The sequence below is a fragment of the Perca flavescens genome, chromosome 6 (assembly GCF_004354835.1).
Source record: "Perca flavescens isolate YP-PL-M2 chromosome 6, PFLA_1.0, whole genome shotgun sequence".
Lineage (NCBI taxonomy): Eukaryota > Metazoa > Chordata > Actinopteri > Perciformes > Percidae > Perca > Perca flavescens.
In genome coordinates this window covers 6,931,353-7,003,441 of record NC_041336.1, presented here as the reverse complement: position 1 = coordinate 7,003,441, position 72,089 = coordinate 6,931,353, and the positions used below count along the sequence as shown (strand labels likewise).

The 72,089-nt window shown below is 39.6% G+C and overlaps 3 protein-coding genes across 3 annotated transcripts; 1 reads left to right on the top strand and 2 right to left on the bottom strand.

The window, feature by feature from the left end:
* Positions 1-18,228: 18,228 nt before the first annotated feature.
* LOC114557593 (C-type lectin domain family 17, member A-like) lies at positions 18,229-18,956 on the bottom strand. The gene is made up of 3 exons (XM_028581141.1): positions 18,827-18,956; positions 18,529-18,641; positions 18,229-18,452 (listed from the first exon to the last, which is right to left on the bottom strand). The coding sequence occupies exons 1-3, from the start codon at positions 18,866-18,868 to the stop codon at positions 18,317-18,319; spliced, it is 291 nt and encodes a 96-aa protein (XP_028436942.1). The 5' UTR covers positions 18,869-18,956; the 3' UTR covers positions 18,229-18,316.
* Positions 18,957-36,144: 17,188 nt separating this feature from the next.
* Positions 36,145-47,104, bottom strand: LOC114556800 (C-type lectin domain family 10 member A-like). Its single transcript, XM_028579844.1, has 11 exons — positions 46,940-47,104; positions 45,732-45,834; positions 45,604-45,624; positions 42,153-42,227; positions 41,858-41,947; positions 40,570-40,893; positions 40,308-40,468; positions 40,087-40,199; positions 39,974-40,008; positions 36,298-36,351; positions 36,145-36,155 (listed from the first exon to the last, which is right to left on the bottom strand). The coding sequence occupies exons 1-11, from the start codon at positions 47,102-47,104 to the stop codon at positions 36,145-36,147; spliced, it is 1,152 nt and encodes a 383-aa protein (XP_028435645.1).
* A 3,911-nt stretch (positions 47,105-51,015) lies between these two features.
* On the top strand, positions 51,016-51,762 carry LOC114556799 (heterogeneous nuclear ribonucleoprotein A0-like). The gene has a single exon (XM_028579843.1). The coding sequence runs from the start codon at positions 51,016-51,018 to the stop codon at positions 51,760-51,762; it is 747 nt and encodes a 248-aa protein (XP_028435644.1).
* The last annotated feature ends 20,327 nt before the right edge of the window (positions 51,763-72,089 follow it).

Below are 72,089 nucleotides of genomic sequence, written 5' to 3'. Positions count from 1 at the left end.
CTTGCTCTGTGTAAAGATTTATTCAAAGGTTTAGCAGAAGCTAACATGAGGCTTCAGCAATTAAGAAGCTAATTTTCATTTTGCAGTTGATACACTAAGTCATCAGAGTGATGAAAGTGAGCTGATGGCTGCCAATCGTAACCTGACAAACTTCAACAACAAACTCAGCTTAGATAATGAGAAGTTGAGGAGGGACAACAACAGTCTGATAGAACAAATACAAAACATGGAGACAAACTGGAATAAACTTGTTGTTGGTAGTCCTTATTTAAAGGACAGGTTCACATTTTTCAACACCATCCTCTGTCTGTCGCTGTAGTTACGTCTGTCATTTCTGAAAATGACGCCAAACTGACGGCAGAAAACCAGCAGCTGACTGCAGACGTCCAGAACCTGACAACAGTAAACCTGCATCTGGAGACACAGAGGAAGAACTTAACAGAACAAATACAAAACATGAAGACAAACTGGAATGAGCTCAACGTCAGTCGAGCTCAGTGGAGCATTGATGCCTACTGCCCCAAAACAACTTACGGTATGTTCAGATCCTATTATTTAGGTCCAATAATAAACAATAATACTAATATCACAGTGCAGTAATGTTGTTTATTGGTTGGTCTCTGTTGTTTCAGTGAGACAGTGTAAAGCTTGTCAGAATGGCTGGTTCCCCACCGGGTCTAACTGCTATGTGTATCATGACGCTGATCCTCCTAATCAGAAAACCTGGGAAGAAGCTCAAGAAGACTGCAGAGGAAAGGAGTCAGATCTGGTTGTTGTACATGATGAAGAGGAAAAGGTAATGAGAAAACGGATATTTTTATGAAACAATTATTACATTGAAATGTATTTTCTGTATCTGAACACACTGAGTCTGTACACTGTAAGAAAAAAAACAACCTGAAACTGAAAGAAAGGAAACACAAACATTAAAACATTACAAAAGTACAAGATGGTAAAATGACATTAAAAACCTGTAACTGTAAATATTGGCCATTTTGAAAAAAAAAAAATTAAATTGTATTCACAGAAGAAGACCATTTCATGTTTATTTTAAAGCTACATGGTGTAAGAATTTCTCCCATCGGTGAAATTGTATATGACAACCAACTGAATAGGCCCCCGCCATTCCGAGCGCGTTTAAACTACTACGGTGGCCAAACCCGAAATTAGCGTTCCTTCCAGTGTAATAATAGTTTTACGTTATTTTGGTACCATTTCATAGCTAACATCAGCCATCAGGTTCCCAAACATATGCAAGCTAATGTTAGTAAAGTATCAGTAAAGTATGTAAAACTTTGAATTTACACAAATAGGCAGAAATACTTTTTGAGAAGAAAGCAGGCAACTTCAGTGTCCCTTTTTAAAATCCTTGCTCCTTATGATCTCTTTCTATCTTGGAAAAGCCACTCTGATATTAACTTTGGTCTCGTTGCTTTGACTGTTGCGTTGTCGTTTTAATTCTCTTTGTAACTCTGTTGTTACATGTCCTAGAGAATAGGCATGATCCTCCATTTTTAACAGGCTTTCAAATCTGCCGGTAGTCACTGAGTAATCTTCTCCCCCTCCCTCCCTGGCATTTGTCACAGTCAGTGCCACTGAGTGAAAAGGGCAAAATGCAGAGGTTTGTCCCTCTTTGGCTGATGTATTTAAAAAATGGAGACACAATATGGTCGAATACATGCAAGCTCGCATGTATTCTAAATGGCAGATTCTACTATTTAGTTAATGGAAGTAATTACACATGAATGAGCACATATTTGTGAAAGAACGTTTTTTTTTTTTGCTAAGAATCAACTCAAAACATTACACAATAGAGCTTTAAGTTCCCAAATATTATTTTTTTACGTTCTATGGTAAACTTTTAAAGTCAAGTTGTACATTTCTTAGATTAGATCAAATTTGTTTTTACAGGTATAAATATATTTTATTAAACATGTATAAGCAAAAAAGACACAAGATTTTATGTCAAATTAAAGCTACAAACTATCTTTTCATATCGAAAATAACTTTTTTTACAAGAAAGTTATTTTACAGCATTTCCTTGGTGTTCCAACTTTCAGATTATTACCATTTTTCGAAGGACTTTTTTTTAACATTGTAGATAACAGTGTGATTATTTAGTTATAGTGTTTAAATATCTGATAACTGGTTCTCTCTTCTCAGATTGCACTGAATACATACAGCGTGGGTAGTTCAGGATACTGGTTTGGCCTGAGAGCTGAAGGTGGGAGATGGAAGTGGATTGATGGAAGTGATCTGACTGTAAGGTAAGAGACACATTCCTAAACACTTTGAATCATAAAATCTATCAGCCTTGATCTAAACATCATGTTCTTCCCTCAGCTACTGGACACCACAACCTCCTCCTCCTGCTACTGATGGTCAGTGTGTAATGTCTGTCCAGAACGTAGGATGGAGCACAGTGAACTGTAATGAGAAAAAACAATGGATCTGCGAAATGAAGGCTTTATCTGTTTAAACACTGCAGTCTGCATGATATTAACTGGCTTATAAATACCAAACTATGTTTTTTAGAGATGCAATGCTAGAAGCTAATTACTATTTTAGTCCATCACTTTGAATAAAGTTGTGTTTTTCTCTTTCTATTGTAAATGTCCATTTATGTAACATGTTCAATCAAAGATGAGACAGAAGCAGATCTGGCCTCAGTGTGTTTCTATGTGACACTTTATATTGATGCTCCTGATTGGCCAACAGAGAGCGCTGCATCACTTGTTCTCAACAGAATGTTCCAGAGAGGTTTCAATATTTACTTGTACAGCTGATGGTTGAATGCTATCTTTCTATCTAGAAGTAATTTCAGATTCTGCCACATATTGTTATTTTTCTCTTTCTATTGTAAATGTCAGCACGCTTTAATCACGTGAGGAGGAAAACAGAACTTGAGGAGGATCAGGGCTTGGCTTTGTGATTTCCTGATTAAAAGTATATATTATTTAAATAAACTGAGTGCAATGTAAAACAGTGATTGGCTTGTCCAGCTTGTTAATAGCCAGTGTTTGATGATTTTAGCTGCCCAGTCAACACAGTCTCACTCCCTACTCGTCAAATGTATGACGCATGGTCAAGGACCCTGGCGTCAAGTTTCAACGAAATAGGGGTACCCTTGACGTTATTTTTCGACGAGGGGGTCCGTCAGATAAACATTCATGTTATTCCCTCACCGTCGGATATCGACGAAAGAAAAAAACACGCCCCCGCCCCTTAACTCGAAATCTGTGACAGTTATTATTGGTATTTTTAGCCCAATAACCGCTGTTTTAATCAACATTATTCACGAGATAGTATCATGGTTTATATGTATTTCTTTTTATGTTATTATTTCGGTATATTTCGGCCAGGTAAGCTGGATTGCTTTTTTGTTGATTTATATTTTTTAAACTATAATGCTACATCTATCAACATTTATTTAGATGTTATCATGGTATTCATTTCTTTACTTTAATAATATTATTTCGGTCTTATTGCCGGTGAAATATTACAGTATATGCTAATACAGAACATTACGATATGATCCGAGCAGGAAGCATTCAAAGCCGATAGGCCTATCCCCCAATGCAATGTGGCCATTCATTTCAAAGAATCGGGCAGCGATCAGCAGGGGCTTGTTTCACAAAACCAAGATAAGGGATTAAGCCGGGATTTCCTGTTTATCCTGGATGAATTTAGTCTTGACTCGGTTTCACGAAAGCAGAGGCACATAAATCACCATGGAGATTTATTCTGTGCAGCTAGCCTGTTCCTGACCAGGCTAACAGCCAGGATTTATTTAATCCTGGAAACTTTTCTGTTCACTCAGCAGTGGTTTGACCCTTTTGTTATCAGCCTGGATTAAAATACAACAGGTGCATATTGCTGTTGATTGGAGTACTGTTATTATTTAAAGTTGTGACCATTATTTTTTTTATAATTATAAATTTGTCATTGTTACTGTTATATATTGTTGTAAGATTGATGAATATATTATGGCAGTTGTTGAGATAATTAGAAAAGGCTGATAAAATTTCAAATGAGTTTTAAATGAAGTCTGTTACTAAGTGCAATACATACAATGCTGCACATTTTTATAGTTCCCCAATGCACCTTCAATTATTTTAGTGTATCATTTCTTTTTTTTTTTTTTAACAATAAGGATCATGTTTGTTCTGCTTCTATGTGCATTGTATTTGGCATTCTTAGCACACAATTTGTGTTGTCCAATAAACTGGGACTATAATTTGGGAGGATTGTACAATTTTAAGAACATATCCTAACTGTACAATCCTCCCAAATTATAGACTTAGTTCACTGGACCAGTAACTATCTAGTGATGTAGGCTACTGTACATTCATGTAACAACAGGGAGAGGACACATTAATGGTTTTTGACCTTATATTTTGCCTGGGCGGAAATAACTGATGAATATACTCTGTTCCATTCATGTTTATAGTGTGCATGGAATTTATCACTTTATTATCTTTATAGTTTCTAGATTATACAGTGCAATTTCTTCAGTGTCTTTATTTTTTATGTCCATATATACCAGGGAGCAAAGCATATAATATGTAGAGAAGGAAACTCGTCCTCTATAAAAAATAAAAAAACGCGAGAAAAAGCGTGACAGATAATAGCGGACCGACTAAATGATAGTCTAAAAATTTACATTTATGAACTACTGCTCTTAAATGAAACCATTCAATGTGTCACTTGTCATTTGCAAAAACGAACACCTGTACACTTTGCATTAAAAACGAGTAGTGAAAGTTAATATGACTTTGGAAATTAATATTTTAGCCAATGAGAGAGAGGGAGGAACAGAGGGAAAGAGATATTTACGCTTCATATTCTAGCGTTATAGAAAATGGATCTTCATGGTAAATTTCCTGAGTTATCTTCTGCTTACTTTTAAGGCAAAGAGTACAATTGTTAATTTGTGCAAATGATTAGTAGCCTAATAATTGAATGGTAGGATTATGACGGTTTCCATTTAGAGCAGTGGTCAGTTAATGTAGATATTTAGGCTGCTTACGCATTCAGTCGGTCCGGGATCGTCTGCTGCTTTTGAGGAAAGCCGTGGACGCGCATCTATCTGAATTAGTTCAGCCTGGCTCGACCTAGTCGCTCCTCCTCAGCCTGGCTTGGCCTTTGTGAAACGCACCAAGCCAGGATGCACAGATTATAGGTCAAGCCTCGCTTTATCAGTTATCCTGGATTTATATATTCTGCTTTTGTGAAACAGGCCCCTGGTCTTTAGCATCGCTTCAATATACATATATACAGTCAGTGACTGTGTTACAGCAACAACACGTTGCTCAGTTTTGTTCCAGTAAGTTATGAACCATAATAACGTTTAAACGAATCCGCGGAAAACTCCGGAAGTGACGTAGTACGTCCCGCTCGGCGGATACGAAGATAAAAATATATAGGCCTAACATTCGTAATATTAATGTTTTTTTCTAATGTTGTATTTGAGGAGTTAAACAATAAAGATAGTTATAACATTGAAATACAGTTTCATGTATTTGTCTACGTTTAAACGAATCCGCGGAAATGACGTGGAAATTCCACATCTCGTCTGTGAAAGAATGTTCCACGTTGTACGCATAGACAGTATATAATGGACCAATAGACCCCGTTGCTCTGGACGGAGACCAGTGAAGGCTATTAGAAGCACTTTTCCGGTGATGGCCAGCTTTACTGCGCAGCCTCCAACTGAGAGAATGTGACGTGAGCAACGTGTCTGAAAGTTGTAAGTCTTCTGGTAGCTGTGCCAAGAGAAATCTCAATCATTCCCAATCCTACAGATACGGAGACTGTAGGTGTATGTAAGGAGATAACATGGGCACAGGTTAATTATTGATCACTAACATGCTAGTTAACATTAGTAATTAAACCTAAACATCTCATGTAAGTCGAAACTGCCTGCGAGCTTCTCCTGTACTATACGGTAATTCCTCTACTATGCGACAGTAAGTCACTTGGTTATGACACAATCGTTAGCCTATTTTTACAAAAACGTCTGCTACGGAGCCATAACGTGAGGTACAAGGTAATGGAGCCTTTTATACATTGTCGTGTTTCTTTGGAACTAAACAACGGACAAATAGAGTCTTTAAACGCTTCAGATGTAAAGTTATTCGCAGTCAAGTGACGTAAAAAAAAAATGGCGGTTAGCGGAATGCTAACAGGAGGTGATGGCCAGTTAGCAACAAAATGGCGCCATGATGGCTCGAGTTCTGAAGCGAAGCCTTGGTTGTACGTGAGAATTTACACAATAAAATACTAATAATGAAAAAATTGTGTTTTATATTTAGCACTTTGATTTGCCTTACATATACTATATAAAAAATCTACAGTTGAGTGTTTAGAAATACAGCCTAATGGCTTGTTTGACTAATTTGAATTTGTTTTGAATTGTACTGCTGTGAAAAACAATAAACTATATACAAAGAGAAGCATTTTTTATTTTATTTTCCATACATAGTTATTTAAAAACGCAATTTTCTAATTTTGAAGTTGATGAATATTAATAGCAAAGACTAAAGGGGAAAAACATGAGTATATTTATGTGTGGGACTTAGTTTGATTTAAAATCACACTGCATTATTAGTTGTTTTGAAATATCAATTTATGGTAGGCCTAACATATTCATTATTATATTCAGAAGATGATCCTCATATCAATCACCGTGGTTACAGCTTGTAGCCATCCTAACCTTTGTAGCCTTTACTGAGACTACCTTTTCAAAATTAAGAAGGGACTAGTTTTAAGAAGCATTTTCAGGAAATTAAAAGGATAAGCAGATTGTTTCACAGACGAGATGTGGAATTTCCACGTCATTTCCGCGGATTCGTTTAAACGTAGACAAATACATGAAACTGTATTTCAATATTATAACTATCTTTATTGTTTAACTCCTCAAATACAACATTAGAAAAAAACATTAATATTACGAATGTTAGGCCTATATATTTTTATCTTCGTATCCGCCGAGCGGGACGTACTACGTCACTTCCGGAGTTTTCCGCGGATTCGTTTAAACGTTATTATGGTTCATAACTTACTGGAACAAAGCTGAGCAACGTGTTGTTGCTGGTGACACAATCACTGACTGTATATATGTATATTGAAGCGATCCTGGCGTTAAAGACCTCGTGGTTTATATGTATTTCTTTTTATGTTATTATTTCGGTATATTTCGGCCAGGTAAGCTGGATTGCTTTTTTGTTGATTTATATTTTTTAAACTATAATGCTACATCTATCAACATTTATTTAGATGTTATCATGGTATTCATTTCTTTACTTTAATAATATTATTTCGGTCTTATTACCGGTGAAATATTACAGTATAGGCTAATACAGAACATTACGATATGATCCGAGCAGGAAGCATTCAAAGCCGATAGGCCTATCCCCCAATGCAATGCGGCCATTCATTTCAAAGAATCGGGCAGCGATCAGCTGGTCTTTAACGCCAGGATCGCTTCAATATACATATATACAGTCAGTGATTGTGTTACAGCAACAACACGTTGCTCAGTTTTATTCCAGTAAGTTATGAACCATAATAACGTTTAAACGAATCCGCGAAAAATTCCCGAAGTGACGTAGTACGTCCCACTCGGCGGATACGAAGATAAAAATATATAGGCCTAACATTCGTAATATTAATGTTTTTTTCTAATGTTGTATTTGAGGAGTCAAACAATAAAGATTGTTATAATATTAAAATACAGTTTCATGTATTTGTCTACGTTTAAACGAATCCGCGGAAGTGACGTGGAAATTCCACATCTCGTCTGTGAAAGAATGTTTCAAGTTGTACGTGAGAATTTACACAATAAAATACTAATAATGAAAAAATTGTGTTTTATATTTAGCACTTTTATTTGCCTTATATATACTATATAAAAAACCTACAGTTGAGTGTTTAGAAATACAGCCTAATGGCTTGTTTGACTAATTTGCATTTGTTTTGAATTGTACTGTTGTGAAAAACAATATACAAAGAGAAGCATTTTTTTATTTTATTTTCCATACATAGTTATTTAAAAACGCAATTTTCTAATTTTGCAGATGATGAATATTAATAGCAAAGACTAAAGGGGAAAACATAAGTATATTTATGTGTGGGACTTAGTTTGATTTAAAATCACACTGCATTATTAGTTGTTTTAAATAAATTACTTTTTTGAAATATCAATTTATGGTAGGCCTAACATATTCATTATTATATTCAGAACATGATCCTCATATCAATCACCGTGGTTACAGCTTGTAGCCATCCTAACCTTTGTAGCCTTTACTGGGACTACCTTTTCAAAATTAAGAAGGGACTAGTTTTAAGAAGCATTTTCAGGAAATTAAAAGGATAAACAGATTGTTACCGAGGTTTTTGTTCACTGAGTAAGATGTATATAGCTTTGTTTGGGTATGTCTACATATACAACATTTGTATATATATATATGGCATTTTTGGCACACTTCTACCTCAGCCCTACTGCACAAAGACAAAACTCACACATCTCATTCAACCATTTCACAAGCTGAGAAAAGGGTCATGACATGGGTCAGAGCAGTGGTTCCCAACCTTTTTCCTTGGTGCCCCCCCACTCATGTCTAAGAAAAGCTGACCCCCCCCACACACACACACACACACACACACCTTTGAAACTGAAGTTGAGGTAACTCTCCAGATGGGAGAGCTGGGTCAGAGGATATCAGAGGTCATAAATGATGAACCAATCATCGGCTCTGCTCCTATAAGCCCAATGGTGTTCATATGGACAACATGCACCTTTGGCTGGAAGGCCCGTGTTGAAAGTGTGTGTTATCATTTAGAGCAGACACCCACGGTGAATCAGATGGTTTATGTTATACAAGGCTGCATTACAGAGAATTTTATTATGACTCTCATGAAGGTTGTGTAAGGAATAGAAACCAGTCTCTCCAGGCAAGCACACAGAATATGGTCTGCTTTATCTTTACTCTCCATGCCAAGTATGAGCGCTTATCCTCTGGCAGAAGATATGGGTAAACTTAACATTTCTAAACTATAAAAACGTTGCTGATGATATAGGCCTAATTTGGACCTACCTCAATTAAAACTTTAATTGGTGTGATGTGCTTCAGTCTAGCCTATATCACTTTGTTCATGTTGTTTTTTATTTTAAGTATGTCAGCTGTATGATAAAACAATATGTCAAGTGTTATTTGTGAAGCATTTGAACTCAAGGCAAATATCCCTCTGGGGACAATAAAGTAGGCTATCTCCTGCTAAGTGGTCTCCATGATGTGTAAAAATTAAAACGTCGTAGGACTATAGCAAACACATCGTTGGAAAGGTCTCAACCTGGAGAGTAACATATGTCAGTCTATACAGTACTCCTGCTTTGAAATATTGACCTCTGAACCTTGAACCCAGTACATGTATGAAGGCCTGTCATTTAGCAACAGAAGGTTCTACACACATAAAACAGCTGTTATAGAAAGCTCTGGACCTCAGCTGTCATATAGATATGGTCACCAAAGTTTATCCACTGTAAGCACTGTCAAATATGGTAATAAGCTATATTCACCTATTTAACGATTTGATTTTTAAAATCTGATGACACCGGTGTGTTCTCCATCCCAAAAAACCCCAGGGTGTATCCAAAATTATACACTGCCAACTTCTACTTATGAGCAATATACCAATATACTTCAAAACTACAACTCCCATAAGAAACGCCACAGAAGCTGTTACAAAGCTTGAGCACTTGTAGTTTTTCCGGGGTGGGTGGGGGGACTCGTTCGGCTCCTCTTTCTGCTGTCTGCCGTGAAATGGCTTGATTCCACTTCAGATTGAGGCCGCCCGCCGGCCGGCCGAGCAATACAATATATGAGACAAATACATGAAACTGTATTTTATTATTATAACTATCTTTATTGTTTAACTCCTCAAATACAACGTTAGAAAAAAACATCAATATTACGAATATTATATATTTTTATCTTCGTATCCGCTGAGCGGGACGTACTACGTCACTTCCGGAGTTTTCCGCGGATTCGTTTAAACGTTATTATGGTTCATAACTTACTGGAACAAAACTGAGCAACGTGTTGTTGCTGGTGACACAATAACTGACTGTATATATGTATATTGAAGCGATCCTGGCGTTAAAGACCAGCTGATCGCTGCCCGATTCTTTGAAATGAATGGCCGCATTGCATTGGGGGATAGGCCTATCGGCTTTGAATGCTTCCTGCTCGGATCATATCGTAATATTCTATATTACAGCATATACTGTAATATTTCACCGGTAATAAGACCGAAATAATATTATTAAAGTAAAGAAATGAATACAATGATAAAATCTAAATAAATGTTGATAGATGTAGCATTATAGTTTAAAAAATATAAATCAACAAAAAAGCAATCCAGCTTCCCTGGCCGAAATATACCGAAATAATAACATAAAAAGAAATACATATAAACCATGATACTATCTCGTGAATATTGTTGATTAAAACAGCGGTTATTGGGCTAAAAATACCAATAACTGTCACAGATTTCGAGTTAAGGGGCGGGGGGCGTGTTTTTTTCTTTCGTCGATATCCGACGGTGAAGGAATAACATGAATGTCTATCTGACGGACCCCCCTCGTCGAAAAATAACGTCAAGGGTACCCCTATTTCGTTGAAACTTGACCCCAGGGTCCTTGACCATGCGTCATACATTTGACGAGTAGGGAGTGAGACTGTGTTGCTTATACATTTAATCCATGTGTCTGTTTTCCAGACACACACCAACAGCTTTGAAAGTCTTCATAGTTTGATAGCCACGTGATATTATCATACAGAGTCTGACTGCAGTGTTTAAACTAGGGATGCACCAACCCAGAGTTCGGTTCGAATTCGCCGTACTGCCGAACGCGTTTTTTTTTTGCCTTAACCAAACGGTACCAAAGAGAAATAACAAGAGGCTAAACTCGAGAAAAGAGGCGAACGTTGTGTTGAGTTTCTGCTCTTGCCAAAGAGTATAGAAGTAACAAGAGGCGAAACTCAATAGAACGTTCCATTGCAAACAAAACTGACACGCACCCATGACAGAGCTGCAGCTCCGCCATCTTGGACTGAACTATCTTGTTACTTCACTACTCTTTGTAGAGTTACTTGGTCGACATAATGACGAGTTGGAGCTTGACGGAATACAGTAGCAACCTAGCAACGGCAGTAAGCTGTGAGAAAGTGAAAATGGAACTTGTGAGCAGAAAAAGTTGTTGTTTGGCAGTACTTTCAGTCAAAAGAAGGCGATTCGAAACCTGGTAGGGACGGATTTAAATGTGGTTCATACCGACCTGTATCACTGTTAAATTCTGGTGTTAAAATACTTTCAAAACTGTTAGCGATGCGATTGGAGGCACCCTTGTCATGCCTGATTTCAACCGACCAGACAGGTTTCATTAGAGGGCGTTACTTATTTTCTAATGTGTGACGTCTTTTAAATGTACTTTACAGTCCTTCACCTAATGTCGCACCAGAAGTTGTGGTGTCGTTAGACGCGGAAAAAGCTTTTGACCGTGTAGAATGGGATTACCTTTTCTTTGCATTGAAACAATTTGGTTTTGGTAAAACATTTAGCCAGTGGATCCAACTCCTTTACTCCTTCCCACAAGCATCGGTGATCACGAACCAGCTCCGCCCACAAAATGTTCCCTTATCTAGAGGCACCAGACAAGGTTGCCCACTTAGTCCACTTTTATTTACATTAGCAATAGAACCATTGTCCCTCGCCCTGAAATCTACACCCTCCATACAGGGTATTCCTAGATGGGGAGTGGAAAATAAACTATCCCTTTATGCGGATGATATGTTGCTCTACATATCAGACCCACTGTTAGGTATCAATAAAATACTTACACTGCTGCACACTTTTGGACAGATCTCTGGCTACAAACTTAATTTATAAAAAAAGCGAATGTTTGCCTGTAAATGAATCAGCGAGGAAGATCCCAGATCATGCTCTACCATTTCATATATCAAGGTCAGGTTTCAAATATTTGGGCACTAATATAACTCCTGTCTTCGAAGATCTTTTCGATGGGAACTTTGCCCCACTCATTGCCAAACTTAAATCAGATCTACAAAGGTGGGATATCTTACATTTGACCTTAGCTGGCAGAGTGAACTGTGTCAAAATGAATATATTACCAAGGTTTCTATTTTTGTTTCAATGTCTCCCTATTTTCTTATCAAAATCCTTTTTCCATCAGATAGACACGTTAATTCCAAGATTCATATGGAACGGTCATATTCCTAGGATAGGTAAAGACCTACTCCAGCGACCAAGAGCAGTAGGTGGGTTGGCCCTCCCTAATTTTCGGAGCTATTACTGGGCAGCAAACATCCACAAAATAACACATTGGGTGCAATCTCCAGATACAGATCGGTGCGAGAGCAGGTCATGTGTGTCAACCTCTCTACATGCTCTGGTCACATCTAGCCTCCCTGTCAAGATTTTTCAGTTTACATCTAACCCAGTGGTCATCTCAACTCTCAGAATATGGACTCAGTTTAGAGGGCATGCTAACACGAAGAGAACACTTTTGATTCAGAGCCCGCTGTGTAACAATCACACGTTTTTACTAGCCAAATTAGACCAGACCTTTGCAGGATGGCATAGGAAAGGGATCCACAGATTTGGGGATCTTTACAGGAATGGCCTATTTTCTAGTTTCGATGACTTGAGTTCTAAATATGACCTTCAAAAAACTGACTTATTCCGTTACTTTCAAGCCCGCCAATTTGCTAAGAGCCATAGCTCACAATTTCCTGCTCTCCCGGAGAAATCCCTAGTGGACTCACTTTTAGAAGTTCCTTCTGGGTTGAAAGGTTTCACAGCCAATGATTATGTTACTTGATGATGTCAAGATAGACAAGATCAGAACTGCGTGGGAAGAGGAACTTGGAACTGGAATCTCAGAAGACGTTTGGACTAAAGCTCTAACAAGAGTGAACAGTAGCACTTCCTGTGCAAGACTGGGTCTAATTCAATTCAAAGTTCTTCACCGCCTACACTGGTGTAGAGCTAAGATATCTTCATTCTATCCTAATGTTGATAGCAAATGTGTAAGATGTCAATTTAATGTAGCAGACTTGACACACATGTTTTGGTCATGCCATAAACTAGCACGGTACTGGTAAACTATATTTGATGTACTGCCTGAAGTGCTTGGGACAGCTTTAGAACCATGCGCTACAATTGCCATATTTGGTGTAGCAGATGAAGGCACAAACTTGACACAAAATCCACTCAACATCATAGCATTTGTCTCTTTACTGGCACGTAGATGTATTTTGCTACTTTGGAAGTCAAGCTCCCGCCCCTGCAGCACAATGGCTTAAGGATGTAATGCTGTTTTTACATCTAGAGAAGATTACATTTACAATAAGAGGCTCTAACAAATTCCTCTCAGTGTGGGAATCTCTATTGTCATACTTTAGCAACCTCCAGGCCCTACCGGTGTAGTGAGTGACCATCCTGGCCGATTCTGAAGGATTGACTGCCCCCTCCATATTCAAGCTACAATAGACACCTGGCTATAGTATTCCCCTATGGTGTGTCGTCACAGAGTTTTGAAGGCGTGCCGTCCTTCACGGTAATCATATTTGTTTATGTTTCAATTCTAAGTATGTATTTTCTTTATAATTGTCTGCATTGTTAATCTTATTATTTCTTATTTGGTCCAGTCGGGGTGGGATGGCGTGGGTTGAGAGGGGATTGTCATGTGCAAGAAAAAGGAAAAACTCATATCTGTAACGATGTGTCTGTTCATAATCTATATTTCTCAATAAAAAGAGGTTTAAAAAAAAAACTGAATTGGACTGAACTATCTTGTTACTTCACTACTCTTTGTAGAGTTACGTGGTCGACGTAATGACGTAGTTGGAGCTTGACGGAATACAGTAGCAACCTAGCAACGGCAGTAAGCTGTGAGAAAGTGAAAATGGAACTTGTGAGCAGAAAAAGTGTTGTTTGGCAGTACTTTCAGTCAAAAGAAGGCAATTCAAGTCGAGCTACATGTTCAATTTGCAATGCCGATTTGTCTCGTGGTGACGAGGACCCTAAACAATACACAACATCGCCTCTGTTAAGGCATTTGCGTATGAAACATCCGAAAGAATACGAGTTGTGCACGAAGGAATCTCCAGACAGCAGCCAAAATGCAGCAACTTCAGGTATGGCAAAGGAAGGAGAGTCACAGCTAAAAACTTGTGTTAACCAGACCGAGCCTCTCCCGGGCTGTCAGCTGTTTTCTCTGTAAATGAGTCTTCCTACAGCGGGAGCGGAGCGACCCAACGGCCGGGTTGCTGCTCGTTAGCTATCGGTAGCTTTCTAATTCCACCCACCCAACATGTCTTCATCATACACTGGTTGGCGAAAGTTTGCAAAACAAAATTGTCACTCATCTGGCGATAGCGATGTACTTTCCTACTATGTGAATAGAGCGTGGTAGCCTACTTTATGGGATTATAAATCTAAAAGGCTAATATTTTGGATATTGGTTGGATCTTGAGATAGGGTAAACATAGGCCTTGTCAAAAATAGTTTTTCCCACTTGTGTGCCAGGCAAATCTGCCCCAAAAATCTGGGTTCGGTGCATCTCTAAGATAAATAGAAAACATTTTACACGTTAATATTTTTAACATGCTGAAACAAAAAGTTCTGAGGACATTCTGTTGCCTATTCTTTTTTTTTTTTAGACTTAAAATACAATGAAAAATGCACTGCTGTGGACGTTGTTTACTTCATTAATGTGTTTACTGTGTTAAGAATGGGAGTAGGGTTCGGTTCGGTTTGGGGTTCGCAGAATCTTAACCAGTAGGTTTGGTATTCGCAGAAGCCCAAAAATCTGGGTTCGGTGCATCTCTAAGATAAATAGAAAACATTTTACACGTTAATATTTTTAACATGCTGAAACAAAAAGCTCTGAGGACAGTCTGTTGAGAACAAGTGATGCAGTGTCCCCATTTTGGCCAATGAGTAGCAACAATATATGTTCCATGATACATAGGAGACAGGAAACTGAGCAGTCTGTCTGTCCCTGTCATCAATCTGCTGATATACTAATTATAAGCATCACATCTCTAACAAAGCAGAACAAAAGCCCATTCAACAGGTATCAATGATAACAGTGTCCCTTCAGTCTAGTCACTGTATGTTTCACAGACTTACATTAGCATACCTATATAATCAAATATCTAAATGTATTCAAATCTAAGTGTCTGTTTTTCAAGCTTTACAAAATAATTCACTTTAAATATTATCTTATTTTTCTATAAAAGTAAATCCCCTGAACATTTTTAGTTCTGAAAACAAAACATTTAAATTATGAAGTAGAAGTCTTAATAGTTTGATATTTATAAGCCAGTTGATATTATCATGCAGAGTCTGACTGCAGTGTTTAAACAGATAAAGCCTTCATTTTGCAGATCCTTCTTTGTTTCTCAGTACAGTTCACTGATCTCCATTTATTGGTCTGGACAGACATTACACACTGACCATCAGTAGGAGGAGGAGGAGGTTGTGGTGTCCAGTAGCTGAGGGAAGAACATGATGTTTAGATCAAGGCTGATAGATTTTATGATTCAAAGTGTTTAGGAATGTGTCTCTTACCTTACAGTCAGATTACTTCCATCAATCCACTTCCATCTCCCACCTTCAGCTCTCAGGCCAAACCAGTATCCAACAGTTACTGAACTACCCCAGCTGAATTTATTGAGTGTAGTCTGACAACAGAGAAACAGTTATCAGATATTTAAACACTATAACTAAATAATCACACTGAGACAGGGACGGACTGACAATCTGTGCGTTCTGGAAAAGTCCAGGTCGGCTGTCTCACACACACACACACACACACACACACACACACACACACACACACACACACACACACACACACACACACACACACACACACACACACACACACACACGCACACACACACACACACACACACACAAAACACACACACACACACACACACACACACACACACACACACACAAACACACACACACAGGCCACAGAGAAACATATGACATTAATTATTATTTACAAGCATGTTAAAGAGAGACGTATCTCTCCTTTCAGAAGCTGCTCTCACACACATCTGTCTGCTATCTAGAGTTGATTGCTTTTCCTTGGGTTCCCGGATGTTAACACCGAATTTTAAACATCACATTTTGCAGCTGAATTTGGCCTATTGAGTTTGAGCAAGTTGAAAATATATTAGTTGAAATGTATACATTGTAATTAGCATCTGAATTTTGAGAAAAGAATCCCACGAGTCCCTGGGACTTCTTTCTAGCATTAACGTAAAGGCAGAAAACCAAGCAGTGGACCAAACCATTGTGAGGCAAGGGAGGGGGGACTCAACATGTTTCTAAACTTAAAACCCATTTGATGCCCTGTTTGTATTTGTATTATTTTACTACTTACGCTATTAATTTAAGTATTTAATTATGTACCATACACAGCGTGGTTTTAATGAAATTGTTGGGGGGGGGTAACCCTCAGATGGGGTGGGTCCTGACCCCCTCAATTCCTCCCCAATTTCTACCTCTATATGTGTCATAAAAATGTCCACAGTTTTCTCATTACCTGTTCCTCTTGACTATGTACAACAACCAAATCTGAACTCTTTCCTCTGCAGTCTTGTCGAGCTTCTTCCCAGGTTTTCTGATCAGCAGAATCAGCATCGTCATGAATCACATAGCAGTTAGACCCGGTGAGTTCCCAGCCATTCTGACAAGCTTTACACTGTCTCACTGAAACAACAGAGACCAACCAATATACAACATTACTGCATTGTGATATTAATATTATTATTCAATCTAATTAATAGGATCTGAACATACCGCTAGTTGTTTTTGGGCAGTAGGCATCAATGCTCCACTGAGCTCGGCTGACGTTGAGCTCATTCCAGTTTGTCTTCATGTTTTGTATTTGTTCTGTTAAGTTCTTCTTCTGTGTCTCCAGCTGCAGGTTTTGTGTTGTCAGGTTCTGGACCTCTGCAGTCAGGTTCTGGACATCTGTAGTCAGGTTAGTGATCTTGCTTTCTAAGACAGTATAGTTTTGTGTCAGGTTGCCCAACTGGACTGTCAGATTGTTGTTGTCCCTCCTGAAGTTTTCATTGTCTAAGCTGAGATTGTTGTTCAGGTTTGTCAGGTTGCCCAACTGGACTGTCAGATTGTTGCTGTCCGTCCTCAACTTTACATTGTCTAAGCTGAGATTGTTGTTCAGGTTTGTCAGGTTACGATTGGCAGCCATCAGCTCACTTTCATGACTCTGATGACTTAATGTAGCAACTGCAAAATGAAAATAATGTGATTCAAAGTGTTTAGGAATGTGTCTCAGTACCAATTTCCTCCTGTGGTCTTCTGTTGATCCTGAACAAATGTTTAAAGTCCTGCTGCAGTCCTGTATGAGAGCTGTTAGGAGGCCGTCTGCTCCACTGTGATGGTCTGATTTGAGGTTGTGCCCTATTTTATTCAGGTTATGGTTATGATTGTCATGTTTTCTTTCAATCTGCTTGTCTCACACATCCTGTTCTATAGGCTGCAACTTCCTGAATTATGTTGTTCATTTTACATTGGTGAAAATATTTTCAATCAGCTTTATGTAAGAAAAAGACAATAACAACAACGTGTCGTAGCGTTTTTATTTAATGTAATAAAACATGAATTTGCTTCTAGATAAATTAATACAAAACATTTTGCACGTTAATATTCCTAACATGCTGAAGCAAAAAGCTCTGAGGACATTCTGTTGAGAACAAGTGATGCAGTGCCCCCGTTTTGGCCAATGAGTGGCAACAATATATGTTCCATGATACATAGGAGACAGGAAACTGAGCAGTCTGTCTGTCCCTGTCATCAATCTGCTGATATACTAATTATAAGCATCACATCTCTAACAAAGCAGAACAAAAGCCCATTCAACAAGTATCAATGATAACAGTGTCCCTTCAGTCTAGTCACTGTATGTTTCACAGACTTACATTAGCATACCTATATAATCAAATATCTAATGCATTCAAATCTAAGTGTCTGTTTTTATTCTGAGACACACAAACAGCTTTACAAAATAATTCTCTGTAAATATTTCTTCTTTCTCTATAAAAAAATAAAACCCCCTCTTCCTTTTAAAAAAAAAAAATAAAAAATAAAAAAAAGACCCAAAACATTTAAATTGTGTAGTAGATGTGTTTATAGTTTGATATGTATAAGCCAGTTGATATTATCATGCAGAGTCTGACTGCAGTGTTTAGACAGATAAAGCCTTCATTTTGCAGATCCATCTTTGTTTCGCAGTACACTTCACTGATATCCATTTATTGTTCTGGACAGACATTACACACTGACCATCAGTAGCAGTAGGAAGAGGTTGTGGTGTCCAGTATCTGAGGGAAGAATATAAGTTTTAGATCAAGGCTGATAGATTTTATGATTCAAAGTGTTTAGGAATGTGTCTCTTACCTTACAGTCAGATTACTTCCATCAATCCACTTCCATCTCCCACCTTCAGCTCTCAGGCCAAACCAGTATCCATTAGTTCCTGAACTACCCTCGCTGTATTCATTGAGTGTTTTCTGAAAAGAGAGAAACAGTTACCAGATACTGTACTTAAATAACCACGCTGTGATTGTTACGTGGCAGGGAATAATAGGACCCAAACGCAGAGAGAGACAGGCAGGCAGGAGAAAGTTGGCGTTAAGGATTTATTGAGAACCAAAACAGCATCACAGAGACATGAAAAACACAAGGAAAAACTCACAGGACCGAGAGAACGCAGGGAAGATTCCAAACAAAGGCACATGGCTGAGACACACTGACAGGGCACAGACAGGGCAAAACACAAAACAATCTGACAGGAGACAAAGGGAACACAGAGGCTAAACACAAGAGGTGATGATCAAACAAGGAACAGGTGAGACAGCAGGTGAAACACATCAGGGCGGGGCAGGACAATCAGACAGGCGGGAAAACACAGGAAGTAAAACTAGACGAGACAAGACAGAAAACCAGGCTGTCAAAATAAAACAGGAAACAGAAATAATCATCAAAGAACAGGAATACACAATACAAACAGAAAAACTAAATATAAACCATCCATGGAAAATACAGGAAACAGAAATATAAACAACCATAATAATCGTTAAAAACAGGGAAACAAAACCACAACAGTGATTCAATTTAGAGACTCAGTGTGTTCAGACAAACAAAAATACATTTCAATGTAATAATTGTCTGATAAAAATGTCCACAGTGTTCTCATTACCTTTTCCTCTTCATTATGTACAACAACCAGATCTGAACCCTTTCCTCTGCAGTCTTCTAGAGCTTCTTCCCAGGTTTTCTGATCAGGAGGTTTAGCGTCATGAAACACATAACAGTTGGTTGCCTTGGACTCTTTGGGTAACCAGCCCTTCTGACAAGCTTTACACACTCTCTGAAAACAACAGAGATCAACCAATAAACAACATTACTGCAATATGATATTAATATTATTATTGATTATTTTTCAAACTAATTAATGGGCTCTGAACATACCGTCATTTATTTTGGGGCAGTAGGCATCAATGCTCCACTGAGCTCGACTGACGTTGAGTTTATTCCAGTTTGTCTCCATGTTTTGTATTTCTTCTGTTAAGTTCTTCCTCTGTGTCTCCAGCTGCTGGTTTACTGCTCTCAGGTTCTGGACCTCTGCAGTCAGGTTTGTGATCTTGCTTTCTAAGACAGTATAGTTTTGTGTCAGGTTGCCCAACTGGACTGTCAGATTGTTGTTGTCCCTCCTCAAGTTTTCATTGGCTAAGATGAGATTGTTGTTGAGGTTTGTCAGGTTGTGATTGGCCGCCATCAGCTCACTTTCATCACTTAACCCTTAAAGTGGTAAGCATAAATAAATTTGATGGAAAAATTATTCATTGCTATTTTTTTTATGTATCTAGACTTTAAATGACACAAGTTCATGTTTTTTTTTCAAAAATATTATCTTTATTTTCTAAAGTATGTTCCAAGATACATCGCCCATTTAGGGTAACATTTTGGATTGTATTCTTTTTATTATAGTTCATATGCCAACTTTTAAAATATTTTATAAACAATTAATTAGCTACATTATTTAATGTTATCTAGACATTATAAGATAAATTTGGAAAAAAACAGAACTTATCCCCAAGATGCATTGCCCATGTAGGATATACATTTAAAATTTCATAACTTTTTAAACAGTTCATGTGCTGATTTTTATAACACCTTTTTCCTGTTTTGTTTTTTTGATTCTACCATATTCCTTGTGTTGCCCCACACCAGATACATTATATGGACAATGGAAGCTGTTTCTTGCACTGTAGAAACGTCTGACAGAAATTCCCTGAGAACGTGTGTATACTGGTGAATTCATCAATAATACGAGAGTAAAATATAAAGTATCAATGTTGCACACCTTTATCCTATTCAATATCTGTAGAAAACAGGCCTCAAAACATAAGTATATCTGTGAGTGATGAGCCCTGTTAAATACTCTTATATGGGCAATGTATCCCCCAGGATACAGGCATTCAATGCCTGATTATCAAAGTTGTGAGAAGATCATTTTAAAAATATCCACAAGAACAAGAAGAAGAAAAACTATCCTTATAAAACTATTTTCTAAAACAAAATCACTGTAAAATATCATAAACGTGAAAAATATAACACTTACCTCATGGCCAGTGTCTTTGTCCAAATATGCTGCCATTTTGGATTTTGATACAAATGTTTGGAATGTTGGCCTAAAGTCACATGACCTGATTACATGACCCATCACCCCATCAGTGTTTCTCATCAACTGCAACCACATAATGCCCCTCCCCCCATAGCTCCTCCCCCCTACAGCCTGTTAAGTGACTGTATCCCCCAAGACACAGAAACTCTTTAAGCAACTGCAAATTGCAAATTAGCTTCTTAATCATATTCATAATGCAATTTTGAATTTGTAATTTTGCCACTTTTGGAAGCTATTTTCTGCCTGTCTCACTTTTAAGAATATTTCAACAAATCTCTTGAAAAGGCTCAAACCAACCGCTGTATGTGGTGTGGACGGTGATGTGGGATTGACTCCAAAGCTACAGTGGCCATCTTTATTGTTATGAAGGAACCAGTCACCCAGTGCTACAGTGTGGCTCACTGTGTCACAGAGCTCCATTAGAAAAGATAGATGTGACTTTGATACACACACTGTATACTTGTTTGTGCACACATCCATTGTTGGTTTGGGTCTGATCATGGGATTTGTTGAAGAACAAACATAGATCATCACTTGACTTAGGGCGCTATCACACCTATAGTTCGGTGGACTCGTGTGATTCATGGCTGAAGTTGCAACATTGTTGCATTTTTCATTTGGTTCGATTTGCTTTCACACTGCACTTTGTCAAACACACTGTACCACACTTTACCACTGTAAAACACACGTCACACAATTGAGACGGTTGCTCGCATATTGGACAGAATATCCAAAGCTCTTCTGGTCTCAGAAATAATGGAGCAACACCACATTTATAACGACTCAGGTTTTCTGGTTCTGCTTTAGAGTTTGTAATATTTCAGAAGAAGGTGAACAATGAGCAGCTGACAGACAGCGAGTGAAGTAGAGCGATGATGATGATGTCACCCAGACAACCAGCCATGTGTGCTCAGAACAGCTTATGGACCTGAAAGTTATCGTCCCTTAAGTCATATATAAGTCTGTACATTGTGTGCAAGGTTAAATTGCAGGCTAGTAAATGCTGTTTTGGTTCACTTCCTGTATTTGGGTCGGGTCGCGTTCTCACCTGAAGTGAACTGAACTCTAGTTCACTTGGAAGTGAACTGAGACCCTCTTTTTTAAGTGGACCAGAGTTTGGTTGTTTGATCATCACCAGAGTCCAGATGAGCTTTAACACCGCCCCAAACAAACCGGACTATCGGACCAAACGCTCCAGGGTTTGTTTTAAACGGACCAAACAAGGGAGGTGTGAACGCAACCTTAACCTTTAATTTCTTTTTCATGTACAGTGCATGTGTGTATTTTCTCATTGGGGCTCTGTCTCATTCTGAATGTGGCAAATACATGACTGATATCAAATATTGGTTACAGATGATAACTAATACTGTTATTCTTTAAGGTGTGTCTCATGTCTAAGTGTGAGTTCATGCATGGACTGCCTGTTCAGTATACTTACGGTAGTAGAGGACGATGACTGCTATGATGCCCAACAGCAGAATGACACAAAAAATCCCCAAACAACAGGCCAGCCGCTGATACTGGAGACGCGTGTTGTTTGCTTTCTTGTCGAGCAAAACTCCTGCTGTGAATCAGGAAATGATTTATTGCCAAGTAAGTAATAGTAGTAAAATTATTATAAAATTATTTTACATTAACAACTTACCGTTTGTGTCAGCGGTTGGTTCGTTTGTTTCGCTTTGTACCTTCATTTCATCATACACAGTTTCCTCCTCCTTTCTAGCTGAAAGGTTGAAGGACACAATATCGTAGTTAATTACTGCGTAGTGGTGAAATTAAGACTTTAAAAGCTTATTTGTTCATGTCAAAGTAACAAAAAATCCCTCCTGATGAGGATCGCTTCATATGGAGGCCCTAATGCGCCGTAAGTAATATTTTTTTTAATTTTGTAAACACAAGATAATAACTTATAGGAACAAGTTAGTTATCTTAGAAATATTGCATACTGTTGAGTGTAATGGTTGATATTGTTATGTATATTTGTATCTATGGATTGGACTTTAGTATTTATTGTAATTCAAACTTGTATTATTAATTGTATTAGCTGTATTAGTGTTTGTGTTGACCTGCCAAGGGACTACAGATTAAAATTATCGAGTTCCTAAATCGGGTACAATGCATCTCTTCTTCTTATGTGATAATAATGTTGTATATGGTCACTAGGAAATATGTTGTAAACTAAACTCATATGTCTCTCACGACTTCAGATACACACAGTCACCATATCATTTTCAGAACTCAGCTGATCAAGATTATTTTAGACTTCAGGGGCTCCATGCTTTTGTCCTATAATGTAGTATGTTTCATAAATCATAAAAAAAATGTCAAACAGGGAACTGTCAGCTAAAACCACAGATGTTGAAATTGTCTCGCACTTAGTGGATCCTAGACAAAAAGGGGAAACTGCCTTTTAAGGGGAAATACTTAAAACACTTTAAAACCCTCTCAGTCTCAGCCATTTTTTCTTTAGTTCGCTTGCTCTCCTTGTGTAATAATGCTTGTATAACCTAGGGTGACCAGACGTCCCGAAAAATTTGGGACAGTCCCGAAATCCAAGCAGTTGTCCCGAATCCCAAATCCTGCCCCAATTGTCCCGAAAATTAGAGCAAAGACTCAAAAGCAGACTCTCGAGTATTTCTCTCGGGAGGTGGGGGGGGAGTCAGGCGTCAGGCTGCATGCTAGCAGCAAACTACACATAGCCACGTATAGCCACGCTTTCCAAAACACAAATCTTCATCTTGTTTAACACACAACTTTAATCAAACCTAGATTTTTTTTTAATGGTATATGTTGTTTTTTTTTACTCTCGAGTAGTTATAGTCTGATAGAACATTAAAAACACCAATTCAAAAAAAAAACACGAATGCGAACAATAACGACTAAACCTTTTGGCTTCTGAAAATTGTTTTTCCAAGTGTTGGCAATCAGGGGAAACAAAAATAAACACTGTATCCTCCAGGCTTCATTCTACCGTCTCTTTATCTATCTGCCTCTGCTGATCCTCTGCCTTCCAACACACACACACACACACACACACACACACACACACACACACACACACACACACACACACAATTCCATATCAGATCCTAAATATTTAGACTCTTTTCTACCCGTACCACCAAAATTATGGAGGTATTTGGATTTTCTATTCTGATCAGAACTGTATTTTCTATCCAGTATTAGTGAAGAAAATCCCAGTACAAAAAATCAATATTGCTTATGATCACATGAACACAGAAACAGTATCTGATCCATAGCAACAGCATAAGTTCCAAGATATTTATCATTGATATACTGTATTTAAAAAAAAAATACTAAACTTACCTTGGGTTGGAGGATGATTTTTACTTTTGAATACAACCGAAGCGTAGTTAACTTCCTCCTCCGCCATGGTTACAGTCGCTCTGTTGGGTTCTGTCTGACTTACCGACAGAGAAGTACTGCTGAAATTAATACACAAGGCATCTGTACATCTGATAAGAACAACTTCTGTTTTTGGTTGAGAAAGGTATTTGCAATCATGACTGGCTGAATATGATCTTCCAAACCATATACAGTGTTTTCTTTAGTACTTAACATGCTCTGTTAACAAAATAAGCCTTCTATCTGTTATTTATATCTTATATCTGTACTGTAACTAAAACCATAAAAGCAACACTGCTCAATGTAAGATCACTATCTAAGTATTTTCTAATCAATGATCTGATTACTAGTTATGAATTACACATATTACATATTTACAAGAAATAATAAGTTCATCATACTGAGAATAAACATCCATCACTCAACACCTATTACTCATGTCAGTTTACAGGAGCGTATCCCAGAATGCAAAGCGTGAAAGGCAGAGGGAACATGTAAACTCTAAAAGCAGCAAACACACTGAGGCCAGATCTGCTTCTGTCTCTTCTTTGATAAACATGTTACATAAACTGACATTTACAATAGAAAGAGAAAAATCAATCCAATATCTAATTGCACTGATACTTTTAATCCAAGTGTCAATTTTTCCAACACACACCAACAGCTTTGAAAGTCTTCATAGTTTTATAGCCACTTGATATCATCATGACTGACTGGAGTGTTTAAACAGATAAAGCCTTCTTTTTGCAGATCCATTGTTTTTTTTCTCATCACAGCTCACTGATCTCCATCCTAGAGACGTAAAGAGTGGCCTAAAATTTTAGTGGCCTAAAATAAGTGTTGATACACAAATGTTTGTTTAAATCATGGCTGTGAATTTTGCCATTTAAAAAGCATTTCCTGTCAATGTGTTGTCATGCTTTAAAAGCATCATGCATTATGAAAAATAATATTAAAACTACACAAAAGATGAGATGCTTACAGTAACATTTATGTTTTTAAAACAACAGAGCCTGTGTGAAGGCTGATAAGGAAATGATAAATTTGTACTAATTTCCATTTCTCAGAAAAGTGTGTGGTTTCTAGTTCTGCTTTGAAGCTATGAAATAGTTGTTGTTTGGTTAGCAGCGAATGTCTCAAGTCTTCTCCTTTAATGGTGGTAACCCACACTGTGTGTCTGCAGCATCTTCCCACGCTGCTGCTGCCAACCTTTCATCAACAGACAGTAACTTTTATCATAATCAAATAGATTCAATACATTATATCTGCTGAGATTGAAGACCCATTTCACAAACTTAAAAATCTACTTTTCAAGTTCATTGTTCATCACACTGAGAACAAACATCCATCACTCCTCCCTGTACCTGCCTATGTCTGTTTACAGGAGCATATCCCAGCATGCAATGCGTGAAAGGCAGAAAGAAACAGATTCAACACACAAACACATTAACCTGACCTGCCCGTGTTTGGACTGTGGGAGAAACCCATGTGAACATGAGGGAACATGTAAACTCTAAAAACAGCGAACCCACTGAATATATCAGCCTGTTTTGGGTCACTATCAAACATCCATTGTAACCCACTAAACAAAATCATATCAATGAGCAGTATAAAAAATAAAATAACTCACCCCCCCCCCCACACACTGCACAATTAACAATTAAGTTTTAATCTGTGAGTCTGGCAGCAAGACGCTCCTCTTCTGAGAAACTCCCCGTGAGGTATGACACGTTGCGGAGGACGGAACAAAACTACAGCGTAGCCGGAACACAGCAAAGACAAGCCGAGTGGATCATTGGGGTAAGAGAGCCATGTTGAGTTTTGTGCCTACATCCATCAGTTATAAACTCATATCTATTAAATAATTTATATAGCCTATACATATCTACTTATTTTTATTTTACATTCCTTTAATGTTTTTATTGTCTATTCTTCATTCTTTGTGTGTTGAGCTTTGCAAGTTTTTTACCTTCTGACTGCTGGACTGCAGGTACGTGATATGTGTGGTATATTGTGCTGTGTTACTGAGTATGTGAACTGTACATGGGAACTGTGAACAGTGTGACTGTGCATAGGCATAATTTACAGACTGGCCAGTGTAACCAAAAACTCCAAAACCTATTATAATTTCCATTCCATAGAGACATTTGCACCATAAGGTGATGCAGAAAAATTCACCAGAATGCAGAAAATGAAGTGTTTGTTGTGCTCAAAATTTCAATTTTGCTCGAAAATGGAGATCTCAACCTTAAACATGTTACAACATCCTGAATAAGGTTGTTCCTTCTCTTAGTTGATTAACATGTGCTGACATTTTTGAAAAAAAAGGAGAAAAGCAACAATATCTGGCATACACTTTATTCAATGCAATGGACTAAATTATGAAACTGCTTCTAGATAGAAAGATAACACTTAACCATCAGCTGTACAAGGAAATATTGAAACAGACTCTGGAACATTCTGTTGAGAACAAGTGATGCATCGCCCTCTGTTGGCCAATCAGGAGCAACAAAATAAAATGTCATAGAAACAGGTAATATAATAAGCAATGCCAAAAATCCTCTACTAACCGGTCTCTGGCATTGCATCTTTGACAAAGAAGAAGAAAATCATATTTAAAGTTATTGATAATTAACTAATTAATTAGTTTAGTGCCCCTTCAGGCCAATCACTGTATTTTCTTAAATGTTGGTGTCAGTAGTCAGACACACCATACCTCTATAATCCAATATCTAACTCAGTTACATTTAATCTAAGTGTCGGTTTTTTCAGACACACAAACAGCTTTGAAAGTGTTCATAGTTTCATATTTATAAGCCAGTTGATATTAGCATGCTGAATATGACTGCAGTGTTTAAACACATAAAGCCTTCTTTTGCAGATCCATCGTTTTCTGTCAGCACAGCTCACTGATCTCCATCCTCGCCCTGGACAGAAACTGCACACTGACCGACAAAGGGAGGTCCTATCCAGAAGCTGAGGGAAGAACAAGACGTTTAGATCAAGGCTGATAAAAGTTTATGATTCAAAGTGTTAGGAATGTGTCTCTTACTCTACAGCCAGATCACTTCCATCAATCCACTTCCATCTCCCATTTTCAACTCTCAGGCCAATCCAGTATCCACTCTCATCTTGCTTACCCCAGCTGTAACCATTGATCATATCCGCTGCAGTTTGCTCGAGTTTCTTCCCAGGTTTTCTGATTAGAAGGATCGGCGTCATGAATCTCATAGCAGTTAGACTCGTTGAGTAACCAGTCCTCCTGACAAGCTTTACACTGTCTCTCTGAAACGACAGACACCAACCATAAACAACTGCATTGTGATATTATTTCTATTGCATATTGTTTGACTTCATTAATTGGATCCTAACAAACCGTTATTTTCTTTGGGGCAGTAATCATCAACTGTCGTCATGTTTCGTATCTGTGTCTCCAGCTCCTGGTTTCGTGCCTTAAGCTGCTGGTTTTGGGATGTCAGCTGCTGGTTTTCTGCCCTCAGCTTGGTGCCATTTTCAGAAATGACAGAGGTAACTATAGTGACAGAGTGTTGTTATATTATAGAAATACACAACGAAAGAAGCAATTTACATGATCATATTAGATATTAAAAGATAGACTGACATATATCTTTAAACAATAGTCAGGTGTCCATATGAACATTGATATTTTTGCTCTGATCATTCCTCCAGTTCATACTGGAGAATAAGAGATCCCTTTCTAATGTTCTTCCAATATAGGAGATAGGGGACAATGTCCACAGTCCTACTTCTGTGAAAAATACATTCATAATTTTACCTTATCAAGTAGTCTAAATATTTTCCAAAGTCACGTCTTCATCGCTGTACAGGACCAGTATGAAGAGGAGGAAGGATAACACCAAGCAAGAACTGTTTCTATGTACATATGGGCATCTGACAAACTTGACAAATGTGAACCTGTCCTTTAAATAAGGACTACCAACAACAAGTTTAGACAGTGGTACTCACAGTAGATACGAAGGCCCATGATGACTAACAGTATCAGCCAACACACTGCTATCGGTGGAAAAGACTGAGAGAAGAAGAGAGACCTCTGGTCTGAGAGAAAAATAAGGATTCAGTCAAATTTATGTTGATTTAAAGGTACATTGTGAAGAAATGTAATTATTGCGTTGCATTGCCAGTGTGTGAACGGATTGTAACTTAACTTAAAAACTGAGACATTCCCCGAAATAGCAAACAGCTAACAGCTAACAGCTAATCAGCTAATTCATCCATTTAAAAATCCAAAGGATGTGACATTTACGCACACTTTAGAATGACTTGGCTCTCGTCAGCTTTTCCTACAGGGCCAACAGTTACCAACAAAGTTAGCTTGTTTGCTAATGCAGACAAATTACCAAATTATCAACTTTAGTTTTGAGTGGACAACGTCAGCTAATTCATCCAGGCTTCTGGGACTGAACTGGCTGGTAAATTGGCTACAGGGACGTCGTTAGGCCTGTTTTAGGGGGGCTGAAGCTACCCCAAAATGTTCCTAAGCCCCCCTAAATAATTATAAGAACAACAATAACAATTTGATTTATCCTCATTCATATTTAGACGCAACAAATTATAGAATATACAGAAGTTAGACAGAAGTACAAAGAGTCGTTGTGCTATCAAGATGATGCACCGCACCGTCTCGTTGCATTGGTGTGAACTGGCAGCTTTCAGAGCGTTGTGAGTAACTGGAAGATTCATCTCGTCTCGTCGCTACTCTTTGGTCTAAACTCGCTATGCACCCTCCGCCCCCACACACACACAAACACACATACACACACACCGATACACACGTTAATGGTGAAAGGAAGATTGATTACACATAGTGATACAGAGTAAAATTGTAAGTTGTTTTTAATGACCTGCTTACCTTTAGCTACGTTTTCTTGAGGAAAGGAAAGGGGATATTTTGGTTTGCTATGGAAAACTAAAGTCTAGCTAGAGTGAACGAGCGAAATACAAGAAATGGTTAACTTAGCAAGCTAATCACAACTCTTTATTCATTGCCAATAATATAGCCTATCTCTATAGTAGGCCTATTCTAAAACAATATCAATCCCCATAGAATGTTGTTGTCACTGAAAACTAAATGCCATAGGGTCCCTGTTAATGCTGTTGTACCGTTGTATCCTTCAATTCATGGAGCAGATGAGATGGATATTGGAAGATATTTCAGCAGAGAGAAAGAGAAGCAGGAGATTGGTAGAGCAGTTGATTCTGAGGGAGCCGGTGTGATTGAGGTCAGTAGTGGTCTATAGGTCTAAGGATTGTTTGGTTTTCTTCTAACAATAAGAATTTGTTGGCAGGTCTAGGTACTATGCATAGCTAAATTATTTCATTATATTTATTATACATGCTAGCTATATTCTAAACAATTTAACGTTCTTCATTCATAGGCTGTGATAAATACATTTGTAGATGTTGCCTAAATGTAGGCTAGGCTAAAGATGAGCACATGCCCACAGATACACATGTAAAAATAAAATGAAAGCAATCCCACATAAGTACATACAGTATATACAGAAATCATTACTCCAAATCTTTTATTCCTTCCATCATCAGGTTCTTGTTTTTAGACAGTAGCCACTTTAAATAGGAGTCGTCTTAATATCTTACATGATAAAGTATGCAGTGATGCCTATTATTTTCTTTTTCTTGTACTGCTATTTGTCATATTAGTTTAACTTACCAACTTATTAGCTGTCTGGCCTCTGTTTCTCTGTTTTTGGACATTTTGTATGTTGTTTCATGTGACCAATTTGCATTTTTCGAAAGTCATTAAATTAGCATCAGGGTTTTGTTTTATCTTAAAGGATAAGACAGAAGGGACAGAGTAGAAATGGAAGAAGAGGATATGTCTGTTACTTTTTACTTGTTAACATATTGGTTTCTTGCCTGGTTGTTGACATAAGTGTAGCTCTAATACAGTAACGAAAGATGTGAGTGCAAACAAAGTTCAGTCTTGTGTACGTCACGTCACTGTTTTGGCAGATGATGCCCAGGATGTTGCTGACGTCGAGTGAGTGCGAGCAACAGGATGTTGACTGCAGTTTAATTAACAGCCAACAGTGACATTAGTACCAAGGACTTTCTGAAAATTCCACATATTTCCTTTAATACAGTCAAAAGTGCTTTGAAAACATTAAGCTTTTAAATATTCACATTTCGAAAATTCATCACAGACAAAATGTTAAGATAAATAAAGATCTGTAAATACATCTCACGCTTAATAATAATAAATGTGTGAAATGTACCTGGAGGGGCTGCCACTTTCTCCACAGTGCATACTGGTGCATTACCATAGCTAGCTTCGTCCTCGATTTCCTCTGAAAGATAAACATCAAACAAATGTTTATATGTTCATAATGCAGTTTTATGGCAAATATGTTGAGAAAAGATGGATTATATGATCAATGTTAATATTGTAAAATCACTTTCATTCAAAGAATCAAGATCAATAATCAACAATCCTAAAATCCTCCTTTTTAAAATACATTATTTGCTGTTTCCGTAAGTTGATAAATCGTCAGCTTTTTCCATGATTTACTCAACAAACAACAAAATACATGAAATCATTCCCAATGTGTTGAGCAGAGTGGTAAACACATAATGCAAAAGATGGAATCTGAGATGTATTTGGACATTTTAAACCCTGTTGGTGCTGTTGTAAAGCATTTAAACATCTCATATTTGAAAACACACAAAGAAAGTAGAGAACATCCTGGTACATATAAATATCTAGTAGATAAGATATAAAAATATAAAAATTAAAATATTTCAATGTACCAATTTCCTCCTGTGGTTTTCTGTTCATCCTGAACAAATGTTTAAAGTCCTGCTGCAGTCCTGTATGAGAGCTGTTAGGAGGCCGTCTGCTCCACTGTGATGGTCTGATTTGAGGCTGATTATGTTGTTCGTTCTACATTGGTGAAATTATTTTCAATCAGCATTATGTAAGAAAAAGACAATAACAACAACAATAACAACAACAACAACAACAACGTGTCACAGCGTTTTTATTTAATGTAATGAAACATGAATTTGCCTCTAGATAGATAAATAGAAAATATTTTACACATTAATATTCCTAACATTCTGAAGCAAAAAGCTCTGAGGACATTCTGTTGAGAACAAGTGAAGCAGTGTCCCCATTTTGGCCAATGAGTAGCAACAATATATGTTCCATGATACATAGGAGACAGGAAACTGAGCAGTCTGTCTGTCCCTGTCATCAATCTGCTGATATACTAATTATAAGCATCACATCTCTAACAAAGCAGAACAAAAGCCCATTCAACAGGTATAAATGATAACAGTGTCCCTTCAGTCTAGTCTCTGTATGTTTCACAGACTTACATTAGCATACCTACAGTCATGTGAAAAAATTAGGACACCCATGCTAAAGTTGACTAAAAATTTAAATTAAAATAGCCCCCCCACATCATCACATACCCTTCACACCTACAGATTGGCATGGGGTACTTTCCATAAAATCATCTCTCAATGCAAATCAAATCAGCTAATAGGAGCGGGAGTCAGTCCGACGATGCCCGTGATGAAACGATGAGACAGTAGGCCTACAACACGCCCCAAAGCATCCTCGTCCCCAGAATTCTGTGGTATCCGATCTAACAATGCTGCGATGTGTTGATAAGAAATCCGCTGATACTCTTCTTGATTATAAGAATTCAGCATCAATTTACAGACTCCATGGAAATCTGGAGAGCACATCAGTCAATCCCAAAAATGGCTACTCCAATATTCTGCTGTTGAAACATGGTATATATTCTGTGCATTGTGTAACATAAGACGTGGTGATGTAGGGGTAGGAGCAAGGAACTGACCAAAGGATACGATCCACATGGAACTGGTCCAACAAAGTTACCTCTGTTTTAGGGGGCCCCACTTTCCAGATGCAAAAGCAAGTGTCCAAAGGTCCATCTGAACCTCTTAAAGCTTAAAGTTATAAACACTCAGATACTACATGTCATTAGGCCTGGACATCCCTGGCTACAGCCCCGTATTTGTTGCTATCACCTAGCAACCGTCTCTAAGTGAGGAAAGCTGTGAAAGGTGTATTTTCGGAGGAATCCTAGCCAAATCAGTGGAATACATTGATGCCATCAGCACAAAGTTTAGGAGCGCTATACTAATGATGGTGTTTGACGTTTCTGTGACGTTTCCAGTCTCTGGTTCAGACTGTAACACACGGAGCTCTGAAGCAGACCTGTGTGTCTCTTAGTGTCCACTCTCTCTGTAAAAACAGAGATGGGCAGCACGCCCTCCGTGGTCTGTGCAGCTTCAAGTTGATAATGGACACACCCCGCTGTGGGCATGCTGCAGCAGTTGTGTCTCGCTTGTGCTCTGTGTATTTCTGTCTGTAGGCCTATTTACGGTTCTCCTCCTCCGATGTAGAGCAGCTTACAGCCACTTCCCTTAACTTTGTCTCATTCAGAGACCAGAGTCTCAAATGGGGCTCTGTGTCTGTCAGAAGGTCGGAGATCTACCGTATCAGCAAGGCAATCACGTAATGCACAGCAGACTATGGTGCAGGTAGATTATACTGTACATAGTGACTTTATTCTTGTAATAGTCTATCACTTTATTTTTCTCAAAATTTTACGACAGATGGGATTAGTTATACATTTTGAATGTGCACAAAGTTTTGAACATCAGCAGAAATCTTGCTCAAAACACATCAGAAATATTACAGTCCAGTGGTTTAATAATTTTTTTTAAATTAATTAAGTATCCCCAACAAAAGACACAAAAGAGGGAAGAGTAAATGATGTCTAGGTCTATGTGTGCTGACTCCGATATAATTAGAAAAGTTGATCTACAGGACAATAGTTGAAAGCGATACAATAATCAATATATTCCATTTATGTTTTAGTAGCTGTCTGGATTTACTCTGCAGAGATCTGAGGAAAAGGTTAACCATGTTGTGGGTCAGCTACCTTTTTTCCCCCCCTTCCTGTGTGTTTGTGTCTCCCTTTTCCCCTGCGGTCTGTCTGTGCTGTTTGTCTCCACCTGGAAGTGGCAGGGGGCATGTCAAGAGGAACTGGGTCAAGTGGCGTGGCCATTCATCCCTGCTCTGTTGCCGGCACGGCTGATGCTCATTACATGATTCACACTTTTTTTTTATACCCGGGCTGTTCACCTCTTCAGCGCCAGATTGTTACGTACTCCTACGTGGTAACTTGGCTCTGTATTCCTAGCAATTCTCGTGATTTAGTATTTACTTTGTCTAACTTCAGTTCTTCTGTGCAGATCCCACTGTTACCTGCTTCCTACCTGCTGTGCTGTCTGCCTCACTGACACAACCACCTGCTTCTCCTGTGGAACTCCTTCGGATCCGCCACTGCCTGATTCCCTCAAGCTTCAGTCCATTCCCAGAAAACTACAAGCTCAGCCTCGATCGTTCATCTCCTCTGAGTATTTACGCCTAATAAATACTTGAACTATTTATCTGTGTCCTGAGTGGTATCTCTGTGGGCTGGGTCGTATTTACAGCCTTAACAAGCCATAGTCCTCATAAATCCACCGGAGTTTAAAATGCCAACACAAAGGAAGCCAAAGGCAACAGCTATCTGGCCTAAATGAGTTAAATTTGGTGGATTTTCCGGCCGCAACAGAGCAATCCTGAAAATGCAATGTCAAGAATACAGACTACAGGTTAATAGCTATAAAATAACAAAAAGGTTAGTCACCCTGCTGACGTTTAGGTCACCTCAGTACTAGTCTATGTTGGCGGAGACCACGGGTCTGCGTTAAGCCGTCCTTGAACAGTCCGGTGGAAAAAAAAAAAAAAAAAAAGTCTCTCCTCTCACATCACCAGAGGTGCAGCTGGATGTTACCTGTTCACCCAGTGCGCTATCTGGTTCTCTGTCCTCTCCAAAGCTACGAAACTAGCCGCAAATTAGCATCTGAGCTAATGTTACTGAAGTCCATGCATGCTAGTGGCAGCGTGGCTTGTGGCTAAAGATGGTAGCTATTATACGCGCCTTCAAACACACTGCACTGTAACTTATAATTAACAGCGGCTGCAATTGTATCTCTCACTGCATTAGCAGGAGTATTACATGTAGTGCTGGAGCAACATAAAACCTTTCAGACCTGACAACACCACCTCCCTTACTATGTTAATTTCATACGATCAACCTTAAAAACCTGGAGGACATTATACAACATCTGAAAACCTCCTCCTGTTGCCTTGATATTCTACCAACGGATGTTTTCAAGAATGTTCTGAATTGTTTGGCTTCTGATCTTCTAAATATTGTAAATACATCTCTGCTCTCAGGTATCTTCCCACAGGCCCTGAAAACTGCAGTCATCAAGCCACTACTAAAAAAGAACAATCTAGACACGACACTAATGAGCAACTATAGGCCGATATCAAACCTCCCATTTTTAAGTAAAATCATAGAAAAAGCGGTTTTTCAACAACTCAACCTTTTCTTATCACTAAACAACAGCGTTGATGCCTTCCAGTCAGGTTTTCGACCACACCACAGCACCGAGACGGCTCTTGTTAAAGTGTTTAATGACATCCACTTAAACACAGATAGTGGCAAAATTTCAGTCTTAGTATTACTTGATCTCAGTGCTGCATTCGATACGGTAGACCATGACATATTGCTTGACCGATTGGAAAACTGGGTTGGTCTTTCAGGCTCAGTACTAAAGTGGTTTGAATCATATTTAAAGAATAGGGACTACTTTGTGTCTATAGGTAATTATACATCTGAGCATACAAATATGACGTGCGGAGTTCCCCAAGGCTCAGTTCTGGGGCCTCTTCTGTTCAACATCTACATGCTTCCACTGGTTCAGATTATGGAAAACAACAAAATAAGTTACCATAGTTATGCGGATGACACACAAATTTACATAACCTTATCGCCAGGGAACTATAGCCCAATACAACAATTAAATATGTGCATTGAACAGATTAATGATTGGATGTGCCAGAACTTTCTTAAATTAAATGAAGAAAAACGGAGGTGGTTGTTTTTGGAGCAAAAGAGGAACGATTGAAAGTCAGCGCTCAGCTTCAAACGACAATGTTAAAAACAACAGACAAAGCAAGAAATCTTGGTGTAGTCATGGACTCAGACCTAAATTTTAAAAGCCACATTAACATAATTAAAAAATCAGCCTATTATCACCTTAAAAATATATCAAGGGTTAAAGGCCTTATGTCTCAGCAGGATCTGGAAAAACTGGTCCATGCTTTTATCTTCAGTAGACTTGACTACTGTAACGGTGTCTTTACAGGTCTCCCTAAGAAATCTATCAGACAGCTGCAGCTGATTCAGAATGCTGCTGCTCGAGTCCTCACTAAAACCAAGAAAGTGGATCACATCACTCCAGTACTGAAGTCTCTACACTGGCTTCCAGTGCCTCAAAGAATTGATTTCAAAATACATTTACTGGTTTATAAATCACTAAACGGTTTAGGGCCAAAATACATTTCTGATCTGCTACTACACTATGACCCACCCAGACCTCTCAGGTGGTCTGGGACAGGTCTACTTGTTGTCCCCAGAGTCAGAACTAAACAGGGGGAAGCAGCGTTCAGTTTTTATGCTCCACATATCTGGAACAAACTCCCAGAAACCTGTAGGTCCGCTGCAACTCTCAGTTCTTTTAAATCTAAGCTAAAGACCTATCTTTTTGATGTTGCTTTTCTTTAAATAATCTATTTTATTAACTTTAATTTCTTATACTGCACTGTAACTTTTATTCTTATACTGCACTATCAATTTTATTCTTGTCTTTTAATGTTTTTAATTTGTTTATTATTGTTTTTTAATTGTTTTCTAACTGCTCTTTAATGTTTTATGTAAAGCACTTTGAATTGCCCTGTTGCTGAAATGTGCTATATAAATAAAGCTGCCTTGCCTTGCCTTAATTAGTAGGTTGTATGACCAACTCTAGTTCCCCCCTAACAGGAACAATTAACAGGAGGCAAATATTGTACAAAAATAAGTTTGGTTTTATTACAAAAGTTTAAAAGAATTCCAATTGAAATAGCAAGGGCAGATTAACAAAATAATAAATTAGATGGCAGATACATGTGGTCTTACTCTCCTCAAAGTAGGAAGGTCGGGTCAGCACGCGCACACCACTTCGGGAGACGACTGTGGGAGACAGAGGAGACAGATGGCCAAGCACCGACAAGGACATGCACTACACACTTATTTCTACACGATTCACTACAAATATGCAAGTCACTACAAAATCTACAGTGTCGAGGCTACAACAGAGTGTCACCCAGTGCAGTCTCACCACAAGGAGGCAGTGTGTCGACACGGACCCAGCCTTGTATAGGATCAAGCTGTGAATATACATGAATTGAGGAGAGAAACCTATGTCAAAACTCCCAGAAAAAATATATCTTAAGACCACTTGTAAATGAAATCACATGAAAATAATCAACCAAGGCAAATAACCAAAAGAGACAAAATGGTAAAATAACCGTAGAAAGCAGTGACTGGACTGGTCCCCCTTTGAGAAAACAACACATTAGTGGCCAGTCACAAAGTGTCTTGCAAATAATTTATTAGCACATTAATAAAAAGGAGTAAAATATAAGCCTACTTTGCAAGGACACAAACTCCTATAGCACAGTTAATGCGGGAGGAGGAGTATTTTCCGGAGCGCTACAGCCACAGCAGCTCATTTGTCACCTCAGTGGTAAACTGAAACATACAAAGAAACTTAACTTTAAAGAAACAAGATGAAAAACATTCTATAAAAGTAGTGCATGGCTTGCAGTGGCATAAGCAACACAAAAGGATAACAATTAGCCAAAAAATTAATTGCTACCACATATAGCTAAAACGGCGGATAGGCATTACCGTCAATTTGCCCTAGTTCACTCCGTGAAGGACTGGAACTTGCGCCCGGCTATCACCCTAGTGGAACCAAAATACTAAATCAAATTAAGCTGTACGTGATTGCTGCCCAAATTACCACAGCTTAACATTTTCATACCTGCAGAATCAGGAGAATCCACACAAATGCAGTGCACTCAGTGAGAGGTAAGGGACTAATGACTGAACCTGGTGAACTTTTTATCACTTCCTGATTGGCAACAGATCACATGACCACATGCACAAATCAGCTGGTTTCCCACATACACAAGTCTGTGAACAACATAACCGCTCCAGTATACGCTTACGTGTTGGTTTTCTCCATAGACAGTATATAATGGACCAATAGACTCCGTTGCTCTGGACGGAGACCAGTGAAGGCTATTAGAAGCACTTTTCCGGTGATGGCCAACTTTACTGCGCAGCCTCCAACTGAGAGAATGTGACGTGAGCAACGTGTCTGAAAGTTGTAAGTCTTCTGGTAGCTGTGCCAAGAGAAATCTCAATCATTCCCAATCTTACAGATACGGAGAGTGTAGGTGTATGTAAGGAGATAACATGGGCACAGGCTAATTATTGATCACTAACATGCTAGTTAACATTAGTAATTAAACCTAAACATCTCATGTAAGTCGAAACTGCCTGTGAGCTTCTCCTGTACTATACGGTAATTCCTCTACTATGCGACAATAAGTCACTTGGTTATGACACAATTGTTAGCTTATATTTACAAAAACATCTGCTACGGAGCCATAACGTGAGGTACAAGGTAATGGAGCCTTTTATACATTGTCGTGTTTCTTTGGAAATAAACAACGGACAAATAGAGTCTTTAAACCCTTCAGATGTAAAGTTATTCGCAGTCAAGTGACGTAAAAAAAAAATGGCGGTCAGCGGAATGTTAACAGGAGGTGATGGCTAGTTAGCAACAAAATGGCGCCATAATGGCTCGAGTTCTGAAGCGAAGCTTACCCCCTTGGTTTTCTCGCCGTCTTCTCTCCGGTCTCATCTCCGAGGTGGCTTGACACGAGAGAGTGACCAACTGCTCTCACACACTAATTAACCTTCTCTAAGTGTTCTCCCGCCTACCAACCAATCAGCAGCTAAGGAACATTACAATACCTAAAAGAAAATATTTCCTGGCAAACGATGGGAGCAGCAGGACGTAAAAAACGAAATGACTGTTGCTAGTCTGGACATCTTACCGTGCCAAGGTTGCAATACAGGTTTCCTAAATGCCACATTTGATGTCAGCTTGCTAATTGATTGCAGGTTATGTGTAGATTTGGACTTTTATATGTTTATTCCACTTGGTTTAAACGGCGAAGTGGAGGAAGCCTAGTGACGAGTCCATAGCAACCAGTTTGTGTGTTGAATGTTACCCAGATGGTCTCAATATTTTATTGTTATATTTCATGTGAATACTAGTTTACTAGAGGAGTAACTTAGTATTTGAAGTAATGCAGTAATGCAGAAAGTGTGCATTTAGTTTCCATGCTTATTGTGTTTCCACAACAATGTTAGTGAGTAAATCTACTGAAATGGCCACCACACCATAACAGAGGAGTGGGATGTGTCAGATTAGAATGCAGAGGTTTAATAATGTATGACATGGCTGTCAAAAAACAATGGGATTCTGTATAGCTTTGTCAACTGCAAACCAGTGCAGGAAGCAGGAGGTATTGATAATTTGTTGGGGTAGAGTCATGTTTTTTACCCAAATTGTTTAGGGGGGTCAGAGAAATTATTTTACTGGTGCGGAAAGGGTTATGTCTTTTTTGGCTAAAGGTCCCAAAATTCCTCCGGTGGTCCCTTAAATATATAATGAACAGTCCCTAATAAATTATTGATTTTCAAATTTTGCACCTGTCAACACAGAACAAAATATTCAGTAGCCTATTTTGCCGTCAATACTGCCGACGTTGTCTTTGCTGTAATCAAATCAGTATATATTTATGTTTAACATTATTATAGTGTTAGTATAATACTGCTTGAGTGCAGTAAATCAATGGGAAACATGAATGTGTACAGACAAGGCTAGAAGCAGCAGCGCTGCATCAGACACGTTTGGTGTGTAAAGACGCAACAGAAACACCACGCTCAAGCCACACAGCCAGTGTGTAGCCGGCCTAAGATGTCAGCAACAGGAGGATTCTTTTCCTTGGCAGCTATCATGATTTTCCTAAATAATGCACATATTTTTTTAAAGCATTTAATTATGAAATGGCTTGAAAAAATAGTGCATGTCTGCTGCCAAAACTGTCGAAAAAAATCTTCCTGGGGGAACATGCTCCCCCCCTAGCTTTGGTATCTGAGCTTAAATGTTAACAACTTCTGGCTCCACCCCTGGTGACAGAGACAACAATACTTTTACATTATGTTATGTCATGTTATATTAAAGAGTATGACTGTCTTTGGAACAAAGGATGACTTGATGACATTTTCGGATATATTCAATGAGCAATATGTAAGACAAAGACAATACAAAAAATGTGCATCACTATTTTGATTCAATGTGTTGGACTCAATCATGATTTTGCTTCCTGATAGATAACAGTATCTGTCATCTCTACACATTAATAATCTTTACATCAGGATAAAATGCTTAAGAAAACATCTCAAGAAGAAACAGGAAACTTTGAGGAGGTTGCTCCCTTTCATCACGCTAACATTTAATCACTGCAACTCTAGCAGGAATGCAGAGAGAAACGCACACACATTTTATATTTATAAGCCAGTTGACATTAACACGCACAGTATCCAGTAAGCGTCTAAAGTGACTGCAGTGTTTAAACAGATACAGCCTGCTTTTTGCAGAGCCAACGTTTTTTCTCAGCACAGCTCACTGATTTCCATGCTGCGCCCTGGACAGACATTACACACTGACCATCAGCAGGAGGAGGAGGTTGTGGTGTCCAGTCCCTAAAAGGGAAGAACATGATGTTTAGATCAAGTCTGATAGATTTTATGATTCAAAGTGTTTAAGAATGTGTCTCTTACCTTACAGTCAGATCACTTCCATCAACCCACTTCCATCTCCCACCTTCAGCTCTCAGGCCAATCCAGTATCCATCAGTTCCTGAACTATCCCAGCTGTATTTACTGATTATGCCCTGACAAAAAAGAAAAAGTTTGTCAGATATTAAAACATGATCTACAGACTCACATTGTTCAGAACTTTCACAATTGCGTCAAAAAAATTCTCAGAGATTTCTCATTACATGTTCCTCTTGAGTATAAACAGCCAAATGTGAATTCTTTCCTCTGCAGTCTTCTTCAGCTGCTTCCCAGGTTTTCCGATCAGGATACTTAACGTCATGAACCTCATAGCAGCTGGGCTCGGTGAGTTCCCAGCCCTCCTGACAAGCTTTACACTGTCTCCCTGAAACAAAAGAGACCAACTGATAAACAACATTACTACATTGTGATATTATTATTGTATGACGGTTATTATTGGACCTAATTAATGGAATCTGAACATACCGTTATTTGTTTTGGGGCAGTAGGCATCAATGCTCCACTGAGCTCGACTGACGTTGTGTTTATTCCAGTTTGTCTCCATGTTTTCTATTTGTTCTAAGTTGTTCCTCTGTGTCTCCAGCTGCTGGTTTACTGCTGTCAGATCGTCGTAGTCCCTCCTCAACTTCTCATTGTCTGAGCTCAGTTTGTCGTTGAGGTTTGTCAGGTGCTGAATGGCAGCCAGTAGAGTCTCGTTGTCTTTGGATAAATTCAGATGCTGCATCAGTGTCTCCAGCTGCTGGATTTCTGCCGTCAGCTTGGCATTGTTTACAGATATGAAAGAAGTAACTAAAGTGACAGAGAGAAGAGTTGGCCTTTGACACTTTGTTTCAGGGCAAGTTTATTTTCATAACACATTTTATACAAAAACCCAATTAAAGATTTGTTGTACATCAAAATAAAAGACATTACAGGATGGATTCACATTTCAAATCTATCTTAAAACATTAGTCCGGTGCACCAACACTTTCTTTTTCCTAAGTTTTCTTGTTATTCTGTTTGCATATTGAACTAACTTAAACATTGTGGTTACAACAAACAGTTTTTTGATTTTCTCCATGGGCAATTTAATTCATAAGAAAACCCAAAGTGGAATTTTTCAACTTTGAGACTGTGGGATTTTGGTTAATACGTTTTGTTTTACTTTTACTTTGATTATTTTTGTGTTAAATGTATGAACATCTGATTTGACCCTTGAATTGGGTGTTTGTGTTGATTTTTGCTGGGTTTAAACTTCAAGGTCATTCAATGTGTATAGGGTGTATATTTGAATATGTTCATGCTTGTGTGGTTTAATGTTATATCCTAATAAAATACAACTGATTTAAAACGTTACCTAACTAAGACTTATCTTAGATGTCAGGAGAGAGCCCTGGCTGGCACCCCTTGACTAAATGGGTAAAGTCAAACTGTCACAATATGAACACTGAAACTGGGATTTCTTTCTCTGATCTCTTCCTGGTCATACTGATGAATTAGAGATCTCTTTCTAAAGCACTTCCAAGTAAGATATATAGGGGGCAAAGTCTGCAGTCCTCGTTCTGTGCAAAAATAAATTCCAAACTTTACCTGAACCTAACATGAAGTTCAAGTAGTCCAAATATCTTCCAACGTCTTCAGATAAACTTTGGAATACATTTTTGCACAGGACCAGTATGAAAAGGAGGATGGATTAAACCAAGCAAGAACAGTTTCTATGTACATATGGGCATCTGACAGACTTGACAAAACAAGCTAAGCCAGTGGTACTCACAGTAGATAAGGAGGCCCATGATGACTAACAGTATCAGCCAACACACTGCCATCGGTAGAAAACACTGAGTATAGAAGCGAGACCTCTGGCCTGAGAGAAAAAGAAGAACTCGGTTGAGTTAATGATGTTGATTTAACAGTCAAAGGTGATCTGAATACACTTGAAGTCTTACAGGGACAAATGGAGCTGAACTTTTAAACACTCATGTTTTTAATCTTCATCATTATCAAATTTCTTTTAAACATTTTTGATGAATAAATCTCATGTTTAACAATATTAAATGTGTGAAATGTACCTGGAGGGGCTGCCACTTTATCCACAGTCCAGGCTGGTACATTAACATAGTTATCTTCTTCTTCTTTGATTTCCTCTGAAAAATAAACATCAAACACAAATGTAGACAACATTGTGGTACATAGATACATATATTAAATAATGTCTTAGATGCAGACACATAAACAGAATATGTTAAAGTACCAATGTCCTCCTGTGGTCTTCTCTTCATCCTGAACAAATGTTTAAAGTCCTGCTGCAGTCCTGTATGAGAGCTGTTAGGAGGCCGTCTGCTCTGCTGTGATGCTCTTTACTGGACTTCTGCTTCAAGGTTGTGAATTTTTTCGTCAATTCAATAGCCAATAAGAACGTGTTGTTGTGAACAGGAAATGTAGTGTTGGGCAATACTGTCTGCAGTGTCTTATGATAAAAACACAGGGGGGAAGTAAATCAAAAATGTACAGGCTCTAGTGGCTCTATAATTGTTTAATTATATCATGGCTGTGAATTTGGTCATTTTAAAAGCATTTGGTGGTGTCATTGTGTTGTCATGCTATAAAAGCATCATATTGAAAAATAATAATGCAACATACTGTTACTAATTTGTGGCCGCAAAATGCTAATTTGTGGCCACAAAATAGTATTTTGGAATTTAGTATTTCAACTCTGGAAACGAGACCTTGGCCTTTGGGTTGCCAGGCCGCATTTTTCTGTCCGAGCCCGGCCTGCATCCGACAGAGCAGTAACTGAACCCGACCCGAGCCTGACAGGCATTAAGATATTTATGTCCGAGCCCGGCCCGGTCCGAGCCCGACACAGTTTAAATCAATTTTTTTTCTCATATGACACATGTAGGCCTACGTTTGTTTGTGTGGAAAGCCCGCTTTTATTAAGCAACTGTAGGAACAACATCAGCGCACACGGGGCAAGAAGCGCACGTTAATAAGCTGTTAAAATTTTCAGTGTGTTAACCTCCTGCTTGCTTCGTTTCAGACCGTGGTCAGAAAATCAGGCGAGACTCGTTACCTCCAGGGCTGACGTTATAAAATGAATAACGTCGGGGTTAATATCCCGTTTCTGGTGAGCAAATGAATGAACTTGGCTTCCAGTCCGGGGTTTATTTCGGACACTGCACACACTATGTACAAAACTTAAACTTATTCCATCAACTCTGCTCCGGTCGCATCTACAACACGTTTGCTTCCTCTTTCTCTATCTCTCTTCTGCTCAGTTACCACACACACACACACACACACACACACACACACACACACACACACACACACACACACACACACACATATGCACTGAGCTCTCTTAATAGGTCATAGGTCTGTCACGGTGGTTGCAAACAGCCGTCGCTCGCTTGCCAGGTCTGCCAGTAACGTTAGCAGTTATCGGTGTTAGCAGTGTTATGGAAGTTTCCTTTGCAGCAGGGGGGGAAATTTCAGAGTTTAGTAAATTGAAACAAATAAGACAGACTGAGACTAAAACCAAGTTGGGTTTTTGTATTTTATAAAAAACATATATATTTGCAAATAGGATCAACAGGATTTCACAAAAGGCCGCAGCCCAGTGTGGAGTCAGTTTTTCAAATGAGTGAACAAGAACACCAGGCTTATATACATCTTCAGAGTGACAACACACACGCACTTGGCTTAGTATGACGCTACAATTTTGACAGGCAATCTGATACACGTGAAGACAATCAGATGAATACAAGAGACATCTCGGAGCCATCTCACCTCCTCCTCCCTGTACGACTTTCACCCCCCCGTTACATCTTAACTGGCATGGGAAAACTAGAGATAGTTTTAGGGTGACCTTGTACCTTTATCGGTTCAGGCTAACAGCTCACATAATGTTCCAGACTGGGTGTCTCACAAAGTTAGAATCAAAATCTACATGTGGAAAATGAGATAGACTCTTTCAGCATTTGTGAAAGCAGTAAAGTAGAAATAAACATACAAATATAAGGAATTGTGCTTAAATGTAATTTTGCCATTTCAGCAGTTATTGGTGTTAGCAGTTATTGGTGTTAGCAGTTATCGGTGTTAGCAGTTATCGGTGTTAGCAGTTATCGGTGTTAGCAGTTATCGGTGTTAGCATGGCGGCGTTAGCCAGGACTAGTCGGGATCACTGTCTGTCTCAATTTTTTGACAGGAAGATGATGAAGTCATCCTGTCAGCTGCTACAGTGGAAAATACAGATGCGTATTGAGGTTAACACCTTTAAAAATAACTTACTTACTGATGTCTTACTGATGGTGTACCATGATAGAACTGTATTTCTAACAGACCAATGCTGGGGATTACAAGTACGAAGAAGAGAGGCCATCCACTTCTACAGTCCAAGTTGGCTCTGTAAGATGTTCAGCATTAGCCCATGACTTACAATGAAATTAAGAAGGCCTGGCACTGTGAAAATGTTATGTAATTCTGTGTTCCTATAGCTCCCTGTGAAACAGCTGTACACGGTCTACTTAGAGAATAAGATCAGAAATCTATAAAGAAATCTGGAAATGGAATATATAAAGCTGCAGATAAAGAGACAGATTTCAAAATTCAACAGCTATAGAGGACATTCCTTCACTTATCTGAACACAAGCGTTGAATCCATCATTCAGGTTGCTGCGTCCCCCTGCGGCTTCATTCTCCATTGATGTTTTGTGCTCTGATTTGTTCTGTCAGACGGTTGTTGTCCCTCCTCAACTTCTCATTGTCTAAACTGAGTTTGTTGTTGAGGTTTGTCAGGTTACGGTTGGCAGCCATCAGCTCACTTTCATCACTCTGATGACTTAGTGTATCAACTGCAAAATGAATATTAGCTTCTTAATTATAGTGATAATGCAGTTTTCGTTGTATTAGTCATGCAACTTGTTTACATTATAATAATAGACATCCATCCATTACAGGATGGATTCACGTGTTTCAAATCTCTTATAAACAGTTAGGTGTTACATGAACACTGAAACTGGGTTTCCTTGCTTTGATCATTCCTCCTGTTCATTCTGGTGAATAAGAAATCCCTTTCTGATGCACTTCAAATGTAAGAGATAGAGGACAAAGTCCACAGTGCTACTTTAGTATAAGTCTGTCAAAATAAGTTATCATTAAATGTCCTCTTTGTGTTTCTATCACTCTGCTGCAGAAATATTGTCTGGGAAAACAGAGTGAACTTAAAATGTTACACCAGCAGTGAATAGCGGACCCAAATGCAGAGATGAGGCAGGAAGGCAGGAGAAGGTTCTAGCGTGGGGGTTTATTTCATCAAAAAATAAGGAAAATGCAAACAGAGAGAGTCCCCAAAAACCAAAATTCCATACTGTGTCAAAACAAATACAAAACACAAGAAAATGAAAACCAAAAAACCACAAGAGTCTCCAAAAAAAATCAGGAACAGATAAAAAAGGAAACCCAGGGAGAAACAATCTTGAATTGACTGAGAAAGGGAGATAAAACACACAAACTGACCAGACGAAGACACAAAACGATCTGACAAGAGACAAAGGAAACACAGGGGCTAAATAAACTAGGTAACAAGAAAACACAAGACAGGGGACACCAGGGTTGGGGAACAGGTGGAGCACATCACGTCTGACCGGCGACAGGACACGAGGGACAGGAGTGGGCCTGACCGCCGACAGGACACGAGGGACAGGAGTGGGCCTGACCGCCAACAGGACACGAGGGACAGGAGTGGGCCTGACAGCCGACAAGACACGAGGGACAGGCAAGGGTGGGGCTAGCACCCCCTATCGGTGAGTACCTGAATCACGTGTACACCTATAATAACGCTGCCTTCACACTGGCAGTTGAAATCAGCTCCGTAATACACAATCTTATATATATGTCAATGTACACAATACTCCCCCAGCGGACTTCGTACTACCTTGTATATATGTCAATGCGTACTACACCGTTGAAAACTTCGGAAGCTACTCAGAAAAATGGCAGAGAGACTAGAACGAGTGATAAGTGTCTGAATGTCCGATTCTCTCTGACCTCTCTTATACACATATAAATAGAAAGGCTGCTGGGTGGAGTAAAGTTGCCCAGGACGTTGACATGTCACGTCGGTTAAATGTGATATAGCGGTATAATGTCAATAGTTGTATGTTGCTAGCTAACCAATTAGCATTAGCAGGTTTGTTTATCAGTACCATAGCAACGCAAACTTCGGATAGGAACCGTCGCCTTATTTTTCAGTTGTGGCTGACTATCAAACTAGACAATAAAAGAAAGTTTAATGTTTTTCTTTTGCTGTATTTATTCATTCGTCACACAGAGAGGATTTAACCTGAACCAGGCTTAACTCCTGAACTCATAGCATTACTCTCTCTCTCTCTCTCTCTCTTTCTCTCTCTCTCTCTCTATGTGTGTGCGCGCGTGTGTGTGTGTGTGTGTGGCCTGCCAGTGAGCAATGGACATACGACAGTTCTTTAAAAAAAAAAGACAGATTCAGGTGAGAGACTAGGGACAGTCCATAATGACCTCTGTCTTTTTTTTTTTTTTTTTTCTTCTGAAAAGTGTTAAGCTAAAGTAACAGATAATGGAAACCAGCTATCTGTTGTATCAAATTACTTATCTAGGCAATGGTCCCCTGCTTTTATTTTTTTTATTTATTTCAAACCCACAATGGAGAATACAGCTTCTCTTGTGAAAGGAATTTGTGATTTAAAAAAGTTTCTAAGCCCAATAATAATAATAATAAAGACATTTAAAATGGCACTCCTCTGTGTGCCTTTTGATCATATCCTTAGAATCTGTAAATGGTCTCCATAACATTTTTGTGACATGACAAACTGACCAAACACAGTTTGACACTGTCGAAGCGCTTCTGCTGTTTGTGGATTTCCGTAGGGAGATCGGGGAAGAACATCACTTGCTGGTTCTTGTAGAGCACTTTCCCTTTCGCCCTGGCTGCTTTCACAACGCGGACCTTGTCCCGGTAGTCTAAAAACTTCATTATCATGGCCCTCGGGGCTGCATTTGGGTCGGATCTTGAGTCAGAAATTCGGTAAAAATGAAACGCCTGATCCTTTTTATTAAAAAAAAACCCAAAACATTTAAATTGTGAAGTATAAGACTTTACAGTTTGATATTTATAAGCCAGTTGATATTAACATGCAGAGTCTGACTGCAGTCTCTAAACAGATAAAGCCTTCATTTCGCAGATCCATTGTTTTTTCTCAGTACAGCTCACTGATCTCCATCCTACGTTCTTGACAGACATTACACACTGACCATCAGTAGCAGGAGGAGGAGGTTGTGGTGTCCAGACGCTGAGGGAAGAACATGATGTTTAGATCAAGGCTGATAGATTTTATGATTCAAAGTGTTTAGGAATGTGTCTCTTACCTTACAGTCAGATCACTTCCATCAATCCACTTCCATCTCCCACCTTCAGCTCTCAGGCCAAACCAGTATCCATCAGTTCCTGAACTATCCCGGCTAAATTTATTGAGTGCATTCTGAGAAGAGAGAAACAGTTATCAGATATTTAAACACTGTACATAAATAAAAACAATGTGAGTTCATTTAGACACTTACTGTGTGTTCAGGCCAACAGAAAATACATTTCAATGTAATAATTGTGTCATAAAAATGTCCACAGTTTTCTCATTACCTGTTGCACTTGACTATGTACAACAACCAGATCTGACTCCTTTCCTCTGCAGTCTTCTCGAGCTTCATCCCAGGTTTTTTGATAAGGAGGAGGCGCGTTATTATACGCATAGCAGTTAGACCCGGTGAGTCTCCAGCCATTCTGACAAGCTTTACACTGTCTCCCTGAAACAACAGAGACCAACCATTATACAACATTACTGCATTGTGATATTAATATTATTATTGATTATTTTTCAACCTAATTAATAGGATCTGAACATACTTTTTTTTGTTTGGGGGCAGTAGGCATCAATGCTCCACTCAGCTCGGCTAACGTTGAGTTTATTCAAGTTTGTCTCCATGTCTTGTATTTATTCTTTCAGATTGCCGTTGTTCCTCCTCAACTTTTCATTGTCTAAGCTGAGTTTGTTGTTGAGGTTTGTCAGGTTATGATTGTCAGCCATCAGCTCACTTTCATCACTCTGATGACTTAGTGTATCAACTGCAAAATGAAAATTAGCTTCTTAATTATAGTGATAATGAAATTTCTTTGTATTAGTCATGCACCTTGTTTACATTATAATAATAGACATCCATCCATTACAGGATGGATTCACGTGTTTCAAATCTATCTTATGAACAGTTCGGTGGTATATGAACACTGAAACTGGGTTATCTTGCTCTGATCATTCCTCCTGTTCATTCTGGTGAATAAGAAATCCCTTTCTGATGCACTTCCAATGTAAGAGATAGAGGACAAAGTCCACAGCGCTACTTTAGTATAAGTCTGTCAAAATAAGTTATTATCATTAAATGTCCTCTTTGCGTTTCTATCACTCTCCTGCAGAAATCGTGTCTGGGAAAACAGAATGAACTTTGTACTAAAACATTTGTAACATTAGATGAAACACTTGATTTCTCTAACTCAGACTGCTGAAGCCTCATGTTAGCTTCTGATAAACCTTTGAATACATCTTTAAACAGAGCATGAAGAGGAGAAGTATTACAGCAAGAAAACTGTTTCTATGTGCATATGTAAACCTGTCCTTTAAATAAGGACTACCAACAACAAGCTAAGACAGTGGTACTCACAGTAGATACGAAGGCCCATGATGACTAACAGTATCAGCCAACACACTGCTATCGGTGGAAAAGACTGAGAGAAGAAGAGAGACCTCTGGTCTGAGAGAAAAAGAAGAACTCATTTGAGTTGATGTTGATTTAACAATCAAAGGTGATCTGAATACATTTGAAGTCCTACAGGGAAAAAAAGGAGCTGAGCTTTTAAACACTCATATTTTCATCATTATCACATTTTTTGTGACTGATAAATAAATCTCACGTTTAACAATATTAAATGTGTGAAATGTACCTGGAGGGGCTGCTGCTTTATCCACAGTCCAGGCTGGAGCAATAACATAGTTATCTTCTTCTTCATCGATTTCCTCTGAAAGATAAACATCAAACACAAATGTAGACAACGTTGTGGTACATAAATACATATAATAGTTTTATATACAGACACATAAACAGGATAAGTACCAATGTCCTGTGGATTTCTGTTCATCCTGAACAAATGATTAAAGTCCTGCTGCAGTCCTGTATGAGAGCTGTTAGGAGGCTGTCTGCTCTGCTGTGATGCTCTTTACTGGACTTCTACTTCAGAAGGCTGTAAGGGAAATTAATTGTAGTGTATTAATTTATATTTCTCAGAAAAGTGTGTGGTTTTTAGTTCTGCTTTGAAGTTGTGAAATAGTTGATGTTTGGTCTCAAGTCTTCTCCTTTTATGGTGTTAACCCACACTGTGTGTCTGCAGCATCTTTTCCCAAGCAAAGATCCATCCATCCATCTTCGTCCGCTTATCCGGGGTTGGGTCGCGGGGGCAGCAGCTCCAGCAGGGGAACCCAAACTTCCCTTTCCCGAGCCACATTAACCAGCTCTGACTGGGGGATCCCGAGGCATTCTCAGGCCAGGGTGGAGATATAATCCCTCCACCTAGTCCTGGGTCTTCCCCGAGGCCTCCTCCCAGTTGGACATGCCTGGAACACCTCCCTAGGGAGGCGCCCATCCTTACCAAATGCCCAAACCACCTCAACTGGCTCCTTTCAATGCAAGCAACAATGATTTTTAAAAAAATGGATAAGTATTCACATAGATGTTCATTGTTCATCACACTGAGAACAAACATCCATCTCTCCTCCCCTGTACCTGCTTATGTCTGTTAACAGGAGCATATCCCAGCATGCACTACATGAAAGGCAGAAACAGATTGACCTGGCCATGTTTGGACTGGGGAAGGAAACCCATGTGAACATGAGGGAACATGTAAACTCTAAATGCAGCGAACACACTGAGACCAGATCTGCTTCTGTCTCATCTGGATTAAACATGTTACAGCATCCTGAATACGGTTGTTCCTCCTCAGCTGATTAAATTGTGCTGACATTTCCAAAAAACATAAAAAAAAAAACAACGTGACAGATTTTTCATTCAATGTTGGCTGTTTGCTTATCTGTGGCAACAATATAAAATGTCACATAGAAACAGGAAATAAAAGCATTGCATCTCTAAGAATGAAGAATCAAAGCACATTTAAAGTTATTCATAATTACCAGTTTAGTGCCCCTTCAGGCCAGTCACTGTATTTTCCTAAATGCTGGTGTCAGTAGTCAGACACACCATACCTCTAACACATACAATTCAAAATCTTGTTTAGGTATTATCAACCAATAGAAGGCTAGTCCATCATTGCCGATGAAACAAAGATCCTATATAGTGAATAGTAATCCCCTGAGGGCAGAATGGTCATGATATGACCAAAGATCCTCTATACTAAAGGCCCTGACACACCAACCCAATAATCAGCCGTTGGACAGTGTGGTGAGGTCGGTGACACGAGTCTGTTCGATGTGTTCTGTGCCGTCTTGTCCAGGGGGAGGTGTCAGTGGGCATCTGGCCTCAGTTGCCTGTTGTGGGTGTTCATATGATTTAGGGAACTGATTTAGCTGGGGATAAAGTGTGGGCTGTCGGGGTGCCTAATGTCATGAAGCCGCCAACTGGTTCCTCAGTTGTAGCACCCTCAGCGAGGCCACAAATGTCTCAAATGACATTTTTCCAGCCTGTGCAGTTACCCGAGCTGCCAGTCGACCTAGGTCGGAGGCAGTAGAACCAGACTGTTTGGAGGTGCCATACTCTCTGTTTTCAAATCAGCTAGCCAGTTCACAGGCTGAGTTGGTGGCAGAACAGAAAGCAGATGTGTCTAGAAGAAGTTTAATCATGGCCACCAAGCTTTTTAAGCTTTTTGTGGGAGTCCTCAACATCGAGACCACAGAAGATGGCATCCATAAGTATTTTGAACAGTTTGGCATGCTCAACGACTGTGTTGTGGTCATGAACCAGCAGCTTGGCCGGTCCCGCTGTTTCGGCTTTATCACCTACTTGATGCCGGAGGAGGCCAGCTCCGCAATTGCGGCTAAGCCACATGTCGTCAAAGGCCGCAACGTGGAATTGAAAAGGGCCATAGCACGAGAAGTTGCTAATAACCCTGACATCCTCGGCAACATTAAGAAAGTTTTTGTCGGCGGTGTAAAAGACCACATTGAGGCGGACAACCTGACCGAGTACTTCTCCCAGTTCGGCGTGGTGGAGAAGGCTGAGATCATCTCTGACGAGCAGACTGGCAGGAAGAGGGGCTTTGGCTTTGTCTTCTTCGAGGACACTGACTCCGCCACCAAAGCGGTGCTGGCAAAGTACCACGTCATCATTGGAAACAAGGTGGAGGTGAAGAAAGCTCTGACCAAGCAGGAGATGTGCACCGGTGGCTGCAGAAGAGGTCAAGGAAGGGGGATGCAAGGTTATGGTGGGGGCTATAACGGTGTTAGCGGTGGAGGATATGGGGGATACGACGAGGGAGCATATCCCAACCAGATACTTAATAATTTCTTAGTTATCCCTTATTCCTCTGTCTTTCATGCCTTAAATTGCTCCTGTGGTACCAAGGGTTGCTGGTTGTTGGAGACATGAACTGAATTGGAGAAAGTAACCAGGACAGTGGTGTTTACATTGGACTATGGGTAACGTACTGACCATCTTGCTAACTGCCGTCGGGTTCGTGTGTCAGGGCCATAAACCGTTCTAAAGAGAAAAATGGCATTGCTGTTTGGAGGATTGGCACAAGTCTGGGCCTTTTTTGAAAAAATGTAAATAGTTTGTTTACTATATAAGTTCTAGGGCCCTATTTTAACGATCTGAAAAGTATCAAACGTGAAACGCAAGTAGCTTTGTGGGCAGATCTCGGGTAGCTGATGACCTAATTGAACAGTTATCTGAGGACATAAAGGACGCACGGTGCATTTCACTTGCAGTGGATGAGTCAGCAGACAGCACGGATGAGGCCCAGTTATGTCTTTGTCAGATACTTCAGCAATGTAAAGGGGGAATTCTGTGAAGACTTGCTGGGCCTCATCCAACTTTGCCACACAAGAGGAGAGGACATCTATGCCATATTGCAGATGCTTAATAAAAGGGGAATTGACATCAACAATGTTGTTTCTATTGCAACTGATGGGGCTCCAGACATGATGGAGAAGGGAGCTGTCCAGTAGTTGAAACAGGAGCTGTTGCTATTATACCGGTGGGATAAATTAGTCTTGCGCCCAACGCAAATCTAAAATGGGTTGTTCTGAAGCAGCTAGGTGTGGTTTGGGTTCCCTTTAAGAGCAGGCGCGATTGTTCCATGGCGGATTGCTATTATAACGGCGGATTTGCCTGGCGCACGCCAGCAGGAGCTGTCCAGGATGCAGCAAAGTAATAAATACCGTCTTGACCAGGTAACGATGTTGCTGCGGCCTCTCGGGCGCATCTCCTCAAGTCTGGAGAGGAATCCTGCAGCCATGGAGCGTGGGACTCCAAACGCACCACCTGCTCCTGTTGTGCCCCTTCCTCCTCCGTCCACTCCATCTCCGTCCACCTGCTCCACCAGGAGCGCATTGCCACTCCCGGACCAGATCCAGAGTGTCCAATCCCACCGTAGTTCAACAACACGTCTCCTTAAGTCCTCTAATATTTCCTCATTTATGTCATCAACACATCCATGATTCATGGAAATGTTGTGTAAAACACAACAAGCCACAAAGAATTGTGCGACTTTTTGAGGACTGTACTGTAAAGTGCATCCTGACCTATCCAAACACCTGAAGCGCATTTTCAGTAATAGTTTCCCTTGTAATTTTGTATGGTTTGCAAAAATGGAAACTGCTCCGTCTGTGTAGATGAGAGAAGCAAAGTGTATGCGGTTCGAATCCGCCCTGCTGCCCTTTGCTGCGTGTCATCCCCCATCTCTCTCCCCCTTTCATATCTATCCACTTTCTAATAAAGGGAAAAGCCCCCCAAAAAAAGTAATAGAAGGAAAATTATTTTCAAATTATTTTACATTTACAACTTACCGTTTGTGTCAGCAGTTGGTTTGTTTGTTTCGCTTCAGGTCTGTAATCATGCTTTCTAAGACGGTATAGTCTTATGTGTTTGTGTTTGTGTTTCTGCCTCACGGTTTATGCAATTCTGCAGCTAATAATGTGTTGCTGTGATAGAATGATTATATAGGGTATTTCACACTGTTCCTGAAGGTCTCTGCATAGGGTATGCTCATGAATATTTAGATGAGCTGCACGCTGATTGGTTGGTAACGAGCAAAGCTGAGGAGCAAAGATGCAATGGCCAATAGCACTCACTGGGACCGGCAGCTCGCGCTGGTCTGTACCCAGCACACAGTCACCTTTTCTGGAGTAACTGAACCACCAACTGCCGCTTACCTGGAGCACCACGACCGGCAGCTCACAATGAAATGTGAAAAGTGTCAGCATTCCCTGTACAGCATGGAACACTGCATTTACCACCGTAGTTCGTTTTCAATATCCTTGAAAAACTTTTACCCACCGAACTGTCTTTATTCAACTATGACAAGGTAAACTCAGGTTTGCATTCTATCACCCCTTTAAAGTCCTGCTGCAGTCCTGTATGAAGGCTGTTAGGAGGCCGTCTGCTCCGCTGTGATCCTCTTTACTGGACTTCTGCCTCACGGTTTATGCAATTCTGCAGCTAATAATAACGTGTTGCTGTGAAGGGGAAGTCTATTGGACATTACTGTCTGCATTGTCTCTAATGAATTAATATATTTTGCCATTTCAAAAGTTTTTGCTGCCATTGTGTTCTTCAAAAGCATCATGCATTATGAAAAATAATAATACAACATACTGTTGCACGAAAGAGAGATGCTTAAAGTTTCATTCTATTATTATATATTATAATATCTCACCAGCAGAAATAAACATTCATCTTTTTAGGAAGGAACAGAGCTTGTGTGAAGGCTGTAAGGGAAATGATAAAGTTAACAGTGTACCAATTTATATTTCTCCGAAATGTGTGTGGTTTTTAGTTCTGCTTTAAAATCATGACAGAGTTGTTGTTTGGTTAACGTCTCAAGTCCTCTCCTTTAGTCAGAATAAAAAAACTGTATTGATTCAAGCACTATTTAGATAAACGTTGATTGATTGATTCTGTTGAGAACAAGTGACAGAGTTGTTGTCAAGATTAATACTTACTTCAGTGAGGAATGCTTGCAGAAGACAGTGTTGAAGGGCAGAGGAGGCTCTCAGGTAGCTTCATAGTAGTCTCCATTACATCTGAATATTCTTTTCCAAGACTGGCACACAACACTCACTGGTGTATTATACAGTGGACAGCTCCCTTCTCCATCATGGCTGGAGCCCCATCAGTTGCAATAGAAACAACATTGTTGATATCAATTCCCCTTTTATTAAGAATCTGCATTATGGCTTCACAGAATTCCCCCTTTACCTTGCTGAAGTATCTGACAAAGACATAACTGGGCCACGTCCGTGCTGTCTGATGACTCATCCACCGCAAGTGAAATGCACCGTGCGTCCTTTATGTCATCAGTTAACTCCTCAACTAGGTCATCAGCAAGCAGCTCTGTATTCCTGGTCGAAGTGTCATTGGATAATGGAATTGTATTGAATTTCTCCTGTCTGTCTTTTCCCTCAAACAGAGCCTCAGCTATCTCAGTTAGATATTTGTTAACTATCTTTGCATCAGAGAATGGCTTTTTGTTTTTGCCCAGAACCCAGGCTACTCGGAGTAAGGCTTCAGTAGCACTCTCTTGCTGTGTCACAGATCTCACAAAAAACATGTTAGTTCATTCATAGGAAAATTTTAACTGGCAAAGTTGTGTTGTTCTCACCTCTTTATTGTGAGGATATTGTTGTTAGAAATATTTGTGCTTTGTGTCATAGTGGCGTTTAACATTTCTACTCTTCACAACTCCAACGGTCTCTGTGAAAATCAAACACAAGGGCTTCATGCTGGATTGGGTCAGCCAGCTGACCCTGAACTCGCTATGAAAGTTTGGTTTCGTTAATATTGAACGTGAAGACCAGCCGACCTATAACTCGGTAATATCAAACGTGTAACATAGCTTGTAACTCAGTATTATTATATTTAAATGCTTGCTGGCTGTAAAAGTTGTCATGACAACGATGTCAAACAGGCAAACAATCATTTTTATCCCGGGACATGAATGATCACTGTAATGTTTCGTATAAACTACAATATTCTACTAGCCTGACAAGCCAGACCCATCAAGATGTTGGGTCTGGGAACTCACCATTGGCAGGTCTCAATCCGAGGGGCTGTGTCAGGTCGGGAAAACTCTGAACACATCTTCCTTTTTTAAGTATGACTTGAGTGTTTAACTCCAAGTCTTCCAGAGTCGTGGCTAAAGCCGATTCGAAAGACCACATCACATACAAATACACGTAATCTTGGTAGTGATGTTAAGTTAAATGTTAAAAGTGAATGTTGCTACATGGTAGTTAGACTGTCATGAGGAGACCGCGCACCAGGCTACCAAATGTAACCATGGCCAGAGCGTGAGTCTAGTGTCGGTCAGTATGAGTGTGTAAATAGTATGTCGAGACCGAATGTAACCGCAACCGCTCAAGTCTAATGTAATCAAGTCTTGGTTCCTGGTGGGGCAGGTAAACGTGCTCTGTGTGTTTGTGCTCTGTGTGTTTGTGCTCTGTGTGTTTCTCTCTGCATCTTTGTTAGAGATGCAGTGATTGAATGTTTGTCTTGTCGTTTTAAATTTTAAATTGTTGCAGCGGGGGGCGCTGAAACACTTGTTCTCAACGGAATGTTAACAACAAACGTTTCTTAAAGCATTTGTTTCCTGATACCCTAGAATCAGGAAAACAAATGCGGCTGCGAATGGGTCAATCTAGCAACTCTTTGTTGGCTTGAGAGCTGGAAAAACCTAACTTTGGTCAGGCCAATCACATCCTATATAGAGTCGGTGGGCGGGCTTAACATATTGACAGCAGAGTTGCGACAGTTCCGCGTTAATTCCCTGCTACTTGAAAACAAAGAAGATGGCTGCTGCTGCTGCTGGCGAACAGTAATACTTTCCCCTTGGTAATGTAGCCTTTGAACACAATTCTAAAATGCACGAGACATAAAGGCTTCTGGGACCTAGAAGCTAGACACCCGTTAGATTACATAGACTCATGCCTTAGGCACGGTTACAGTCTCGTTCAGTAGCCTGGTGCGCGGTCTCCTGGTGACGCCTACCTACCATGTAACAAACATTTAACTTAACATACCTACCAAGATAACATGATGTGTATTTGTATGTGATATCTATCAATAATGTAGCCTATGAATTTCTATGTACACAATCATCTAAGATGCACAAGAAATAAAGGCTTCTGGGATCGGTTGATAACTCAAACTTGCCGAGAAACTAGACACCCGTTTGAATATAAACTTGCGCAGTAGCCTCGGTTACGGTCCTTACGGTCTCGTTCAGTAGCCTGGTGCGCTGTCTCCTTCGTGACAGCCCTACCTACCATGTAGCAATATTAGCTTCTCTAACATTTATCTTAACATAACTACCAAGATAACATGATAACAAGATAATGTGTATTTGTATGTGATGTACTTCCCCATCGATAATTTGTCAATTGCCATGAACACAATCATTAGCCTGATTGACACCAGACCCACTCTCAGTTGTAACTGAGAAAGCCCGCCTCAACAGTTGTGATTGGTGTAAAGCCCGCCTCAGCGGTTGTGATTGGTGCCTCGATTTTGAGGACATTGGAAATGGGTTTGAATGGGCTCTTCGCCAGACTGACTTCAAAACTCAAATTTGCCGGAAGTTCATCAGGGTTTACCCAGGCTACACAATCATCTAAGATGCACCAGAAACAAGGCTTGGTTAATAACTCAAACTTGCCGAGAAACAAGACACCGCTTGATTACATTACACTCAAGTGGCCGGTTGCTAGGTAACATTCGGTCTCGTTCAGTGGCCTGGTGCGTGGTCTAGGTAGCCCATTTCCTGATTGATTCTACCACCACTCCAGTGGAGGCACTAATGAGCTAGATTACTACAAACACAGTAGCAGAGAATACCAGCTACACACAGCGGCACGAATGAGGTAAAAAAAACAGAAGTGAGTCGGTTCATCGACGTATGGCACTCGATTCTCCCGGTTCAGTGACACGAGTCAGGTTAATTAACCGGTTCTTCGGTCAGTACATCAACACTACCATTGACCCACTCCCACATTCCACTTTCAGCTCTCAGGCTAATCCAGTATCCATCAGTTCCTGAACTATCCCAGCTGTATTTATTGATTATGCCCTGACAAGACAGAAAAAAGTTACTATACTATACTATAAAGTTACACTATATTTACAGTAAATACAAAAACTGTGATCAACAGACTCACATTGTTCAAACCATCACAAGTTTATCAAAATTCCCACAGTTCTTTTTTACATTGTTCACAATTACATGTTACATACAATTACATGTTCCTCTTTAGTATAAACAGTCATAAAAATTTAAATATTTATTAATTTAACTTATTTTTTAAAGGTAAGTGCTGTAGTACAACTAGCAGGAGACATGTAACTATTGAGGTAAGTTTGGACACTACTTATTTAATCATTAAATTAATCAATGTTTTTGTTGTATCTCTTTTCGGTGTTGTAGTTTGTAGACGGTCCCTAAGCACTCATCCTACTGCTGGTAGCGGTAGCAGCAGAGAGCAGAAGCCATCAGGGAAGTGTTATTTAAATAAACTCCTGGTGTATTTACAAACTCTCCAATGCCTCGTTTTATGAGTACAAAACTTATTTGTACTACGGTATCAGTCAAGGCAAAAAAGCTTCTGTTTCTATCATGAGGAAGTCAAAGTTGCGGTTTCTGTCATAGGTCTGTCATGGTGGTTACAAACAGCTGTGGCTCGCTTGCCAGGTCCGCCAGTAACATTAGCAGTTATCGGTGTTAGCATGGCGCCGTGAGCCAGGACTAGTCGGGATCACTTACATACCCGTTTAAAATTGAATTATGTTGGGCACTTATCATCATTATCTCAGATGTTTCATAATGGATTAGAGCAGGGGTCACCAACATGGTGCCTGCGGGCACCAGGTAGCCCCCAAGGAGCACATGAGTAGCCCTCAGGCCTGTTCTAAAAATTAAAATTGAATATTGATATAATCTGTTTCCCACCTTGTTAAGTCATTGTTGATAATTATTGTGAGAAATCATTAACATGATCAGTGTCTTCACATAGATGAGTATCATTAATCATTAATAATCATATATAACTAAAGGCAAACTGAGCACATTTGTTATTTCAGAAGAGTGTATCAAACTGGTAGCCCTTCGTATGACTCAATACCCATGAAGTAGCTCTCAGTTTCAAAAAGAGTGGTGACCCCTGGATTAGAGAGTGGAACACAAAATGTTTTAAATTAAGTTTTTTTTAAATTTACCTACAGGAAGATGATCAAGTCAATTGGCAGTGGTGGTCTAAAGGTTAGCGATGTGAGCTTGGGACTGAGCGTTTGCTAGTTCAATCCCCAGACTGGCAGGATAAAATCTGGGTGGGGAAAGAGCAGTCTGAAAACCTATAGGAAGGCCCTAAGAAAGGCCAGATCAGACTATTACTCATCATTAATAGAATAAAACAAGAACAACCCAAGGTTTCTTTTCAGCACTGTAGCCAGGCTGACAGATAGCCACAGCTCTACTGAGCCATCTATTCCTCTAGCTCTGAGTAGTGATGACTTCATGAGCTTCTTTAATGATAAAATTATAACAATTAGAGATAAAATTCATCACCTTTTGCCCTTAACTTCTAACAGTTCATCTTTAAATGCAGGACCGCTAGAAAGAACGACGACTTCCGACATATACTTGGACTGCTTTTATCCTATAGACCTTCAACAATTAATGTTAAAGATATCCTCAGCTAAGCCGTCTACCTGTCTCTTAGACCCCATCCCAACGAGGCTACTCAAAGAAGCGTTACCCGTGGTAAACACTTCATTATTAGATATGATCAACATGTCCTTACTAACAGGTTATGTACCGCAGTCATTTAAAATTGCTGTGATAAAACCTCATCTGAAAAAACCCACCCTAGATCCTGAGGTCTTAGCAAACTATAGACCTATATCTAACCTTCCCTTTCTATCCAAGATCCTTGAGAAGGTGGTTGCTAATCAGTTATGTGATTTTCTACATAGCAACAGTCTATTTGATGATTTTCAATCAGGATTTAGAAAGAATCATAGCACAGAGACGGCACTGGTGAAAATTACTAACGACCTTCTAACTGCTGCAGACAAAGGACTTGTCTCCATTCTTGTTCTACTAGATCTTAGTGCTGCATTTGACACTATTGACCATACTATCCTGTTACAGAGACTGGAACACTTAGTTGGCATTAAAGGAATCGCACTAAGCTGGTTTAAGTCCTATTTCTCTGAACGATCCCAGTTTGTTAATGTTAATGATAAACCCTCCAAGCACGCTAAAGTTAGCCATGGCGTTCCTCAAGGCTCAGTGCTTGGACCAATTCTATTTTCCTTATATATGCTTCCTCTAGGTAATATTATTAGGAAACACTCGATTAACTATCACTGTTACGCAGAGCGATACCCAATTATATCTGTCAATTAAGCCAGATGAAAGTGGTCAGTTAGCAAGACTTCAAACGTGTATTGAGGATATAAAATCCTGGATGACCCACAATTTCCTGATGTTAAACTCAGACAAAACTGAAGTTATTGTGATAGGACCAACACACCGCCGAACTTCGTTTTCGAAAGATATAGTTACTCTGGATGGTATTACCCTGGCCTCCAGCACTGCTGTCAGAAATCTAGGAGTTATTTTTGATCAGGATATATCCTTCAACGCCCACTTAAAACAAACCTCAAGAATAGCCTTTTTCCATCTTCGTAACATTGCCAAAATTAGGAATATCCTGTCTCAAAACGATGCTGAAAAACTAGTCCATGCATTCGTTACTTCTAGACTAGATTACTGCAATTCATTATTATCAGGTTGCCCAAATAAGTCCATTAAGACTCTCCAACTGATCCAGAATGCTGCAGCACGTGTTCTGACGAGAACTAAGAGAAGAGATCATATTTCTCCTGTATTAGCTTCTCTGCATTGGCTTCCAGTGAAATATAGGATTGAATTTAAAATCCTCCTCCTGACTTACAAAGCTCTAAATGGTCAAGCACCATCATACTTAGAAGAGCTCATAGTACCTTATTGTCCCACTAGAGCACTGCGCTCCCAGAATGCGGGGCTACTTATGGTTCCTAGAGTCTCTGGAAGTAGACTGGGGGCCAGGGCCTTCAGCTATCAGGCTCCAGTATTATGGAACCAGCTCCCAGTCGGGGTTCGAGAGGCAGACACCGTCACCACATTTAAGAGTAAACTGAAAACCCTCCTCTTTGATAAAGCTTATAGTTAGGGACGAGGAGTTGAAGCGTCCACCTAACCCGGCCCACTGCTTCTCCTCGTAGTCATCAGTTTTTATACTGTATAATTAATAATCGGCGAGAGTAGAGGGAGGCAGGCCAGTACAGCCCGATCCGGTTGGGGAGAGTTCTAGCCCGACCAGGCACCTCTCTTTAACCTGCCTCTCTTAAGTTATGCTATTACAATTCTAGACTGCCGGGGAGGCTGTTCCTCCCTAAGACACACTGAGCTGCTCTCTCATCTCTACTTGTTACTTTTGTATGCATCCTGTCCCAGAAATGCTTGTTACTAATCTAGCTCTGGGGAGTTTACTCCCGGAGTCCTATGTTTTCTTCTTCGCAGAGCTATGCTCTGCGATTCTCTCATTCCGGCCGCATCCTGCTGCGTCCTGCTGCATCCGCAGCCTCCACCCGTGCTCTGCAGCGCCACGTTACATCCCGCAACGCCCTGCTGTGATGTTCCTACGCACAGAGTAGTCAGGATCCGGTATAGGAGACTGCACTACTCAGTATGACACGATGTGCCCGGCTATGGCATGAACTTCCACGATAACCTTCGAAGTCAATGTGACTTCTAATGTGACTGTTATCACCACTGTTCATCACGCCCCCAACCGGCCCGTCAGACACCGCCTACCAAGAGTCTGGGTCTGCTGAGGTTTCTTCCTAAAAGGGAGTTTTTTCTTGCCACTGTCGCAATAGCCACTGCTAAGGCTTGCTCTTGAGGGAATTACTGTAATTGTTGGGGTTTTGGAATTTATAGAGTGTGGTCTAGACCTACTCTATCTGTAAAGTGTCTCGAGATAACTTTTGTTATAATTTGATACTATAAATAAAATTGAATTGAATTGAATTGAATTGCTTGTCCCTCCCTCATCACCACCACTGAAAGGCCCTTAACCCCACCCGCTCCAGTGGAGCTGCTCAGTGGCCAGCAGATCAGACTGTGGTTGTACCAGGCAGCTTCAAAGTATGAATGTGGAAGTGTGTCAATGTGACAGGTTGTCATTGAAAATGAGAAATTGTTCTCAATTGACTAATTATGTATTAAATTGGGTCAGTTATGTAGTTTAAGTATAGTCATGTGAAAATATTTTAGAAGTTGGTGCCTTCTACACCAAGAAAAGCCAGAAAATGTGTTTTTGGCTCATGTGGATGAAAAACAACAACTCCCAGAATGCACTTGCTTCACTTCCCTACTAGTACACTCCCAAGCCACGCCTACTGTTTACAGACATAATAGACAGTGAGACAGTCAACTCAACCCAAATGTGTTTTATTGTCATTTCAACCATAAACATAAAACGTTTCACCGTGGCTTAAATGGTGTTACACATTTAAAATTTATATAAACAAGATTATATAAAAGGACATACGAAACATATTATAGGCTCCGTAATGTTCACCAACGCATTGGTACCATTAGCGCTTGGTGGGTTTAAACACGAGTATAAACACAGCCGTGAATTTGCGTGGAATGTGAAATGGTCGGTATCCAACAGTCATAAACTCCACCAGCGGTTAGCAGTAGTTGGATAAAAGCACCCCATTTTTGCACCAGTCTGTGTCCTTGTTAACACAGCCCACCTCCACGAGTCTTACCCGACAGATCAACATCTGCTCGGTAGTGATGGCGAACTGAAGCTTTCTGAAGCAGTGAAGCTTTCAAGCCAATTGTATCGAAAAAAGGTTCACTACTCGAAGCTTCAGAACTCTATGAGGACATCTGGTGGTGAAGTTAGGGATAGCATTTTGTCACAAACTGTTTCACAGTTATTAGCCATGAATGTCTTTAGAGTAGCCTAAGCCCGACCCAACCCGAGCCCGTGCGCGTGCGCGTTGTGTCCAAGCCCGGCCCGACACATTAACTGGAATCATGAGCCCGATTTTAACCCAACACTTTTTTAATACGTCTGACGTTCTCATACAATTCAGAATTGTTTGAACTGCAGAAATCTGTTTAAAATGATCTTAATGAATAATGCAACAAGGACGAAGCATGTAAACTACACTGTTTGTTTATTCAGAATGGAACGGATCGCAAATGGATCTGAATGAAGAAACGTAAAAAAAAAAAACTCAACGTATTTCTCTGTGAGGGCTTGCCTCGCCCTCACGCTTGGAGAAGACAAAAGAGGACATTGAAGGCTGACTATCCTCTCTTCTGCCACGGCGAGCCTGCTTCATGTGTCTGTTCATCATCCAAGTCCCCGTTTTATTTGCTGTTATAGGTTATAGTGCCGCACTTAATGCACTCAACAAAGCCGACACATATTGTCACTGCCCACGACTTGTTTAAAATGGTTCCATACCTCCCTATTTCCTCCAAACTTGCTCAAAGGTAATTCTCCTATTTCTGATTATAACATAGCTTTCTCCCCACCCAATTACGCTATAGGCCTAGTAAAAAACACAAAAGCTTGATCAAGGGCCCGGCCTGGCCCGACTCGGCCCAGGATAGTGGCGGAAAATAACGGCCCGGCCCGAAAGTCTGGCGGGCTCGGGCTTGGGCAGAGAATCTAAACTCTACTTTAGAGTTGAAGATGAACACATTTTGAGTATGAATTCATTGATAAATAAATAATGACATAAATAACTAAGCCTATATGTGGGTAGCCTCGTGAGACCGTCCTGATCTCGCGAGCTCCAGTTTTCCACTCGCAGATATGCCGAGCAAATGCAAAGCAATCCATCTGGCGGAGTCAGGTTGTGGGACCTTGCATAAATAAAAATGTAATTGCCTTCTCCGCCAAAAAAAAGAACTATAAAGTTAGGATTTTGGTTGTGAACTGTCTTGTGTTTGAAAACAAATACATTAATTTGGGAGGGAAATGAATGAAGAACACATTGCACATTGCACACTCATTTCTGTGATTAAGCCTATGTAGCCTAGAGAAACATTGTCTCCTCAGCCAAATAGTTGAGATAGGCAGTGCAAGGCACTCTAAACTCTCTTTTATAAACTCTCTACTCACTATAAACTAGGCTACTCGCTATGAACTTTCTACTGGCTATACACTTTCTTACTGGCTATAATAATCTCTCTATTAACTAACTCTCCTGACTCTGTTGACTCTCTACTGCAACAACCCCAGCCCTGTGTCGCGCTGCTCGCGCAGCTTTTGAATTGAACTTCGAAGCAGTGACGTGGGTGTGTGTGAAACGAAGCTTCGGACGTCACTGGTCACGTGATTATCTCCAAACGAATCAAGCTCCGATACAAAGCTTCATTCCAAATTGGTTCATGTTTTCGATACATGCCTCGAAGCAGGTGGTTCACGGGTAACATCACTACTGCTCGGAGGGCTAGCAGGCCTGTTAGCTGGATAGTCCGGTACACTGTTGTTCAGCCATGTTTCCACAAAAACAAAAACACAACTCGCATTGGGAGTTTCGTTGAAGTTGGATGTAGTCCAGTCTGTTGTCTAATGAGCGGACACTCACAAGCAGGATGGATGAGGTAGAAATAGGTGCATAAAAACTCACCACAATGCAGCAAATTAAGTGTTTAATGCTCAAAATGTTCCTTGGCCTTTGGGTTGCCAGGCCAGGTGTGATTACGCCAAATGTTGGAGCCATCTAACTAATATCTACAAACTGGGCAACTAAAATGAGTGAACACTGGCTATAAACGGGCCAAGCCAATCGATACATAACAATATGTGGCAGAATCTTTTTTCAATGTAATAGACTAAAATATGAAATTGCTTCTAGATAGAAAGATAGCATTCAACCATCAGCTGTACAAGTAAATATTGAAACCTCTCTGGAACATTCTGTTGAGAACAAGTGATTCAGCGCTCTCTGTTGGCCAATCAGGAGCATCAATATAAAGTGTCACATAGAAACACACTGAGGCCAGATCTGCTTCTGTCTCATCTTTGATTGAACATGTTACATAAACTGACATTTACAATAGAAAGAGAAAAACAACATTTATTCAATGTAATGGACTAAAATATTAATTAGCTTCTAGCATTGCATCTCTAACAAAGCAGAACAAAAAAGCAAATTTAAAGTTATTGATAATTAACAGTTTAGTACCTCCTTCAGGCCAGTCACTGTATTTTCCTAAATGCTGGTGTCAGTAGTCAGACATTCATCTCAATTGTAAAGGCCCCGCATTGTAAAAAGTCAGATTTCCATGTCTGAAAAACGGGAAGATCCTCTTTGTAGAATACATAATATAATGATTTCCTGATAAATTAGACTAGTTGCTATCACCATCTCTAACAAACATGCAGAGAGAAACACACAGAGCACAAACACACATTTGATATTTAGAAGCCAGTTGATATTATCATGCAGAGTATCCAGTTACCGTCTAAAGTGACTGCAGTGTTTAAACAGATAAAGCCTTCATTTTACAGATCCATCTTTTTCTGTCAGCACAGCTCACTGATTTCCATCCGCCGAACAGGGCAGAAGTTACACACTGACCGTCAGTAGGAGGTTGTTTTTGTGTCCAGTCGCTAAAAGGGAAGAACATGTTTAGATCAAGGCTGATAGATTTTATGATTCAAAGTGTTTGGGAATGTGTCTCTTACCTTAAAACCACATCACTTCCATCAACCCACTTCCATCTCCCACCTTCAACTCTCAGGCCAATCCAGTATCCATCAGTTCCTGAACTATCCCAGCTGTATTTACTGATTACGCCCTGAGAAAAAATAAAAAGTTGTCAGATATTAAAACATGATCTAGAGACTCATATTGTTCAGACCTACAGAAATTTCACTTTCACAATTGTGTCATACAAATTCACACAGATAATTACCCTTTCCTCATGAGTATAAACAGCCAAATGTGAATTCTTTCCTCTGCAGTCTTCTTCAGCTGCTTCCCAGGTTTTCCGATCAGGATACTTAACGTCATGAACCTCATAGCAGCTGGGCTCGGTGAGTTCCCAGCCCTCCTGACAAGCTTTACACTGTCTCCCTGAAACAACAGAGATCAACCAATAAACATAATTATTGCATTATGATACTAGTATTATTGGTTATTATTGGATCTAATTAATAGGATCTGAACATACCGTTATATCCTTTGGGGCAGTAGGCATCAATGCTCCACTGAGCTCGACTGACGTTGTGTTTATTCCAGTTTGTCACTGCTGTCAGATCATCGTAGTCCCTCCTCAACTTCTCATTGTCTGAGCTCAGTTTGTCGTTGAGGTTTGTCAGGTGCTGAATGGCAGCCAGTAGAGTCTCGTTGTCTTTGGATAAATTCAGATGCTGCATCAGTGTCTCCAGCTGCTGGATTTCTGCCGTCAGCTTGGCGTCGCTTTCAGTAATGACAGAAGTAACTAAAGTGACAGAAAGAGGATGGTGTTGAAAAATGTGAACCTGTCCTTTAAATAAGGACTACCAACAACAAGCTAAGACAGTGGTACTCACAGTAGATACGAAGGCCCATGATGACTAACAGTATCAGCCAACACACTGCTATCGGTGGAAAAGACTGAGAGAAGAAGAGAGACCTCTGGTCTGAGAGAAAAAGAAGAACTCAGATGAGTTAATGATGTTGATTTAACAGTCAGAGGTGATCTGAATACATTTGAAGTACTACAGAAAAAAGGAGCTGGGCTTTTAAACACTCATATTATATATTTTAATCTTCATCATTATCACATTTTGAAAAACATTTTTTGATAAATAAATCTCACATTTAACAATATTAAATGTGTGAAATGTACCTGGAGGGGCTGCCACTTTATCCACAGTCCAAGCTGGTACATTAACATAGTTATCTTCTTCTTCTTTGATTTCCTCTGAAAAATAAACATCAAACACAAATGTAGACAACATTGTGGTACATAGATACATATAGTAGATAATGTCTTACATGCAGACACATAAACAGAATATGTTAAAGTACCAATGTCCTCCTGTAGTCTTCTCTTCATCCTGAACAAATGTTTAAAGTCCTGCTGCAGTCCTGTATGAGAGCTGTTAGGAGGCCGTCTGCTCTGCTGTGATGTTCTTTACTGGACTTCTGCTTCAAGGTTGTGAGGCCGTTTTTTTTCGTCATTTCGGCGGCCAATAAGAACGTGTTGTTGTGAACAGGAAGTGTGGTGTTGGGCAATATTGTCTGCAGTATCTCTTATGATACAAGCACAGGGGCGAACTAAATCAAACATGTACAGGCTGTAGTGGTCTAAAATAAAAATGTGTTAACCCAAATGTTTGATAATATCATGGCTGTGAATTTGGTCATTTTAAAAGCATTTCCTGTCTATGTGTTGTCATTGTGTTGTCATGCTTCAAAAGCATCATTATGAAAAATAATAATGCAACATACTGTTACTAATTTGTGACCACGAAATGCTAATTTCTTTATACAAAATAGTATTATGTGGCAACAACATAGCCCAACTATAATGTGGGCATGTTCTGGATATTTCGGCACACTTCCCAGTAAACACATCGCCTCGACGTTGGCTTATTGGCGATGTAATCAAAATGCGTCGCCCTGCAGTGTTTCAGCCACGTGTAGCTGCTCTTTCCATGAACTAAATTAACAACGTATGCTGATATTTACAGTAGGCCTAGACATCGTCCAGATGTCTTCTTTACGAAAAAGAGCAACACAGAACGAGAGCTGGCATGGCAGAAAATTGCTGACCGAATCAATGCGTGAGTATTAATTTAAAACAACCGCTAAAAACAACACTACCTCGCCGTACTCTCAACCTGACTGATAGACGCACTTTCTCTACTTACAATTACAGCAACAACCACTAAAACTCCCGGTCCTCTCTCACTGACAGCCACCCTTTCTTGGCTTAAAATGACTCACCGTTTGTTTCTACTGCCGCTGAACAGGCTACACGGTTGTTTTGCCAAAATTGCAATTGCTAATTCCATGTTTCTATTATGAGGAAGTCAAACTAGTGGTTTCTGTCATAGGTCTGTCACGGTGGTTGCAAACAGCCGTGGCTCACTTGCCAGGTCCGCCGGTAACGTTAGCAGTTATCGGTGTTAGCATGGCGGCGTTAGCCAGGGCTAGTCAGGATCACTTCACTGGCTGTCTAAAAATTTTTGCGAGTAACTAACTTGAGTACTATAGTACATAAGTCAATGTGAGTAAACCAATGTTGAAATGACTGAAAATGCCCGATAAATTACCTGATTAAAATTGAATTATGCATGGCAGTTATCATCATCATCATCATCATCATCATATGAGATGGTTCATAATGGATTAGAGAGTGGAACACAAAATGTTTTATATTAACTTTTTTTTATTTACTTACAGGAAGCTGATCAAGTCACACTGTCAGCTACAGTGGAAGATACAGAGGCGTATTGAGGTTAACACCTTTAAAAATAACTTACTTATGGTGTACCATGATAAAACTTTATTTCTTAAACAGACCAATGCTGGGGATTACAAGTACGAAGAAGAGAGGCCATCCACTTCTACAGCCCAACTTGGCTCTGTAAGATGTTCAGCATTAGCCCATGACTTACAATGAAATTAAGAAAGCCTGGCACTGTGAAAATGTTATGTAATGTTGTGTTTCTATAGCTCCCTGTGAAACAGCTGTACAAGGTCTACTTAGAGAATAAGATCAGAAATCTATATAGAAATCTGGAAATGGAATACATAAAGATGCAGATAAAGAGACATATTTCAAAATTCAACAGCTATAATAGATCAGTTAAAGGTGAGTGAGGTGGATGAGTTTACTTGTTTCAACAACATGAGAACTACTAAGTACAGCAGGCTACTGCATTTGTACTTGTAGGATATAAAGAAGACTTCATTAATAGAAAGGCATATTGTTGTTCTATACATAGGAAGGTTAACACGTTGGGTTATAAGGTGGAAGATAGTTGAAGTTGAAGAAAAGCTGGTAGTTAGCAGGTTAGGTTCACAGAGTATGTTGCCATGGTAACTGACTCAGAGTTAAGCTGAACTAGCTTTGTGAAACCACAGAGGCGTCATTAGGCCTGGACATCCCTGGCTACAGCCCCGTATTTGTTGCTATCACCTAGCAACTGTCTCTAAGTGAGGAAAGCTGTAAAAGGTGTATTTTCGGAGGAATCATAAATCAGTCGAATACATTGATGCCATCAACAAAAAGTTTAAGAGTGCTATACTAATGATGGTGTTTGAAGTTTCTGTGACGTTTCCAGTCTCTGGTTCAGACTGTAACACACGGAGCTCTGAAGCAGACCTGTGTGTCTCTTAGTGTCCACTCTCTCTGTAAAAACAGAGATGGGCAGCACGCCCTCCGTGGTCTGTGCAGCTTCAAGTTGATAATGGACACACCCCGCTGTGGGCATGCTGCAGCAGTTGTGTCTCGCTTGTGCTCTGTGTATTTCTGTCTGTAGGCCTATTTACGGTTCTCCTCCTCCGATGTAGAGCAGCTTACAGCCACTTCCCTTAACTTTGTCTCATTCAGAGACCAGAGTCTCAAACGGGGCTCTGTGTCTATCAGAAGGTCTGAGATCTACCGTATCAGCAGGGCAATCACGTAATGCACAGCAGACTATGGTGCAGGTAGATTATACTGTATATAGTGACTTTATTCTTGTAATAGCCTACTATCACGTTATTTTTCCAAATCTCAGAGAACACAGATGGGATTAGTTATATTTTGAATGTGCACAAAGTTTTGAACATTTGCAGATATCTTGCTCAAACACATCTGGAATATTACAGTCCAGTGGTTTATTAATTTATTACAATTAATGAATGTATCATTGAGGTGAATAATTGTTGTATGCACTTTTAAGGAGGCTACTTCCCCAACAAAAGACACAAAAGAGGAGGGAAGAGTAAATGATATGTGTGCTGACTCAGATATAATTAGAAAAGTTGATCTACAGGAGAATAAATAGTTGAAAGCAAGACAGAATGCCTCAGAGCCTTACTTCAATATATTCCATTATGTTTTTATATTTGAATTGTAATCTATGCTTCACTTTACATGAAGATATTTCCAGCATAAGTTGATTCAGAAAAAGGTAGAAATAGGTGCATAAAAATTCACCAGAATGCAGGAAATTAAGTGTTTAATGTTTTAAAAATGTCCAGGGGAGGACCCCCAGACCCCCCCACATCATAAATCAGCATACACATCTGGAAACGAAACCTTGGCCTTTGGGTTGCCAGGCCAGGTGTGATTACGCCAAATGTTTATGCCATCTAACTAACATCTACAAACTGGGCAACTAAAATGATCAAACACTTGTTATTAACAAGCTGGACAAGCCAATCACCGTTTTGCATTTCACTCAGTTTATTTAAATAATTTATACATTTAATCAGGAAATCACAAAGCCAAGCCCCAAACCTCATCAAGTCCTAGAAACGACCGTTTTCCTCCTCACGTGATTAAAGCATGCTGACATTTACAATAGAAAGAGAAAAACAACAATATGTGGCAGAATCTGAAATTGCTTCTAGATAGAAAGATAGCATTCAACCATCAGCTGTACAAGTAAATATTGAAACCTCTCTGGAACATTCTGCTGAGAACAAGTGATGCAGCGCTCTCTGTTGGCCAATCAGGAGCATCAATATAAAGTGTCACATAGAAACACACTGAGGCCAGATCTGCTTCTGTCTCATCTTTGATTGAACGTGTTACATAAACTGACATTTACAATAGAAAGAGAAAAACACAACTTTATTCAATGTAATGGACTAAAATAGTAATTAGCTTCTAGCATTGCATCTCTAAAAAACATAGTTTGGTATTTATAAGCCAGTTAATATCATGCAGACTTTGACTGCAGTGTTTAAACAGATAAAGCCTTCATTTCGCAGATCCATTGTTTTTTCTCATCACAGTTCACTGAGCTCCATCCTACGTTCTGGACAGACATTACACACTGACCATCAGTAGGAGGAGGAGGAGGAGGAGGAGGAGGAGTAGGAGTAGGAGGAGGTGGTTGTGGTGTCCTGTAGCTAAGTGAAGAACATGATGTTTAGATCAAGGCTGATAGATTTTATGATTCAAAGTGTTTAGGAATGTGTCTCTTACCTTACAGTCAGATCACTTCCATCAATCCACTTCCATCTCCCACCTTCAGCTCTCAGGCCAAACCAGTATCCATTAGTTCCTGAATTTTAATCAAGCTCAAACTACATGCGAGCTTGCATGTATTCGACCATGTTGTGTCTCCATTTTTAAAATACATCAGCCAAAGAGGGACAAACCTCTGCATTTTGCCCTTTTCACTCAGTGGCACTGACTGTGACGAATGCCAGGGAGGGAGGGGGAGAAGATTACTCAGTGACTACCGGCAGATTTGAAAGCCTGTTAAAAATGGAGGATCATGCCTATTCTCTAGGACATGTAACAACAGAGTTACAAAGAGAATTAAAACGACAACGCAACAGTCAAAGCAACGAGACCAAAGTTAATATCAGAGTGGCTTTTCCAAGATAGAAAGAGATCATAAGGAGCAAGGATTTTAAAAAGGGACACTGAAGTTGCCTGCTTTCTTCTCAAAAAGTATTTCTGCCTATTTGTGTAAATTCAAAGTTTTACATACTTTACTGATACTTTACTAACATTAGCTTGCATATGTTTGGGAACCTGATGGCTGATGTTAGCTATGAAATGGTACCAAAATAACGTAAAACTATTATTACACTGGAAGGAACGCTAATTTCGGGTTCGGCCACCGTAGTAGTTTAAACGCGCTCGGAATGGCGGGGGCCTATTCAGTTGGTTGTCATATACAATTTCACCGATGGGAGAAATTCTTACACAATATAGCTTTAAAATAAACATGAAATGGTCTTCTTTTTTTTTTTTTAAAATGGCCAATATTTACAGTTACAGGTTTTTAATGTCATTTTACCATGTTGTACTTTATTAGTGTTTTAATGTTTGTGTTTCCTTTCTTTCAGTTTCAGGTTGTTTTTTTTCTTACAGTGTACAGACTCAGTGTGTTCAGATACAGAAAATACATTTCAATGTAATAATTGTTTCATAAAAATATCCACAGTTTTCTCATTACCTTTTCCTCTTCATTATGTACAACAACCAGATGTGACTCCTTTCCTCTGCAGTCTTCTCGAGCTTCTTCCCAGGTTTTCTGATTAGGAGGAACAGCGTTATTATACACATAGCAGTTAGACCCGGTGGGGAACCAGCCATTCTGACAAGCTTTACACTGTCTCACTGAAACAACAGTGAGAGAAGACCAACCAATAAACAACATTACTGCACTGTGATATTAGTATTATTGTTTATTATTGGACCTAATTAATAGGATCTGAACATACCATAAGTTGTTTTGAGGCAGTAGGCATCAATGCTCCACTGAGCTCGACTGACGTTGAGCTCATTCAAGCTTTTCTTCATGTCTTGTATTTGTTCTGTTAAGTTCTTCCTCTGTGTCTCCAGCTGCTGGATTTCTGCCGTCAGCTTGGCGTCGTTTTCAGAAATGACAGACGTAACTACAACAACAGACAGAGGATGATGTAGAAAATTGTGAACCTGTCCTTTAAATAAG

Coding starts and splice junctions, on each gene's coding strand:
- LOC114557593 (XM_028581141.1), bottom strand. CDS start 18,868: ATGTGCCTTTGTTTGGAATCTTCCCTGCGTTCTCTCGGTCCT. Junction 18,642..18,826: donor CCCTGCGTTCTCTCGGTCCT/GTGAGTTTTTCC, acceptor CTCTCTTTTCAG/AAAACACTCAATGAATACAG. Junction 18,453..18,528: donor GGAAGTAATCTGACTGTAAG/GTAAGAGACACA, acceptor TTCTTCCCTCAG/ATACTGGACACCACAACCTC.
- LOC114556799 (XM_028579843.1), top strand. CDS start 51,016: ATGGCCACCAAGCTTTTTAAGCTTTTTGTGGGAGTCCTCAACATCGAG.
- LOC114556800 (XM_028579844.1), bottom strand. CDS start 47,104: ATGATAATGAAGTTTTTAGACTACCGGGACAAGGTCCGCGTTGTGAAA. Junction 40,469..40,569: donor CTGCCCCAAAACAAATAACG/GTATGTTCAGAT, acceptor CTTTTGTTTCAG/GGAGACAGTGTAAAGCTTGT. Junction 40,009..40,086: donor GGAAGTGATCTGACTGTAAG/GTAAGAGACACA, acceptor CTTCCCTTTTAG/GGACTGGACACCACAACCTC.